General features: G+C 45.3%; 4 protein-coding genes across 6 annotated transcripts; all 4 read right to left on the reverse strand.

Annotated features, from left to right (window-relative positions):
- Positions 1-2,684: 2,684 nt before the first annotated feature.
- Positions 2,685-23,820, reverse strand: DNAL1 (dynein axonemal light chain 1). 2 transcript variants are annotated; one of them, XM_040975604.1, is made up of 8 exons: positions 23,755-23,820; positions 18,947-18,985; positions 16,379-16,488; positions 12,047-12,102; positions 10,052-10,107; positions 7,371-7,497; positions 5,693-5,833; positions 2,685-3,391 (listed from the first exon to the last, which is right to left on the reverse strand). In XM_040975604.1, exons 1-8 carry the CDS (start codon positions 23,755-23,757, stop codon positions 3,351-3,353), a joined length of 573 nt encoding a protein of 190 aa, XP_040831538.1. In that variant the 5' UTR covers positions 23,758-23,820; the 3' UTR covers positions 2,685-3,350. The 2 variants fall into 2 exon arrangements, with proteins under 2 accessions (XP_040831538.1, XP_040831539.1); XM_040975605.1 differs by lacking the exon at positions 23,755-23,820 and adding an exon at positions 22,874-23,086.
- Positions 23,821-38,529: 14,709 nt separating this feature from the next.
- Positions 38,530-41,862, reverse strand: LOC121153224 (peroxisomal succinyl-coenzyme A thioesterase-like). The gene is made up of 3 exons (XM_040975702.1): positions 41,403-41,862; positions 40,155-40,357; positions 38,530-39,129 (listed from the first exon to the last, which is right to left on the reverse strand). The coding sequence occupies exons 1-3, from the start codon at positions 41,860-41,862 to the stop codon at positions 38,530-38,532; spliced, it is 1,263 nt and encodes a 420-aa protein (XP_040831636.1).
- A 3,517-nt stretch (positions 41,863-45,379) lies between these two features.
- Positions 45,380-48,760, reverse strand: LOC121153139 (peroxisomal succinyl-coenzyme A thioesterase-like). Its single transcript, XM_040975606.1, has 3 exons — positions 48,301-48,760; positions 47,061-47,263; positions 45,380-46,068 (listed from the first exon to the last, which is right to left on the reverse strand). Exons 1-3 carry the CDS (start codon positions 48,758-48,760, stop codon positions 45,463-45,465), a joined length of 1,269 nt encoding a protein of 422 aa, XP_040831540.1. The 3' UTR covers positions 45,380-45,462.
- Positions 48,761-58,245: 9,485 nt separating this feature from the next.
- On the reverse strand, positions 58,246-65,223 carry LOC121152986 (acyl-coenzyme A thioesterase 1-like). 2 transcript variants are annotated; one of them, XM_040975322.1, is made up of 4 exons: positions 64,767-65,223; positions 61,966-62,168; positions 59,636-59,837; positions 58,246-59,529 (listed from the first exon to the last, which is right to left on the reverse strand). In XM_040975322.1, the coding sequence occupies exons 1-4, from the start codon at positions 65,221-65,223 to the stop codon at positions 59,363-59,365; spliced, it is 1,029 nt and encodes a 342-aa protein (XP_040831256.1). In that variant the 3' UTR covers positions 58,246-59,362. The 2 variants fall into 2 exon arrangements, with proteins under 2 accessions (XP_040831256.1, XP_040831255.1); XM_040975321.1 differs by having other exon boundaries at positions 58,246-59,837.
- Positions 65,224-70,272: the final 5,049 nt, after the last annotated feature.

A 70,272-nucleotide genomic window follows, 5' to 3' on the forward strand; every position in this document is an offset into this window, starting at 1 on the left:
GGCTTCCTGGGCCCTGTGCTTTTCCCTGGAGTCCTGTGAAGTCACGGAGAGGATTCCCGTTTCATTTACACATCCCCAACTCTGAAGCAACAGGCAAAAGGCATTTTTTCTTTTCTCATTTGGTCTTAGGGTGCTGGTAAAAGGCATCAGAAGGGAGCTACAGTCCAGCTAAAATCTCTTCCCACACTACAACCAAATCTAATTGACTTATGTGGCCCCTGTAATACACAGAAAGGATCCAGCAACCACACCAGGTAGTCAAACACCAAAAACTGATGGGAACACCAGCTTTCATGCACAACAGCCAAAATTTTGCCAGCAGTTTTCTGTTCCTAACTATCGCCAGCATCTACACAATCTGTGTAATCAGACAAACAGCCAAGAATGATGAACCATCTTCTAAAAAATACTCAAAATATTTAACTTTAGAGACAAAGTAAAAAAAATTCTCATAAAGCTGGATTCTGTTCGTAGTAACAGAGAGGTAGGTTAATAATTGCTGTCCTAAAATAAGCAACAACACTAAGAAACAAAAGTTGAGAACCTGCTGAAGTTAAACCTCCCAGCCCTGAGTTTCTAATAAGTGAAAATTACATAAATGAGCGGTACAAAACAGACAGATGCCAGTGGCCATTTCCTTCCATCTGTGGCTACTAAACACAAGCACACACTCTTACAGGTAACGACTTCAGGGCCTCTGGAGAAAAGGAATGCTGGCTGTCAAAAACACGGGTTCTTAACCAAGTGATCATCTGTGCCCACTTCCTTGTCCCTTGACACAGACTGCAATGTCTGCAGATGGGCAGAGGGTGCCACGAGCCTCTAGAACAAGATCAGGGACACTGCTATGTGACCTCGGATACATGGGAGCCTCCTTCCTGCTCTGACCAGGGACTCCTGCAGCCCCAAATGCTAACAGTGTCCAGCTTGAGAACTTCTGGTTTAAAAGCAGAAACTAACAGAGAAGATCAACATCTTCAAAGACCTGTTCAGATTCCACAGCCGTAAGTCGAGTGTTAGGGAACATAGGAAAGCTGAAAGGTTTGAAAGACTAACATAAAATTAGCTGTGAATAAATGAAAATCATGGGCTGCTTCCACACTCATGAGAACAGAAGTCAGAAATTCAAACAGCCCACTAAAATGGTTTAATGTTTTTAAACTAGAAGCACGCTGAAAATCTACTCCATGCACCTAACCAAATACCTAATTCAAGTGGCATAAGCCAAAGGAATTTACTATCAGCTAAATTTGCAGCATCAGAGGATGACTGAAGGAATGATTTGAGCGAATATACTGATTTTTATACCCTGCCTTTCCTAATTACACGGGTTCTAAACTTGTACTGCAAGAATAAGCATGCATAGAAGTCATTCATATACTTGCTAAATAAAATGAACACAAATAAGCACCTTACATTTCTCTGAAGACCACCAGTGACTAAAAGGCATTTAAAAACAGACGGAAAATCAATTTCTATATTACAGAATTTTTTTTTAAAAGATCCAAATGCCAAAACCATGTCATTTACCAATAAATCTAGCATGAACTCATGCATTTTCTTTTATTCTCACCTCCAGGTTCAACGTTCAGAAAACACACCCTCACGTAGCAATAAGGCTTCAAGATTGCCTACTGGGTGAAGCGCAGACTACCAATGAAGCAGCTCATCCTTCCTCGCAGCGTGCGAACCTTGCAAGCAAGCGATGGCCTGCCTGTGGTTTCTCAGAACTGTCTGAAAGCCAGTCAAGGTGAAGGTTTCTTCCTGTCAGACTGAAAGAGCTAAAAAGGAAGCTAAAAAGGTGCGACACCAAGTTTTCCTACTAACACTTAGTGCTGATTGTCAAAGCAGTGGTCCCTTCTGATTAGAGGAACTGCGAGCAACTGTCAGCCCTGTCTCAATGAGAGCTGAAAAGTTCTGAAACCCCACTATGCAATTATCCTGAAATACTCCCCACCCCTGCACTCACTGTGATTTTGTGCACGCAGCAATCCCAGAATGGATAAGCAAACCAGAATCCACAAGCTCTGGCCAAGGGACTTCAGGCACAACGTGGCAGAGGGCCCGACTTCTCCTTCTCCTCCGTATAGCAGTTCAGCCATGATCCTCTGCCAACTTCACCTGCTTGCTTAGAACGACTTTCATTTTCCATAAAATAATTCTTTTCTTCCTTAATACATTCTAACCTCTGCATCTCCCTATTGCTTTGCAATGCTGAGGTTAAATACCTACAATGTTTCATGTAGGCCAGGAGCCTCAAATTTATTGCCATTTGTCTGCTGTCCTGAAGGACCATACCTCTTTCTCTCTCCTTCTGCACTTACATGATACATTTTCAGAACTGTTTAACTTAGAACTTCTCAAAAAAAAAAAAATTCTGAAATACTGTTTCATTTACTGAAAGGTGCTGAAGGTAGTGTTTAAATATGTACCCTTATATAACCATAGCAACTACTTGTTTCAGCACTGAGAGCCACCAGACCAAATCATAAGGGCAAATTTTAATATATGCCAATGGCCACTGGTTAGAGAAGGAATTTAAATATACCTCCTGTTTTACTGGTCAGAGAAGGAATTTAAATATACCTCCTGCTTTAAACGTATAACGAACTGTTAGCCAGAAAATGTGCTAACAGACAGTGATACATGAGTAACAGGGCCAAGAAAATGGTTGTCATAGTTTAACCACTGGCCTGGATAGCAGAATGACATGACATATGTGAAAACACAGGCTAAATTCCAGTTGAGAATGCACACTTTGTTGTTAAGAAAAACAACAGGTAAATACTACGTGGGCTGGCAGGCTTCCGGGAGACTGGCTTTCCCTCCCCTACCTTCAGTCCTCTCCCAGGCAGGGCTGTTGCTGTGTGGCACAGAGGCACCCTCCTCACCACTGCTGCCTTCCGAACCGGAGGCAGAAAACAGCTGCGCTTCTGAGACAGACCTCTGGGGACAAGGTTCTACAGTAGTTCCAAAAGAACATATATTAAAATGCCTTATGAAAAAAAAAAAAAAAACAAACCCATAACTAAACAAGCCAAATAAAAATGTCTATCTCTTTGTTCTTACAAGGTGATTGGTCGATAAAGGTATCAGTGATGGGGCCACGAGGTTCGGAACCAGGACTGAGGACAACGGAGGATCTATGATTTCCAGGAGGGCTAGTACGGAGTTACCAGTTTCAAGGAGAAATATCAACTAGGTGAAGGGAAAATGGCAGACATGAGAGATGGTTTTTATCTTAAGAACCTTTTGCCCAAGACGGAATCTTTAAAATAGATAATTTTATAAAACTTATCTATTGTTCTTATGATATTTAAATAAGTTAATGCAAAGTAGAAAATAGGGTGTTAGTTTTCTTCTTCCTCATCTTCTTTAATTACTGGAGTACCTGAAAACAAAAAGAGAAACTTACTTCTAGTCCCTCTCAACAGATTGTTCAAGTCAGAATAGTCTTGCGTCCACCTGGGAAGCTCTGAGGTCCGGGAGGTGTACCTGGGAGGCTTGTAGGATGAGGGACAGCAAGTTAGCCTGTCATCTGGGAGACAGGCATCCCTTCTGAGCACGGCTTGGAGTCCTGGCTGCTCCATGTCTAATCCAGCTCCCTGTTAAAGCACTGGAAAAGCAGAGGAAGTTGGCCCAAGTGTTTGAGTGCCTGCCATCCACATGGGAGACCCATTTGAAGCTCTAGGCTGCTGGCTTTGGCCTGGCCCAGCCCTCGCTGTTGTGGCCATGTGGGGAGCCAATCAGCAGATGAAAGATATCTCTCTTTTTCTCTCTATATATAGCTCTTTCAAATAAATATATAAATAATTGAAAAATAAATGATTTCATAAAATAATTTTTAGTTTTGAATATTCTTAAGAAATCTCTCAAAATTGGAAAATAAATGCTTCTCTGTTTAGGCCCCCAAATTCAGAGCCAGGAGCATCATCAGGTGGCAGGGACTCAACATCCTGGACCATCCTCTACAGCTTTCCCAGGTACATTAGCAGGGAGCTGGGTCAAAACCAGATCAGCTGGGCCTGGCACAATGCCTGGTGACTAAATCCTCGCCTTGCTGCCATAAGGACCCCATATGGACACTGATTCATACCCCGGCTGCTCCACTTCCCATCCAGATCCCTGCCTGTGGCCAGAGAGGGGAATAGAGGATCGCCCAAAGCCTTAGGATCCTGCACCCACTCGGGGGACCCAGAAGAAACTCCTGACTCCTGGCTTTGGATCAGCTCAGCTTCAGCCATTGCAGCCAGTTGGGGAGTAAACTAATGGATGCAAGATTTTCTCTCTGTATCTCTTCTGTGTATCTCTTTTCAATAAAAATAAATACATCTTAAGAAAAAAAAAAAAAGTATAGCACCCAGGACTTAAACCAGCACTCCAATAAAGAACATAACTCAAGCAACAACTTTACTATGTTACAATGTTGCTTCCAATAACAATTACGTTAAAAAATAATTGCTTTTTTTTTTAAGATTTATTTATTTTTATTACAAAGTCAGATATACAGAGAGGAGGAGAGACAGAGAGGAAGATCTTCCATCCGATGATTCACTCCCCAAGTGACAGCAACGGCCGATGCGATGCTGATCTGAAGCTGGGAACCAGGAACCTCTTCCAGGTCTCCCACATGGGTGCAGGGTCCCAAGGCTTTGGGCTGTCCTCCACTGCTTTCCCAGGCCATAAGCAGGGAGCTGGATGGGAAGTGGAGCTGCTAGGATTAGAACCGGCGCCCATATGGGATCCCAGGACATTCAAGGCGAGGACTTTAGCTGCTAGGCCACGGTGCCAGGCCCAAAAAATAATTTCTAATGGAATTATCATCACACCCAAATTTTAGATTACAAAAAAGGTTTAATGAGGTTAACTAGCACAATGTTACAAAAATTACTAGGTGGTAGAATTTAACTCAGTCAGTCAAGAGCACCTGCCACATGAACATCAGTCTCAGGTGCTGGGGAGGGAGTGTGTGTGTGTGTGTGTGTGTGTGTGTGTGTGTGTGTAACAGGGCAGTTAAGAGAAAGGGAAAGCAAATGCTGCAATTCTGATTCAATTGTGAAAAAGCATCTGCTTACAATTGATGTTTAATTATTCTACAAAATCATACCTTTGTAACCTGAGAATAAGTTACTTTTTTTTTTCTTTTTTAGTTTTAAGATTTTTTTTTCTTTCTGAAAGGCAGGGGAGGAGACACACACGGAGAGATCTTCCACCTACTGGCTCACTCCTACATGGCTGCAGCGGCTGGAGATTAGCCGATCTGAAACCAGGAGCTTATTCTAGGTTCCCAGGTGGGTGCAGGGTCCCAATGACATTAGCCATTCTCTGCTGCTTTTCCAGACCACTAGCAGGGAAATGGACAGGAGGATACGAACTGGTGCCTACATGGGATACCAGCACTTGCAGGCAGAGGATTAGTCAACCGAACCATTGGGCTGGGCCCCCAAGTCTACTTTTCTAATAAGTGTCCACATAGGGCTGATCTTACGCCAGTATAAATATGCTAGCAATTTTTTTGTTTTGTTTTATCTCACTCCAGCCCAGACCTAGAATATTAAATTTAATATGGACAGAAAATGACTTTCAAGATAATTTTCTTTAGTTTTGTTCCTTTTCATGATCCAATTCCACAGATTCATTATTATTATTGTTTTAACCCGGAGGACGTTTCTGACCACTCAGTGTCACTTACCATCCAGCTTTTTCAGCCTGGGCACCCTCTTTGTTGCCTCTTCAATCCAGTTGCTCTCTGCTGAATGCTTCTCTTCTAAGGGGTTGCCTACAAACACGAGGTCTTCCAGGCACGGCAGTTCCGCCAGCTTCACAAATTCAGCTACAAGCACAAAGAGAATTTTCCACACTCAAAACAGCACTACATTTCAATACCACTGCTCCTCATTTGTGACTAGTCAGGACACTCAGTTGTTTAAGATTTTCCAAAGGGTTTGGGAAATTCATATTATACAGAATCAGTCTCTGAAGACGTTATGGGGTAGGAGGGGTTTAGAATACATACTTCTACTGCTGATGCTAGCCAAGGGTTGGAATAAGGTGACCTGATGCTCAGTCAAGTGCAGCAACAAATCAGGCTCCAGTTACGGGGCATCCCAACGTTGTGCGCTCCATCAGTGTGGGCTAAGTTAAACTATGAAAGGGTTTTTCAATTTCTTTGAAAAAAATTGTTTTGAGGATTTGTTTAATTGAAAGGCAGAGTTGCAAACAGCAAAAAAAGAGGTCTTCTATCTGCTGATTCACTCCTCAGATGGCTCCAACGGCTGGGGCAGGGCTTGTCTGAAGCCAGCAGCCAGAAGTTTCTTCTGAGTCTCCCATGTGGGTGCAGAGGCCCGAGCATTTAGGCCAGCTTCTACTGCTTTCCCAGGTGCATCAGCAGGGAACTGAATATGAAATGGAGCAGCCAGGACTGAACTAGCAGTTATATGGAATGCCAACACCACTGGTGGCAGCTTTATCTGCAATGCCCCAGAACTGGCCCCTCTTTGAACTGTGAAAGCAATTTATTTAAATTTTTATTGCAGGGCTTACATATAGTTTTATAATTATTAGCTCATAAAAAATTGTCATTCCTGGGCTCAGCGTCATGGCCTAGCAGCAAAAATTCTTGCCTTGAATGCGCCGGGATCCCATATGGATGCTGGTTCTAATCCCGGCAGCTCCACTTCCCATCCAGCTCCCTGCTTATGGCCTGGGAAAGCAGTGGAGGACAGCCCAAAGCCTTGGGACCCTGCACCCATGTGGGAGACCTGGAGAAGGTTCCTGGATTCTGGCTTCGGATCAGCATCGCATCGGCCGTTGCTGTCACTTGGGGAGTAAATCATCGGATGGAAAATCTTCCTCTCTGTCTCTCCTCCTCTCTGTATATCTGACTTTGTAATAAAAATAAATAAATCCTTTTAAAAAAAATGTCATTCCTCCACCCTGCTGTGAACTCCCTGAGGACAGAGGCAGAATCCTTGCTCAATGAACTCTCATGTATTTGCAGGGCATGTAACGGTGAATTGTGTAAATGTAGAGTGAATATGTAATTTAAAAAAGCAAATCAACATAGACGGCAGATATATATCTTCTACCCAGGAATTATGAGATATAAGATTTCTTCAGCCTTTGAACAATAAACTGTATTTTTCATAATTAAATAGAACTAGATCTAGCCAATTATAATAATTATCAGTAAGCATTTAAATACAAAAATTTAACTATTCAAAAGTTAAGAACTCCTAGAGTTACTTCTATAGAAAATATAAGAAGCCCTCTGGCCATTCCTGTGTGTTTAGAGGTAAATGCTCCCATTTTGTAACTCCCCGTTGGGTTAGTTTCTATTAACAGAGGCGGAAGGCTGGTGAAGGGCTTACCCCAGTCTTTCACCAGGTTGTTAGACATGTAGAGAATCTTCAGTTTCTTCATCACATGTATCCCTTTTAACTTCTCTATAAAATTGTAGGAAATCCAAAGTTCCTCCAATGTATCCCCCACTGCTTCCTGAAAAAGAAATCAATAGGACTCACATGTTGATTTTTTTTTTAAAGATTTTTTTTTTTTTTAATTGGAAGGTCTGATTTACAGCAAGAAGGAGAGAAAAAGATGAAGATCTTCCGTCCTCTGATTGACTCCCCAAGTGGCTGCAACAGCCAGAGCTGAGCCGATCTGAAGCCAGGAGCCTTTTCGGGTCTCTCATGTGGGTGTAGGGTTCCAAGGCTTTGGGGCATCTTCAATTGTTTTCCCAGGGCACACAGGGAACAAAATGGGAAGTAGGGCAGCTGGGACACACATTTAGAGCCCATCTTGGTACATGCCAGGTCATGTGATTTTTTAATCAGTCCTTTTGTCTCTTGAAATATTGTATGCAGGTCTATAAATATAAATATCTACTTTGCTTTTTTTTTTGCCATTTAATAATGGATCTTGCCAATTATTCCATTTCAGCGCATACAGGTAAGCTCTACTTTTTGTTTCCCTTGATGCACTATTGACAGTTCACTATTGATAAGACATTCAGACCATCGCAAGCAAAGTAGCTGATCTAAAACTCCTAGATATAGAAAAGTCAGGACCAGTAAATGCCCATTTAGGACTTGGGTATCTGTTCACCAACTGCTGAAGAGTGCCTGTTCACTTCTCCATCATGAGTGATAGCTTCTGGATCTTAAAATGAGAAGTATAGGCCCTGGTGCAATGGCCTAGTGGCTAAATCCTCACCTTACATGTGTCGGGATCCCATGTGGACACCAGTTTGTTTTCAGGCTGCTCCACTGCCCAGCCAGCTCTCTGCTTGTGGCCTGGGAAAGCAGTCAAGGACAGCCCAAAGCCTTGGGACCCTGGAAGATGTTCCTGGATCCTGGCTTCAGATTAGTGCAGTTTGGCCACTGCTGTCACTTGGGGAGTGAATCATCGGATGGAAGATCTTCCTCTCTGTCTCTCCTCCTCTCTGTATATCTGACTTTGTAATAAAAATAAATAAATCTTAAAAAAAAAAAAGAAAGTAAACTAGATGGAAGATCTTTCTGCCTCTCCTCCTTTCTGTATATCTGACTTCCAATAAAAAATAAATAAATCTTTTAAAAAGTGAGCAATAACAGCATGTACTTGATGTGTGTCTGATATAATATTTATTAAATAAAAGCCTGCTCCATATTTAACTAATAGTAACTGCAAAAGCAAATGTAATAGTGGGAACACATTCAGCAATGGATAATTTTTAGCAATACTAAATACTATCCAGAATCCATTAAGAAAAAGATAAAGCCAATAGAAAAACGGATAAAAATATGTTTCATCAATCACCAAAAGATAAAATATGTATGATTTATAATGCTCAAAGTCATAACTAACTAAATAATGTAAACTAAAACACAAGTATTTTCCATTTTGCCTATCATATTGACAGATATTTAAAATACTGAATAGCACTCAATGATGCTGAAGCGAGGGGACCGGTGTGGTGGCATAACGGACTAAGCTACTGCCTTCAAAACCAGTGTCCCGTATTGGGACACTAGTCTCAGCTTTCCACATTCAATATGCCTGGGAAGGCAGTAGAAGGTGGCTTCCATCAACCAGGGAGACCAAAACGGACTTCCTGGCTGTTGCCTGCAGCCTGGCCCAGCCCCCACTGTTGCAAGCATTTGGGGAGTGAACAAGTGGGTGAAAGATCTCCCTCTCTCTGTCTCGGTTTCTCTGCCTTTCAAAAAGAATAAAAGAATAAATAAATATGATATACAAATGCATATGTAATTCATACATAGCATATCTTAAAAATTCATTTACAATTAGTGTAGTTAAAAAGATCAAGTCTTTTAACTAATAAATAAGACAAATACAATAAATCTTAAATAAAAATTTAAAGTGGTTAGAAATACAGAAATATCACCAATGGAAATTTAAACCAACATAAGCATTGCAGGAGCAATTTAAGTTGCCTATCAAAACATCAGTATTTTCAAAATGTAAGTTATACCTCTCATTAGAAACCTTTAAATGGATTTGCAAGTCATTTAGAAATAACACCTAACCCTTATCACAGCCTTAGCAGTTGCTATGTGCCCCGACACCTGTGTCCCCTCAACTCCTCTTACTCAAGCATGGCCCACAGCTCCACGGCTGGGACATTCCACCGCTGTCTGCTCGGCCTGGAGCATTTGTCCACTTAGGTCTACAGCCTACAGCCTTACTTTCGGAGAGGACTTCTCATCAGTCTGCATTTATTTCCCTGCATGGCAGCTGTCACTCCAGCGTAGTACACACTTACCTTTCAGCCTGTCTTCTTCCACTGTCGTGTAAGTAAGTACTCATTGTGAGAGTAACGTTTTCACTCCATACTCAGCTGTACCTCTAGGTGTAGTGCCAGGCTTAACTAGTTAAGAACTATGATTTTATTGAATAAATAACATAATATTTACATAAGGAGTAAAAAATTAGATGCAAAACAATTTGGGAAGTGCAATTTCTACTCAGTTTGTAAAGTTTCTCCAATGCACAAGCATTATCTTCGTACCGGTGGGAAAAAAGATGTGCTTAATCATAAACAACAACCTACCAGTCCATTTAAGTTCTTTATGTTGTTTCTTCCTAATGACAATATTCTCAAGTTCTCTGTGGTGGAAAGAAAAAGCAATTTTGGTTTGAAAATCATATTACACAACTTATACAAACCTGCTGCAATAAAACTTTAATATTACATAATATGCTTATGTAACAAATTTAAAATTACTGTGCTAACAAAATAGGTAAAGAAGTAGGAAATAGCATTGATCTATTATCTAAAGTAAACACTGCAACTATAATTTCATGTTATGTCAATATAACTACGTGGAGAGCCAGTATGAGGATGTCTGACTAGGTAACATCCATGTGTCATCGATGCCAGCATCCCTTATCAGAATGCCAGTTCAAATGTTGGCCGCTCTGCTTCTGATCCAGCTTCCTGTTAATGCACCTGGGAAAAATGTATGTTTATTTCACTCATTTGAAAGACAGAAAAATATCTCTTCTACTAGTTCACCCTTAAAAGTCTGCAACACCCTGTAGCAGCTAGAACTGAGCCAGCTCGAAACCAAGACACAGTACTTCAATCTGAGGTACCCACAATGTGGGTGCCAGGGACTCAAGCACTTGAGCCATCATCTGACATCCAGGGTGATGTTAGCTGGAAGCTGAAACCAGAAGCAGAGCCAAGGCTTGAAACCAGGCACTCAGGGCCTGGCATGGTAGTCTAGCTGCTAAAGTCCTCGCCTTGCATGCACTGGGATCCCATATGGGTGCCAGTTCTAATCCCGGCGGCCCCGCTTCCCATCCAGCTTCCTGCCTGTGGCCTGGGAAAGCAGTCAAGGACGGCCCAAAACCTTGGGACTCTACACCCATGTGGGAGATCCAAAAGAAGCTCCTTGCTCCTGGCTTTGGATTGGCTCAGCTCTGGCTGTGGTAGCCTTTTGGGGAGTGAACCTGTGGATAGATGATCTTACTTTCTATCTCTCCTCCTCTTGTATATCTGACTTTGCAAAAAAAAAAAGAAAAAAGAAAAAAAGAAAGAAAGAAAGAAAGAATACGGCAGCCCAAATAGCTCCCTTAACGATACCTACATCCTAATGCCTGCGACCTGGAATGTTAATGTTCATGGTGGGGAAAAAAGGTGCTTTACAGATACCAGTAAGATAAATGTCTTGACAAGTGGAGATTATTCTCAATGTATGAGCATGCCCTAAATGGCATCCCAGACATCCTCAATAAGAGAAAGGCAAACAGACTGACAACAGAAGAGGAGAAGGCAGTATGACCAGAGAAGAGTGGCAAGGAGTCAAAAGTCAAGGGATGTAGCAGACACCACCAGAAGCTGCGAGAGACCAGAATACTTCTTTAAGTCCCATGGCCTCCAGAGGGAGTGTGGCCAACCAACTGCTGGCCTCTACAACTGTGAGGGAATAAACTGCTTTTGTTTTGAGGACAAGCAGCATGGGAAAGCAATGGTAATGAGTTAAATGTAACAAGTTTGAAATATATAGTAGACAAATCTGAGAAAAAAAAGTCTATATTAAGAGATCTGATATTTTATTGAAGCCATCTCCATTCTCAAGGAGGTTGGTGATGTGGCACAGCAGGTCAAGCCACTGCCTATGATGCTGGTATTCTGAATGCCCAGATGAGTGCCTGCCTGGGAAAGCAGTGTAAGAAGGCCCAAGTATGTGGACTGCTGCCACCCACGTGAGACTCGGGTGAAACTGAAGAGTGAACCAGTGGGTGGAAGATCACTCTGTCTCTCTTCCTCTCTGGAATTCTTCTTTCAAATATAGAAATTAATCTTCAAAAAAAAATAAGATATTTCAATTCTAACTCTCTAGAAGCTCTAAAATGCTCAAGTCTCGTGTGTTCTCTAACTTTATTTGGTTTATCAAACTTGAAACTCATGGTTTATATATTCTGTCAATGACGGCATGGCTGAAACAGGTGCTGGCTTCTCAAATACCATCACATCTCCAGAAAGCGTATCCTAGTAACTGGGAAATCAAAGAACCAGTTGTTGCTGTGGATCACTTACTTAAGCCATTCAGGTTGGCAATTTTTTCGATGCAGTTTGTTGACAATGAAAGCTTCCTTAAAAAAAAAAAAAAACAAAGAAAAACCTCAATTAATAAGAAACTTCAATGATATATCAGTAATCATTCCTCAATAGTATTGCCCATGGAAGACAGATACATTTAAACTTTCTTTATACTGAATCCATTTTTTTCCCTCTCCTAGTCATGGAAGCTATGACATTTTCTGCCTTTGATTACAAATGTTAACACATAATTTATGTAGAAAAAAAACAAACAAAAATCTGGGGAAATGTATTATTATTTATTCATTTTTAATGTATATTGTTCTGTGACTTCGCATCTCACTTTTAGGAATACATCATACTGAAATATTAATACAAAATGCCTATATATTTGTGTAATACAAAATAGAAAAAATATAAACATCTACCCACTGAGGTTGGATTATGGGAATACCACGCTACCATATGCCCAAAATGAGCCTTGGGACAGGCGGGTCAGCATTGTGGTATAGCCAATTAAGCTGCTGACTATAGTGCCAGTAGCACACAGGAGCGTTGGTGCAAGTCTTGGATGCTCCACTTCCAATCCAACTCCCTGCAGGTGCCTGGGAAAGCAGGGAGGCTGGCCTGGGCTCCTACCACCCCCCGGCGGAGACCCGACTTCAGCAAGGCTCAGCCATGGCTTTGGTGGCCATCTGGGGAGTGATCCAGCAGATGGAAGGCCTTTCTGTCTTGTCCTGTAACTTTGTCTTTCAAATAAATATATAAATATATAAATAAAGAAACCTTCTTTTAAAAACATTTAGAAAAAATGAGATTGGGAATATATCCATGATGCATATCAAACCATCTAGGAAGATGTTTTGATGAGAAAACAAAAACAGAACTGTGTAGATGCATTGTGCAGATTTTCTTTCTTTCTTTCTCTCCTGGAGCTTCTTCCAGGTGTCCCATGTGGGTGCAGAGGCACAAGGACTTGGGCTGTTCTCTGCTGCTTTCCCAGGCACATGAGCAGAGAGGTGGATCAAGTGCAGCAGCCAGGACTTCAACCAGCAATTATATGGGTTGCTGATATTGTAGGTGGTGGCTTTACCCACTACACCACAATGCTGACCCCACATATAGCACTTGTGGACCTTTGCTATACATTATTGTATAAATTTTTTAAAAGAGTTATTATTTTTATTGGAAAGTCAGATATACAGAGAGGAGAGATAAAGAGGAAGACCTTCCCTCAGCTAATTCAGGCCCCAAGTGGCCACAACCACCGGAACTACCCCAATCTGAAGCCAGGATCCAGGAGCTTCCTCTGGGTCTCCTACGTGGGTGCAGGGTCCCAAGGCTTTGGGCCGTCCTCGACTGCCTTCCCAGGCCACAAGCAGGGAGTTGGATGAGAAGTGGGGCTGCCGGGACACGAACTGGCACCCATGTGGGATCCCAGTACATGCAAGGCGAGGAATTTAGCTGCTAGGCTATTGCACTGGGCCTTGTATAAATATTTTTAAAGAAACATAATTACATGGGCTTATTCATATTCCTTCCTTGGGAAAAATATTTTGCAGATGGGAGCAGGTAATTAGCCTAGTGGTTAAGACACTGACTCAACAGTCTAATCCTCTGCCTGTGAGCACCAGCATCCCATATGGGCACCATTTCATGTCTCAGCTGCTCCACTTCCCATCCAGCTCCGTCTGTGGCCTGGGAAAGCAGTGGAGGTCGGCCCAGACCCTTGGGTTCCTGCACTCTTATGGAGAGCCAGGAAGAAGCTCCTGGCTTTGGATTGGTTCAGCTTCAGCTGTTGCAGCCATTATGGGAGGGAACCAGTGGATATAAGATCTTTCCCTCTTTGTCTCTCCTTCTCTTTGCAAACCTGCCTTTCCAATAAAAATAAATAAATCTTAAAAAAATTCTGCTTCTTTATAGAATATATAGAATATATTCTTAAGTGCAAACTACTGGAAGTAGCATATTTTACAAGTAACTACACTTCAGAACTTATTTTTCGTGCTCTATAGTTGGTATAGCTTAGATGAATTAATGGAGTGAATATACTTACTTTAAATATCTATATTCCCTCCCACTCCTCCTTTGTGCCCTCAGGAAAAATGTCTATATTCCCCTATTTTTTATTAAATTATTAAAATTTCATACTAAATTACACAATAGTTTAATGTCACTAAATTTCTTACAACATCTAATAAAGACTAATTTTTATCAAACACTGGAGGGTCCTAATGTTTCTCTAAGTGTCTTGTATCAACTAATTATCTTAGTGATCACAATCTTGGGGCCAGTGTTGTGGTGCAGCGTATGAAGCCACAGTCTATTCTGCTGACATACCATACGGACACTGTTTATGGACCCACTGCTCCACTTCCCAACCATCTCTCTGCTGATGTATCTGGGGAAGCAGTGGGGTTGGTATAAAAACTTGGGTCCCTGCCACATACGTGAGGGACCCAGATGACGTAGCTGGCTTCAGTGGCTGTGGCCATCTGGGGATAAACCTTCAGATGAAAGATCTCTTTTTCTCTCCCTGCTATAACTCTTGTCTTCAAATAAATAAATGCTTTTAAAAAATCATCCTGACCGCCCGGCAGGACTCGGGTTGCCTGCCCAGGTCCTTGGCCCATCTGTGCAATAGGTAGCGGGTCTGTGAGCCCCAGGGGTGGGGGATCCAGCGGGGCCTGGGTTGCCTGGCCTGGGTCCTTGGGCCCACCTGTGAGAACTGGTCTTCCTCGGTGCAAAAGATGGAGTAGTGAACAGCTGGCCCAGACCCACATGCAGGATATGGCAGCACACCGAGGCCTACAGAGGACATTTGGTACTATGCAAGAGGAAGGACAGAACAAATGGGACAACTATGCCAGCCAAACGATGATAGCAAATATCTGGGCAAAAGGAGACTCTAAGGTAGACCAGTCAGCCGGTGGACACTGAATTGCTCTCTCATCCCTGGCTTGTTGAGATCAACAACATTTCACATCTATCAAAACTATCTGTGCAAAACCCTCGAAGTGTGTGCCACATCGTGACCCCGGGCTGATACCGGGTGGCCATTCCTCATCCCTGGGTTTGGGGCGGTTGGGAGGCTGGGTATGGCTTCTCCTCTTCTCCTCCCCCCACCCCCAGAAACAGGAAGAAAAAAATAGAAAATTTGGAAACAATAATCACATCTACTTTTCCTTGACCCTCCATCCTTCCCACCCTGATCAACTATGTAAACATCATCTAAAAACAAACAAGAAATGATACTGACCTTGAGATAAGTATCATTATCTACATTTTATAAACGAAGCTGAACTGCAAAGAAGTTGATCAATTTCCCAGCATCATGCAGCCAGAAGAGGTAAGGTCAAAATCAAAACCTAGGTGCTTCGCTGTAGCACATTCTTGTTTTGACTCAAAGAAGAAACACTGATTTCTCTTTCTGCTCGAAATAGCAAAAGCAATTCATCTACAATCGCTCATCAAATCTATATATTTTTAAATCCCTGTTCTAGAGAACCACCTTGAAAAACTTAAATGCTTTTAAGTCCAAGAACATGGCTGGGAAATAGACTTTAATTCTAAAAAGGTGCTCAGTAAAACAAAACAAAACAAAAAAACACGAGCAGTTTGATCATTTTTAACTGATTTCCGGGGTTCTCTAGTATGGGGTAGTGAATTTCTTGACATCGATTTGTGTTTCCAGACGGCACACGCTTTGAAATGATGCTTGAAGCCACAACAACATCCTGAGGTGGATTATTACGTGACACACTTCGCTTTCATCACAAGGAATGAGTGGCACATAGTAAATGTGTTTGCTTTTCCTTTTTATTTCAAAGACAGGTATCAGTCTAACACATGGGTTCACAGATACACGTTTGAATCAGCCAACTTGCCTACTGTAAATACAGATTCCTCAATTTCCTCAGAAAGTAGTCTATTTTATAAAATTAGGGTGGGGCTTATCTTCTACATAAAGTACAGGTTGTCAAGGAAATCTGACTTAGACAAACACAGGGTGAAGAACTCACACAGACCCTCAGGGATTCTGAGATTCCCTACAGTCCCCACCCTCATGGGAGACCTGGATTATACCCAGCTCCAGCATTCTGCCTGGTCCAGACCAACCTCCTGATTGTGGGGGCATCTGGGGAGTGAACAGGTGGATCAAGCTCTGTTTAACTTTCTGGTTCTTTCTTTCTCTCTGTTACTTAAATAAATACACAGACACACATACATATTTTGAGAGATATATATATAATAAGTATATAATATATATATACATTAAGTAACACAAACCTAATAATCATGCCTGATAGATGAAAAAAGAGAACTTACTCGCAATTAGAAAGAGTTGACAAAGATGCATCCATCTTCTCTATGGGGGGAATTTGGGCATAAAGCTTTAACTCTTTGGCTTCAGATGGCCTCTGACCTGTCTTCTCCTCCTACAGGAAAAATAAATCGAGAAGAAATTGATCCCAAATTAGAAATGTGGAAACAAAAGAAGCTAGAGTTTCCTGAGGGCATTGATGTTTATTCCAAAACAATTATTAGAATTAATCACAGTTTAATAATTCCTTAAAAACTAGAAATAGAACAGCCATGTGACCATGCAATCCCATTACTGGGTATATAAGCAAAAGACATGCAATGATTATACCAAAGAGATACCTTGTCCATCATGTTTATTGCAGCACCGCTTAGAACAGCAAAGATATGAAATCAACCCACCATCAGGGGGATGAATACAGAATATATGGCATATATATACACAGAACACTTTCCAGCCATTAAAAAGAACAGAATCTATGGTTTGTAGCAAAAGGGATGGAATTACAGGACATCGTATTGAATGGAATAAGCCAGAGACAGAAAGACAAATACTGCACATTCTCTGGCACACATGTGAGCTAAAAAACCAAAACAAACCTCTGTCTGAACCAAATGTTGATTTCTAGAAGTAGAGGAGGCTGGAGTGGGGGAGGGGGGTCGGGGGGGTCCAGAAGCCGTTTGAATTAAACATAATAGGGAAAGCATAGTATAGTTCACTGATAGTGATAAATACATATGAATATGAGACATTTATAAAGGAGGCCAGGTGTGGAGTATATGGGAACACTTAGTACTACTTCATGATTTTTTTTGCTTTGTATAGTTAGAACTACTCTGAAATCAAGAATTTAGAAAATTCTTTTCCATTCCCTTACTGGAACCATTTACTCACGGATCCTAATAAGTAAGATTCTACACGGTCGAGTCAGATAACTGTTAGGTCTTAATTAAATAGAAGAGAGTGGGCCAAAAGTTTTTCTGGTAATATTTAGAATGCTTTAAAAATTGTTCTCTTCACTGCCATCTCATCTTCCCCAAACTGTATCCAGCTCAACTTGAGCTATAACCCTAAACCACCAAGAAGTTTCCAAGACATTCTCTTCGCAATACAGATGAGGTAAAATCTGTTTTATTCTTCGTCACCAGCAAACCCTACCAGGGCAAACCACACAATTTACAGTTTAGTTACTGACTCATGCTGCCTGATAATATTAACTAAGTACCTCCTTGCTTAGATCAGTTCTTTTCTCTAACAAAATGAGGCCCAGGAAGCCTTTTCCCTGCTTTCCTGTTTCCTATAATCTAGTGAAGTACAAGATATAAAAAATGCTCATTTAAAAAATCATCACACATCAAGAGATCTAGTGAACATACATGCTCACTATTTATATGTTACACTTGATCTTTGTAAGTTACACGAGAGGAAACTGACAGTGATTCTCAATAAATGGTAATCAATGAACGAGTGAGTTTGATATCATCAAAATAACCTTGAAGAGTCAGAGATTTATGACCAATAGAGTAATTTAGAAATAGAATCTAAAACAAAAGAAAAAATGCAAAGATCCTCTTTGATAGTATAATGAAATACAGTTCTAAGTTCTGATTCAAGGAAAAAATCAAAACAGAATTTACTCCATATTCTTTTTTTTTTCTTCTAACAAAACAAATTCTTCATTAAGTATTTAATTAAGCAAATTAATTTAAAGATGCAATTAGGCTAAATAATATATTTATAAACACTAAGAGAAAAATTCAAATATTTCACTGTTTCGTCTACTTTTGCCTATTTTCCTTAGACACCAAGACTCCAGAAAAACTTTTTATTCATAGTTTAGCTACTTACAAGCGAAAGGTATACTATTATGTCAAAAAAAAAAAAAAACCTACTCATTACATGGACAAGTAAGTCATTACTGGCACAGAACTCAAGATGCCATGTCTGTTCAGTAAAGAAATTCCACGTCGAATTCTGAATTAAAACTCCAAGCTTTTGAGAATGTTATGATATTTAATGCATGTTTTTACAGTATAGTCACCATTCTAATATTACTTTTTCTTTAGTATTCTTGATTGACAGCCTTTTAGGTGCCAACACATGATTTTTCTTTGTATTTTTCTATACTGAAACACAGAAATTCTAGCCATTTGACAACAACAGATGAACCAGCCTTTCCATATTTAAATTTTCCAGTGGTCAGATTTTTAAAAATTGAAATTTTTGTTTGGATATTTAAGGCTCCACCTTCGATTATAAAATATATAATGTAGACAGATTGCTTGCATAAACTCTAATATTATTTCTAGGACATTGCTATATTCAAGAATAATCCAGATTTTATTCAGGTTGTACCACATTTACTTGTAGTCTTTTGAATCTACAAATGTGTTTCTATGAGTGTATGAAATTCAAAACAATTTTATCACCTGCATAGGCTCATGTATTTATCACAATCGACGAGACAATTTCAAAACCACAAAGATTCTTTATACTGAATCATCAGATTTAATTCACATTCCTACAACTGGCCTTGCATGGTTCCTAAAAGGAAGAGAAATTCGTATACTTACCCATCTGGCTAGGGCTTCTTTGATTGTTGTTGCTTTTGCCTTAAAGAAGAAGAAAAATTGAGGTTGTCTTTCTTGGCACAATTTACTGACTCAATTTTCATGCAATAATTATTAGCCTTGGCTTCTACTACAAAAAGGACTAGTTTCTTTGAGATTTTACAAGATGTTGTTTCAAATTTCCTGAAATCACAATGATTTAAATACCTCTCAAAGAAAATAATCATATAAGACCATATACTTTACTCCCACTTGGTTTACAAAAATTATGCACCTTTTTAACTTAAAAAATTTTTATATCATTTTATGACACAGTTTCATAGGCTCTAGGATTCCCCCAGCCCCTTTTTTAGCTTTTGAAATTAAGATACCTTTTACTTTTTGATTCTGAGGTCTACATTTTTTTTTTTTTTTTTTGCAACAAAATATCAGAACACTGAAGTTTAGGTTTAGCTTAAAACCAATTTATTACTGCCATGGCCAGGTGGCAGTGATTTTAGAAAAATATTTGTCATTTTATTTCATATATCTGCGTTCTTTGTCAAGTTCAAAAAGGATGATACAGAATAAAAATCTGTATTCCAAAATAGATTTGAAAGAACTTTGTTGGGCCCAGCATGATGGCCTAGTGGCTGGATCCTCGCCTTGCATGCACCAGGATCCCATATGGGCACCAGTTTGTGTCCCAGCTGCTCCACTTCCCAACCAGCTCCATGCTTGTGGCCTGGGAAGGCGGTAGTGAATGGACCAGGGGTATACCATGTGGAAAACAGAAGCCAGGTGTTTCATTCAGGTCTCCCATACGAATGCAGGGGCCCAAGCTCTTGGGGCGTCTTTCATTGCTTTCCCAGGCCATTAACAAGGAGCTGGACGGTGCTCACATGGGATGCTGGTTTGCAGGCAGAGGCTTTTCCCATTACACCACAGCACTCACCCCTGAAAGTTGACTGTTGAATCTCTGGAAAAACTGACCGTGAAAAAAAAAAAAGAAGAAGAGAGAAAAAAAGAAAGGAAGGAAGGAATTCAAAGTAAAGAACAAGGGGTGGGCCTGGCACGATAGCCTAGTGGTTAAAGTCCTTGCCTAGCATGCACCAGGATCCTATATGGGTACTGGTTCTAATCCCAGCAGCTCTACTTCCCATCCAACTCCCTGCTTGTGGCCTGGGAAAGCAGTCGAGGATGGCCCAAAGCCTTGGGACCCTGCACCCACGTGGGAGACCTGGAAGAGGCTCCTGGCTCCAGGCTCCGAATTGGCTCAGCTCCAGCCTTTGAGGCCGCTTGGGGAGTAGAGCAGCAGATGCAAGATCTCTCTCTCTTTTTTCTCTCTCTGCAACTCTGTCTTTCAAGAAAAAAAAAAAAAGTAAATCTTTTAAAAATAACAGTATTTACTTGGTTTTTTTTTTTTTTTTTTTGCAGTATGAATGGCCTTTATTAGTTACCAGGTGAAATGGAGAAGGGGATTCTGACAGCTCCTGCTGCTGGAGAGGCATTCACACGCTCCTCCTCCACCCTCCGAAAGCCACCATTTACTTTGCCAACTTTGCCACAGAGCTGGAAATAATATCAAATTAATTTTTTTAAAGATTTATTTATTTTTATTGCAAAGTCAGATATACAGAGAGGAAGATGTTCTGTCCGATGATTCACTCCACAAGTGACCGCAACGGCCGGCACTGCGCCAATCTGGAGCCAGGAGCCAGGAACTTCCTCCAGGTCTCCCACATGGGTGCAGGGTCCCAAGGCTTTGGGCCATCCTCAACTGCTTTCCCAGGCCACAAGCAGGGAGCTGGATGGGAAGTGGAGCTGCTGGGATTAGAACCAGCGCCCGTATAAGATCCTGGTATGTTCAAGGTGAGGACTTTAGCCACTAGGCCACCATGCCAGGCCCCAATATCAAATTTCTAAAGCCAATGATATTTAATGATCTGATCATGAATACCTTATCCCAAGAGAACTAATCGATTGAACTACTTGATTGAAGAAAAGAAAATTATACTTACTCCAGGAAGTACAGAAAGAGGACCTGATGTAGTTCTACATGATATCGGATTTTTATATATTCATTTAAGAGGCAGAGAGAACCCTGGTTGTGCTTCACTCCTCAATGCACACAAGTGGTCAGGACTGGACTTGGCTGAAGCCAGGAGCTGGGCAATCAAGCCAGGTTTTCTGTGCAAGTGGCAGGAGCCCGCTACTTGAGCCCGCTCATTATGGCTGTCTCAGCCATAATGAGTCTCACATGGAGACTCAGATGGGAACTCCTGGCTACCGGTTTTAGCCTGGGCCAGTCCTGGTTGTTACTGGGGAAGATGTAGAGAAATGGGAACTCTTCTGCTGGTAGAAGTTAAAATTGGTAGAGCTACACTAGAGGGAATTCTGAGCATGCCTAAGGAAATTAAGTACACTGGGATCCCATGGTAGGAGGTCTTCGCCTCCTGGTTGTACTGCCCGGCCTGGGCCCATAAAGGACACAGCAGAGGCACACTTTGTCACTGCTTTTGTAGAAACCAGAGTTGGAGTCAATCTGGCTGTCCATTGCAGCAATGGGAATCATTTGAAGATCTCTGGCTCTCCTTCCACTTAGGGGCCCAGCTGGCCAGAGCTGGCCAGGTCTGGACACATCCACTTAGAGAGCACCTCTAATCAGCTCCAGACAGCTGCTGGTGGGTGGGATGGGGGCCCAGCAGCTACCCTAATAGCACATTTATTCAAATTTTAAAACTTCATTAATTTTTAGCAACACCTTGCTTCATGTATCAAAACAAAAAAAGAAATTAGAGCAGTGACAATTACAGTAAGACTGTAAATCCAATGTTAAAACTTGTTTTTGCAGAAAAGCTAGAAATCTGAGTTTTTAATGTGAAACAGGATCGTTTTTTTTTTTTTAAGATTTATTTTTGTTATTTTTTCTTATTGGAAAGGCAGATATACAGAGAGGAGAGACAGAGAGGAAGGTCTTCCGTCCGTTGATTCACTCCCCAAGTGAGCGCAACGGCCAATGCGATGCCGATCCGAAGCTAGGAGCCTTTTCCAGGTCTCCCACGCGGGTGCAGGGTCCCAAAGCTTTGGGCTGTCCTCGACTGCCTTCCCGGGCCACAGGCAGGGAGCTGGAAGGGAAGCGGGGCTGCCGGGATAGAACCAGGGCCCATATGGGATCCCGGGCGTGCAAGGTGAGGACCTTAACCACTTGCGCCACCGCACCAGGCCCAACAGGATCGTTTTTAAGACACTGAAAAATAGGGCCCGGCGCCATGGCCCAGCAGCTAAAGTCCTTGCCTTGAACGTGCTGGGATCCCATATGGGCACTGGTTCTAATCCCAGCAGCTCCACTTCCCATTCAGCTCCCTGCTTGTGGCCTGGGAAAACAGTTGAGGATGGCCCAGAGCCTTGGGACCCTGCACCCGTGTGGGAGACCCGGAAGAGCTCTTGGCTCCTGGCTTTGGATCGGCACAGCTCTGGCCACTGCGGTCACCTGTGGAGTGAATCATCGGATGGAAGATCTTCCTCTCTGTCTCTCCTCCTCTCTGTATATCTGACTTTGCAATAAAAATAAATCTAGAAAAAAAAAAAGACACTGAAAAACAACTGTAAATACAATGTCCTGGAAATACATTTCTGGAGGCTCTTTGCAGACTCAGCTAACTTCAACCAAGTGACTGCTTCTGATTTCCCTATGAGGACACTGTCAGTCATCACCATGGTTCACACAGGCAGAATTATTTAGGGCTGTTTTTCCTCACCTAAATGTAAACTTGAGATCCAGAACTTCCTACCTTCCTTAAGAGTATACTTCGGCACGTGTGTTGGGGAGCGGAGCACTGTGTCTTGGGGTTGAGGGGAAGCATAACTTCATTTTTTGAATCCCCTGGGTTCAATTTCGGATCACATACCCAGTATTGAAATCACAAAAGAACAACTAATTACACTTACTCTTCATAAAGCATCTCTGGCTGGCCGAACTACAGCACTCTGTGCTAAACAGCTCTGGCTAGATCCGTGGCCCTTTTCAAACTATCAATCGAGGCTACTAGATATGTAAGCAAGGAGGAGGGACACGCATAAGAGAAAACATCAGCTTCATAAAGAAACCCGAGGGTAGATTTCAAACCCAAGGCACAGCATTTCTCCAAGCGTGAGCATGGTGGGACGCCCTCCCTTCCTTAACTTCAAAATCACTTGAGGTGCCTGGAGGAAATGCATTCTGCAACTCCCCGCGTCCTACTGAAATCCACCATCTGCATTCCAACAGGCTCATACTTCTGCCTGCTGTATTTGAAAACCACGGCCCTACCACATCCATCAAAGAGCGTCTTACAATGGTGCCTATCAATTGAACGCGCAGTCAATTCTGACAGCAAGCTAGGTACCTCACAGGTTGCCAACATCTTTGCAATCGTTGCTACTCCCGCTCCTTCGCTAACTAGCTCCCCTCCACCGCGCTGGGGCCCGGGAACCAAAATCAGTGCCTCCTAAACACAAATGTTTATCTACACCCTCCTTCCCATCACTTTCCCCGCAGCAATCCTCTCCTTTTCTAGAATGCCCTGCGCTTCGCCCTCCCTCTTCTCGCCCTCAGAGTCCCTCCACCTCAACTCAACCTGCCAGCAGCCCCAGGCCGGCCCTCGACCCCCCACCCTCCGGCCAGGGCCGTTCTTTCCCCCCTTCTCAGGCCTCTGCCCCTACGGAGCTAGCATCCGCTAGCCGCTTCCTTCCGTTGTTCGAGAACCCGCGTGCCCACAACACTTCGCAGTCTCCCCCTTTCCCACTTGCAGCCTCTCCCGCTTGGTCTACGAGGCCGGGAGGGTACTCACCATTCCGGCCGTTGCTACCGTCACTGCTCTGGTTGCTAGGGCCCGCCGGGGTCACTGCGCGTGCGCACTTCTCGGAACGCCCCCTCCCCCGCCCTCGGCGGATGCCTTACCCCGGCAGCGGTCCTCTCTCTCCCCGCGTAGGGAGGCTTGAGCGGAGCATTGTGGGACGGCGGGGCGGCCGCCGGGGTCCTCCGGGGCGGCGTCCGAGTGCGGCGCGGCTGCTCCTCACGCGGGCCGGTCGGGGCGTCGCCGCGCGCCCTGGGCTCCGGGACTGGGTCTTCCCTCACTTGAAGCCATTTCGGGATCAGTTCTGAGGTGATGTACCCGCCTCAGGCTTCAGACCTCCCTGTTTTGCTCTTCTCATGAAGGGACTTTGTCTATTTTCAGCGAGCAGAGCAAGATTTAGTAAAGATAGAAACTTCCAGAAGACCTTTATGAGGGGGACCCATAACGAATAGGATTGTTGTTCTGTGAGACAGCCAGCGCGAGCCGCGTAGTGAAGAGCGCCCGGGAAACCAGCCACACCTTCACTTTGGCATTCCAGCTTCCAGAACTGTCACAAACTAACTTCCTGTTGCTCCAGCCACTCTGGCTGAGCATTTACCGTGCCAGCCTGAACCCACTCGTTCAGTGTTCATCTGGTTAGTCTGTTTTCTGATTGTTCTATAATGTGAGTGTTTTCATTTTTTGAAGAAGAAATTTTGAAATAGTTGGATAACAGCCCGGCACAGTAGCCTAGTGGCCAAAACCTCGCCTTGCACGCCCGGGATCCCATATGGGCGCCGGTTCTCCACATGGGCGCTAGTACGTATCCACCTGGTCTACTTTCTGTCCAGCTTCCAGTTTGTGACCTGGGAAATCAGTCGAGGACGGCCCAAAGCCATGGGACCCTGTACCAGCTTGGGAGACGCTCCTGGTTCCTGGCTCAAATCAGCTCAGCTCTGGCCATTGTGGTCACTTGGGGAGTGAATCAGTGGTCTTTGTCTCTCCTTTTCTCTGTAAATCTGACTTTCCAGTGAAAATAAATCTTTTTTTTTAAGTTGGAAAATTTATTCATATTTTATAAAGAACTAGTATAATGTTTATTAAAGAAAATGAAACCGGGCCTGGCATGCTAGCCTAGTGGCTAAAGTCCTTGCCTTGAATGTGCCAGGATCTCATATGGGCACTGGTTCTAATCCCGGCAGCTCCACTTCCCATCCAGCTCCCTGCTTGTGGCCTGGGAAAGCAGTCGAGGACAGCTTAAGGACTTGGGACCCTACTCCTACATGGGAGACACGGAAGAAGCTCCAGGCTCCTGGCTTCAAATCAGCTTAGCTCTGGCCGTTGCAGCCACTTAGGGAGTGAATCAGCAGATGGAAGATCTTCCTCTTTGTCTCTCCTCCTCTCTGTAAATCTGCCCTTCCAATAAAAATAAATCTTTTTTAAAAATAAAGAAAATGAAACCCAAGTTCATGAGCCTTCTGCCGCTCTCTCCCGGGGTGCATGTTAGCAGGAAACTGAACTGCAAGAAGAGGGGAAGCTCAAACCCGAGGGTGCAGAGGCGGGTGGAGGCCCCCAGGGAGGCTCTTTACTGCCGCCCAAGGTCTCATTCCCCGACAGTTCTCAGTATTTCCCGAAAGACTGCCACCACTCCCGCCTCTCCCCACTAGAATTCTTCCTTCACTGTCAAAATCTGTCCTAACGTTTGTGCATTGTGACTGTCACAGGCGTGACATTCTCATACATCTGGCAAGGCAGCCGAATATTTTACTCAAAACTGTCCCATATGGAACTCATACCTCCTTTTCTTTTCTTTTCTTTTTTAATTATTTTTTTATTGGAAAGGCGGATATACAGAGAGGAGAGACAGAGAGGAAGATCTTCCATCTGATGATTCACTCCCCAAGTGAGCGCAACGGGCCGATACTATGCCGGTCCAAAGCCAGGAGCCTCTTCCGGGTCTCCCACGCGGGTGCAGGGTCCCAAAGCCTTGGGCCGTCCTCGACTGCTTTCCCAGGCCACAGGCAGGGAGCTGGAAGGGAAGCGGGGCTGCCAGGATAGAACCGGCGCCCATATGGGATCCTGGGCATGCAAGGCGAGGACCTTAACCACTGTGCCACCGCGCCGGGCCCGTAATTTTCATTCTAACAATTTTTAGTTGTACTGGAAGATCCCCAAGGTGAAAGTAGGGGAAAGGACAGACTGGGATTCTAGGAACCAAAACCAGGGACGGCGTTGGGGCACAGGGGGTAAGCCATCACATGCTGTGCCGGCATCCCATATTGAAAGCAGCAGAAGGTGATGCAGGTTACCCCTAGGAGAGACTGGATGGGGTTCCAGGCTCCTGGCTTCTGCTAGGCCCAGCGCTACCTGGAAGGGTTAACTGTAAAGGTGACGGTACACCTGAAGTCTGGAACCTCCAAAGAGAAGCTTCCTCCTGCTTCCTGAAGCACCAGGAGGCAGACAGGAGATAGTGAGAACCCTGGAGGTTTTAGAATTAGGGCAAAAGCAGCTACCTCCCAGGCATGTTGTTTGATTACTGTCTGTATTGAAGTGATAGGATCAGGACCCCCAACCTATACATTGTAAATTCCTATTGCTGGGGCTGGCACTGTGGCATAGTAGACTAGACTTCTGCTTGCAGTGCTAATACACCAAATGGGCTCTGGGGTTCAAGTCCCAGAGGTTCCACTTCTTATCCAACTCCCTGCTTATGTGTCTAGCAAAGGAACAGAGGATAGTTCAAGTGCTTGAGCTTCTGCACCTACATGGGAGTCCTTGAAAATGCTCCTTCCTGGCTCCCAGCTTCAGACCACCCCAGCTGTCACTGTTGCAATCATTTGGGGAGTGAACCAGGGGATAAAAATTTTTTTGTCTCTCCTTCTCTCTATATCTCTGCCTTTTAAATAAAAAATAAATTCATTCACTTAATTAGTTAGGAATTAGTTAAAGGCCAAGAGCTAGGACTCAAAGAACTTGCCATATACCCTGAAACATTAGGGGCAGTAGCTGTTTGATTTGCTTGACAGGAGGCTTTAGTTTAAACATTTATAATATGAAAGGGTTATATGATCTATGAAATGGGAAGGAAAAAAAAAAGACAAACCAGTCTTCTCTTTATGGTTAATATCTGTGGGGCATTAGACTCTGTGAACCCGCGGCAGTAAAAAAAAAAAAAAAAAAAAAAAGGTAACCTTTATGTTAGTACTAAGCCAGTACAAGAATGAACAGGTCCCCATTCGGGGGCTTGAAGAGATACCTGTGAAATTTTGGGGACGGCCTTCTTGTCATTTTTAACAAGCAATGGTGCTGGGAAAAGTTTAACTGACACGAAGTCCCAGTAGGGGGCGCTGAAGGCCGGAAGCTTCCCAGCCATGTGTCTAGTAAAGCCTGCAAAGAACAGTGTCTGAAGTACCAGCAGCTACCAGGAGAATGCTAAAATGATGCCCGAGAGGCAGCAGGTGATGGCTCAGGTCGTTGAGTCCCCATCACTCACGTGGGAGACCTGATTGAATCAAGTTTCCAGCTCGCAGCCTCTGCCAGGGGCCCTTATAGCCACTGAGTGATAAACTGGAAGGAGGGTATCTCCGTGTTTGCCTCTCAGATTCTTGCATAAATAAAATAAATGGATTAAAATGAAAGTTTGATGCTAGTCACCACAAGGTCTTGCCCCCATCTACACTTGAGTGCAGGGCTGGACAACGAGTGGCCGCACCTGGGAGGAGGCCATCGCTGAGCCCAGCTGCCCTGTAGGCTGCAGTAGTCGGGAGCTCACCTCCACTTTGAGGGGGCTTTTCGTCATGCTCCTTGGCATCTGGCCGAGGCAAGGTTCTTCTGGGTGGGCTGGCATGAGGCTCCGTGCCCAGGAAGTCCCTGCCTTGAGTCCTGTGGCAGGTCAGGGTCCAACCCCCAGCGGGTAAGAGGGGCCGGTGTAGCTGACAGTCAATGCCGCAGAAACACGAATTTTCCACTGTGGTTTAACTTTCCACCGTGGAGCTTTGGGCGGACTAGGTTTGGATGTGAATGGAATCGCCTTCTGGAGATCCTTTCTCCGGCCACTAGGGAGCACCATTCCCTAAGCCTGCCTCAAGGAAGCCAGTGGCTGCTGGGCTCCCACCCAATTCGTTTCTTCTCTTAAACTTTGTCCTAGATTCAAACTGTCAAGGTTAAAATTTAAACGTTTCAGACAAGACATTGAATTGAACTGTTAAATGGCAGAAAAGGAGAATGGAAACTGGTGGAGAGAAAAATCTGAGTGACCCTAGTCTAAAACCAGCAGAGTTGGGTCAATGGGGACCAGGATGGGCAACGAATTTTGCCTTTTCATGGAAAAAGCTGAACTAAAATGAAGACCATTAGGAAATAAGATCTATTTTCTGTAGGCAAGCACAAGTATTAGCAATGCATTTATTTTTTTTTTAAAGATTTATTTTTATTATTTTGTTATTGGAAAGGCGGATATACAGAGAAGAGAGACAGAGAGGAAGATCTTCCATCCGATGATTCACTCCCCAAGTGAGCGCAATGGGTCGATACTACGCCGATCCGAAGCCAGGAGCCTCTTCCGGGTCTCCCACGCGGGTGCAGGGTCCCAAAGCTTTGGGCCGTCCTCGACTGCTTTCCCAGGCCACAAGCAGGGAGCTGGAAGGGAAGCGGGGCTGCCGGGATTAGAACCGGCGCCCATATGGGATCCCGGGCGTGCAAGGCGAGGACCTTTAACCACTTGCGCCACCGCGCCGGGCCCAATGCATTTATTTTGTATGCAGAGAAATCTTAACAGTATATGTATTTATGATTTTCTGAGAAGGAAGGAATTGAAACCATAAAATTATATTCTCCAAGTCATGTATATGTTTGTATGGTTCTAGAAGGGTGCACTTCATATTGGCAAGAGTAACTAACCTTAGGAGAAGACTGAGTTTAGGATATGATTTTAGAGAATCTTTATTTGTGTTTCTTTAACTTTTTATAGTGAAGAATATATGGACATGTGTAATTTTAAATGTAGAATTCCATTAAATTAAAATTTCAAATTCTATTAAACTACTCATTCAGAAGAAAGAATGTAAATATATATCTTAATTTGGAGGTGAGGAAATTATACTTTCAGATATCTCATTTAGCCATAAATACAATCATAATTGCCATATGTTCTGATTTCTGAATCTCATATCTTTGCTGATGGCCACTTGATGAGGAGTGGCCCAACAGAGGCAAATGTATAGAATAGGACTTCATAATACACATTACTAACCAGTCTCAGTTCTGGCTCCATTTTATGGGCACCTTTTCTCTTCATCCCTGATAATTCATACTGTTTTCCATACTTTAAGTAGCTTTGGAACCATCTGGAATTATTTTTGAAACAAAAACCTTGGAAGTACTTGACCACAGATAGTTAACTCCGAGAGTAGCAGTCAGCATCGGGCGTTTCTCAGCTGCTTTATCAGGAAGGAAGAAATTGAGGTCTGTGTTTTAGTACCCAGAGGTGTTGAGACACAACCCCCTGCTTGGCTTCTGGGCCTGTTTTGGGGGCCACCACTTTTCTCATCCTCACAGTGTCTTTCTATATAACTTGTTCCTATGACTTCCCACTCCAAGAACAGATTTTTAGAGTACTGGGCCCACCTGAAGTGAATTGAGTCAGGAATTCCGATTTCACATTATAAAGTTTATTCTAAATGGTGAATGACAGCACTTGACAGAGTCGTAAACATTGGTCAAAATGAAATTTCCTCTGAGGAACCTTGCTTTTTATTGATGAAGACTGAATGGGTGTTTGCCTGGCTAGATCCAGATTAGTGGAAGATTTTCTTGTATGTACCCAGAAAATCATGGCAGGAGTCCTGAAATCTCAGAGAAAACAAACAAACAACTTTTTTGTGCTTAGGGCAGGCTCTGCTGCAGTCTCTAAAGACCCCAGATAGAACCCAGTACACTGAAGTGGGTCGAGGCAAACCCGGCACAAGCGTTCTGAGACATAGAGTAGTAAGAGCAGATGAGGCTGGAAGAAAGTGTTTTGGCAGATCTAATGCGATGGCCAAAGATGAAGGTCCACGGGGAAGAGTGAAAAATCTCGACACCTAGACATTCCTCCAGGTGAGCAGACACCGTGCAGTGAACGGGACTGCAGACTGATGGTGGACAGGTAGGAAATCTATCAGCAGATGCAGTGGCCACATTCTTCAGACTTGGGTTCAAGAATGAGTCATGAGCAAGTGCTGAGTCAAGAATAAGGCAGTCTTTGTTAAGGAATGCAACTGGGCAGGTTGCCAAAGCTGAGACATTGTCAGAACCACAAGGGGTTATGGGATTCTGGAGCAATACACAAGCTTGGTCCTCAGAACTGGGAAAGGTTCCAGGGAAACGGGCTGACCCAGTAGTGGAGAAAGGGGACTAGCCAAGGTTGATAATCCAGTAGGACCTGACAAGTAAGCAGAGCTAGTTCTGTTTCAATCAGGTTCCTAGGAACTCTGGAAAATCGACAAAATTTGTGGGAATAACACTTTTGTTCATGCTATTTTAGGGTCATAATTGCAATGCTACATCTTGCTCTGTGTGACAGGTTTTTTTTTTTTTTGTTTTTTTTTTTTTGCCATCAGGGTGTTTATGGAGGAAGCAAGTTTGAATTTGCCGCCAGGCATCCACCTGTGCTCTTGAGTGAGCCCTTGGCTCACCTCCATGGCACACTGCTTTGCCCAACACCGATGCTCTGCAAGGAGGAAAATAAGGTGGGTCAATACAGTGACCAGTTTCTGGGTAGCGTATTATCTGAAGTCTGTCTTTCTCGTGGGCTTTTAGCCAGTCAGAAGCATATAATTCACTTTTTCAGTTTTGGTCATTCAGGCCAACAATAAACAGGAAAGGACCTTGGGCCTTGTCCAGTTGAATTAGGCTTTGTTTTTTTTTTTTTAAGATTTATTTATTTATTTATATTTTAAGATTTATTTATTTATTGGAAAGTCAGATATACAGAGAGGAGGAGAGACAGAGAGGAAGATCTTCCATCCGATGATTCACTCCCCAAGTGAGCGCAATGGCCGATGCGATGGAACTTCTTCCGGGTCTCCCACATGGGTGCAGGGTCCCAAAGCTTTGGGCCGTCCTCCACTGCTTTCCCAGGCCACAAGCAGGGAGCTGGATGTAAAGTGGAGCTGCCGGGATTAGAACCAGCGCCCATATAGGATCCCAGTGCGTTCAAGGCGAGGACTTTAGCCACTAGGCCACTCCGCTGGGCCCTAAGATTTATTTATTTTTATTACAAAGTCAGATATACAGAGAGGAGAAGAGATAGAGAAGATCTTCTGTCCGATGATTCACTCCTCAAGTGACCGCAACGGCCAATGCTATGCCGATCCAGAGCCAGGAGCCTCCTCCAGGTCTCCCACATGGGTGCAGGATCCCAAAGCATTGGGCCGTCCTTGACTGCCTTCTCAGGCCACAAGCAGGGAGCTGGATGGGAAGTGGAGTTGCCGGGATTAGAACTGGCGCCCATATGGGATCCCGGGCATTCAAGGCGAGGACTTTAGCTGCTAGGCCACGCCGCCAGGCCCCTGAATCAGGCTTTGAAGGTTGGGTTCTTCTAGTGGATTGTTCCATAATAATTGTTAATTGTTGGGGAGTGCAAGTGAGATCACACCAGACATGTCTAAAGTTTACTAATGAGCCTTTATTAATCAAGCTTGGTGATGACAGAGCACACTAGAATTAGCAAATCACACAAATCCATATGGCAATCCAACCAATCATGACCAACCAAACATAATCCCAAGAGGAACAAATGGTCATTACCCTTAAGTCCATTCATTAAGCTGAAAACCTATGTCCCAGCTTCCCCAGCAATGTAAGTTATCCTAAGAGACATGCATTGAATAATCTGGGCACACTTACAAAGCTGCAGTCACCCCTCCCTAGCCTCTGCCCACATTCCACTACTGCCAGGCCTCACCTCTCCTGGAACTGGAGGGCACACAAACCAGACAATATTGCTATCTTCATTTTCCTACCTAAGCAGTAGACAGAGGGAGAAGCATACAGGCACACAGGGGCCATGCCCAGGGGGTTTCCTGTCCTGAGCCGAGAGTCGGGGTGCCAGAGCAATGAGGAAGCATCCGACCAAGAGAACATGCTTATCATGAGCCTTTACAGGGGCTTATGAGGGGTGTGGTTACACAATGCAATACTGTCCCCTCTCAGATGATAGGGTGGGCAGGAGTGAACACCTAAGTGGTGGGGGAGCTACTGAGGGCTTTCTAAGGATGGAATTAACTATTAGGCCCCACCTTCAGGATAGAGGCTGAGGGACACAGCCACATTCCATTTGCCCACTGTCAAGGGGTGCTAGCTATCACTGGCTGCACCCCATAACATTAATGAAATTAATGCAGTTATATTATGGAGTTGTGTGAAGGCTTCTGGCTTCGGACTAACCCAGCACCAACTGTTGCAGTCCAAGTGAACCAGTGGATGGAAGTTCTATGTCTTTCCTCTTTCTCATCAAATCTTTCAAAATAAAAATCTTTTTTTTTAAAGATTTATTTTATTTTTATTGCAAAGGCGGATATATAGAGAAGAGAGGAAGATCTTCCATCCGATGATTCATTCCCCAGGCGGCCGCAATGGCTGGAGCTGAGCCAATCCGAAGCCAGGAGCCTCTTCCGGGTCTCCCACACGGGTGCAGGGTCCCAAAGCTTTGGACCGTCCTTGACTGCTTTCCCGGGCCACAAGCAGGGCTGCCGGGATTAGAACTGGTGCCCATATGGGATCCCAGGCGCCCGGGCATTTTTTCAGGTGAGGACCTTAACCACTGCGCCATCGTGTCGGGGGCCCCCCCCAAAAACATCTTTTTAAAGGACCCAATTAACATGATTTCCCAGAATACCTAAAGTAACCTGGCTTCTGCTTGCTGCTGACAATGAAAGGAATAGGTGAGCTAGAGAATGAAGGAATGAGAACTTGACAAGATTGACAAGAAGAGTGTTTCTCACCCCAGCTTATGTAGGTGGGAGAAATCAGAACCAGGTCAGCTCCTGGAGTTCTGCAGCAGCCTTTGTGAAAACCTCAGAAAGATTTAAGCAGTGGTTTGTAACAGATGATAGGCCCTTTACAGGTTTTAAAGGTTAAATAACAGGGTTTCTAGAATTTTTTTTTAAAAATTATTTATTTATTTTTATTGGAAATGCAGATTTGCAGAGAGGAAAGACAGAGAGAAAGATCTTCCATTGGCTGGTTCACTCTCCAAGTGGTTGCAACAGCTGGAACTGAGCTGATCTGAAGCCAGGAGCCAAGAGCTTCTTTTAGGTCTCTCATAGAGGTGCAGGATCCTAAGACTTTGGGCTGTCCTCTACTGTTTTCCCAGGCCACAAGCAGGGAGTTGGATGGGAAGCAGGGCTGCCGGGACACAAACCGGAATCCATATGGGATCCTGCTATCTTCAAGGCAAGGATTTAGCTGCTAAGCCATCACGCCAAGCCTGGTTCTTCAGTGTGTTATCATGCAGCATCCTCTAAGACCCCAACCTAGAAAGACTCCCGTCCCCACCAAGATGTTTAGAAAACCAATTTTTTAAAAGAGAATTCTTTTAATGGAAGCAGTGCAGATTCAAACTGTAGGAGAGTACGTAAAACAAAAAGAGAACATTAGGAATAGGCGTGTGGCTCTATGTGTTAATGCCCACATCCCATATAGGAGTGTTTGGTTTGAGTCCCTGTTGCCCCACTTTCAATCCAGCTTCTGGCTGACGTGGCTGGGAGGCAACAGATGATGGCTCAAGTATTTGAGTTCCTGCCTTCCACTCGAAGAAACCCATGATAGAGTTCCTGGCTGTAGCCTGGCACAGTACTGGCTGCTGCTGGGAAGTAAAAGACTATTGATGGTTGCATCTCTCATTTTTTTATCTGAAAGATGTTCTCTTTCTGTTTATACACACACACAGCCCTCTTTCTGTCACTCTTTTTTTTTTTTTAAAGGTTTGTTTACTTGAAAGGCAGAGTGAGAAAGAGAAAGGGAGGAAGAAAGATTGAGAATTTCCTATTTGCTGGTTCATTTCCCAAATGACTCCAATAGCCAGGGTTGGACCAGGCCAAAGCCAGGAGCCAGAAGTTACATTTGTGTCTCCACATGGGTGGCCAGAGGCCCAAGTACTTGGGCCATCCTCTGCTGCTTTTGCAGGTAGCTGGATCAGAAGTAGAGCAGCTGCTCGGGCAGCCTCTGGCCATCATGCCAGGTTGGGGACCTATCCCACTCAGGTCAGGTGGCTGCTCAGGCAGCCTGGGTACCAATGACACTTGGGTCAAGCCCTCTGCCACTTGGCAGCACACTCTGGAGGTTTGGGGTGTGTGGATTTGCAAGGGGACTGATGAGCACACTGGTGGGGGTTGAGCAATGACCTGTTGGTTCATGTCCAGGTGAGGAATTATTGTTGAGGGACATCCATGGATAAGGCCACTGTATATGTAGGTAAACAAGGGACTGAGACCATATGGTTTGGAGAGGGGAAGAGGAAACAGGAGGGACTTTAAAGGTAAGGTCGAAGTGCCAGCATGCATAGGAGACACAAGCTGGGACCCCGCACCCGTGTGGGTCGTCCTCAACTGCTTTCCCAGGCCACAAGCAGGGAGCTGGATGGGAAGTGGAGCTGCTGGGATTAGAACTGGCGCCCATACGGGATCCCGGGCGTTTTTTAAGGCGATGACTTTAGCCGCTAGACCACACTGCCGGGCCTGTCTCTCATTGTTTAACTGCAATGATGTTTAACTGTAGAAATGATCTTCTGTTCTCCCTTATAGTAAGGATGTATGTCTCTGTGGACAGTAACTGGTTTCTTTAAGTCACAGGTATTGAGATATAGATGATGATAATGAGCTCCACCCACAGCACAGTTCTGAGCAGCCTTTTCTGTGGCTGGAACAGTAATGAGACCTTTGGAAGGTGTTAGGGAAAGAATGGGTATATATTCTATGTATGAAGAATGTAAACATGGAAGATTGTATGAGCAGACAGCAAACTCCAATTTTCTAAAATGACTATACTATGTCTCAATGTGCTCTTCTAGCATCCCGCCACACTCCTCTCAAAAAATGAAATCTATGTTTTCCTTGAGCTTTGGTGGAACTCTGTGACTGCCCTGACGAATAAGTTGTAAAACAGTGACGCTAAGTTGCTTATAGATTAAGTCAAATGAATACCATTCAATTCTACTGTGTTTGGTAACTTGTACTTGGAATTCAGCCTAAATGGCTAGTAGAAAGTCCTCACCAGATAGGAACTAAGGCCCTAACCCATATCCCTGCATACATTCCCAGTTCACAGACTACACCTAACTCCCCACCATGAAAATAGATTCTCCAACTCCTAGTCAATTTGTCCCAGCCAATGCCAGTTGGGACAAATGCTACCCATGTCTACCAAGTCCTGTTCAATTTAAAGAGTGTTGAGATAAATATGTGGTGATAGTTTTGATTTAGTATATTTTGGTGTGGTTTGTTATTCATAGAGTCATCCAAAATAAACCCAAATCCAAAGTTACCTAAAACATCTATTTTGTTCATAATTATTTATTTTTATTGGAAAGTCAGATATACAGAGAGAGGAGAAGAGACAAAGGAAGATCCTCTGTCCAATTATTCACTCCCCAACTGACCACAATGGCTGGAGCCGAGATGATCTAAAGCTAGCAGCCAGGAGCTCTTCCAAGTTTCCCACGCAGGTGCAGGGTCCCAAGGCTTTGGGTCATCTTCAACTGCTTTCCTAGGCCACAAGCAGGTTGCTGGGTGGAAAGTAGGGCTACTGGGATTAGAACCAGCACCCATATGGGATTCCAGCGTGTTTAAGACGAGGACTTCAGTCACTAGGCCTCTACGCTGGCCCACAGTGTTGGGCCCACAATTTCCATTTTTATAGGCATGGCAGGGACAACTCCTGTCTGTCCAGACATCTACAGCCTTTACTGGGAAAACTCAGCTGGAAGCTAGAATTCTCTTGATTTTTCTTTTTTTTTTTTTTTTCACTCTAACACTTTTCTTAACTCCACACAAGAGCAAGTTGCTAGCAGACAAGGCAGAATCTTCATGGCTTTTTATGTCCCAGCCTCTGAAGTCATATAATATCACTTCTATTCTACTGATTAAAGCAAACACAAGCCCATCCAGACTTGAAGAAATTGGACATAGGTCTCCCACCTCTTAGAGAATAGCAAAGAACTAACAGTGAAATTTGAAAACTGTGGTAACAGATTTACCATGCAAAGTTAATTCTGTTTTCCTTTGTGTTTATCTTGCCTAGAATGTATACTGTTTCTTGAATATCTGGCTTGATGTCTTTTATATCAATTTGGAAAATTCTCTCCTGCTTTTTCTTCAAATACACTCATACAATGCCGTATAGCCTTGACACCAAGGAAGGCAACTCATCTCGGCATTTGCTAGTGAGTGCAACAGCCTAGCTTGGCCCGGCCTGCCCCCAGCTCATGCTGGTGGGTGCTCTCACATAGCCCAGCCTGGACAGCCCCCAGTCCCAGTCCTAATGTGAACTGGCTAGTTCTGCACTCTGTCCTGGTTCTCACATCTGCCAGTAGGTGCAATGAACTGGCCCAGACTGCCCACCGTAAGACCTGATCTATACATATGCTGTTGGGTACTATAATCTGGCCTGTTCTGAATTGTTCCCCATCTTGGTTCTTGCACTAACCTGCAGGAACTGCATCCTGACAGAGTTTCCCAAGCTTCTCTATCAGGTCACTTCCCAGTCACAGATCCCACATACACCGGTGGGTTCTTGGTCCACCTCCTGTCCTGGCAGATAAAACAGCATTGCCTAACCAGCCCGCACCCATTCTGGCTCTTATTGTTGGGTGCTACAGCCCATCCCTGCCTGCTCCACTCCCAGACCCCACTCTTGCATTGTTCAGCATGTGCACACACCTAGCCCAGCCTATCCTACACTCACTCTGGCTCTTGCAAACACCAATAGGTGCTCGAGCCTAGCCCAGCCTGGAACATCCCATACCCAATCATCACCCATGCGGAGGGGAGGGATACTATAGCCATGTACAGCAGACTCTCATGCACACCTATGGGAACTGCAGACCAGCAGTAGTGTCCCCTTAGCTCTCTGATCAGGCCTTTACCCAGCCATAGATCCTGCACATACAAGTGGTTGCTCTTACCCAGCTTGGCATAACCCACCACCCAGCTTGGTCTTTGCTATTGGATGCAGCAGCCTGGCCCAGCCTTGCCTAGTCTGGCAGCCCTTGTCCCAACTCTCACTGGTGGGTGCTACAGTCTAGCCCTGCCCAGTCTGCCCCCATTACTGGCTTTCATGCAAACCAGTGATAGCCGAGTAGCCCAGCAATGCCTGCACCCCATCCTGGCTATTGTGATTGCCAGTGTGCTATAGTTTGGCCTGACACTGCCCAGTCTGCCTCTCCTCTCCCCAAGCCAACAGACATGCTGATAAGTAAGGCAGCCCTGCCCAGCCTGACCAGCACCCAGTAATCCAGGGCACCCAGCCCTGGATTATGTGGTCACCAGTGGTAGCAATGGCCCACCAAGGGAGTTCACCAAGTTCCCCTACCAGGTCCACTCCCACATCCAGATCTCATGAGTATCAGTGGGTGCTAGGCCCTGACCTGGCACATTTTACCTCACAGTCTTGGCCTGTGTATGCTGCTGGCTGTTGCGGATCAGCCCACTCCACATCTAAACCTTGGGTGTGCCTGTGTGTGCTACAGCTTGACCAGCCCAGTCTGTTCCCAACCCCAGTACCCATGAGTGTTGATGAGTTCCATAGTCATGCCTATCTCATTCTATCACACCCCTCTCCAGCCATTGAGCAAAATAGTTGTATGAAAATACCACAGGGATGAGACCACAATGCCTGACAGAATCTGTTCACAGACCTGATTTTCTCATGTCCTGGTGTTTTGGACCAGCCTAATGTGGTACACTCCCTGCACTAACACTCACAAGTGGATACTGTGGGTGAGCCCTGACAGGAAGGCCTCCAGTCATGGCTTTTGTGTGCCTCAGTAGGAGGTAGTTGATAACAACAGACACAGCTCAGTCTCCCACATGGGAGTATTGGTGTGGTCCCAAAACCAATTATTTACTTCATCTAAATTAACCAGTCCCAGTCCCCTAATTTACCTAAAGTGCAGTTGCCTGGTTGATAAAATCCCCAGCAAATACTACTCATCTGTCACTGTTCTCCCTCAACAGTCACTGTTCTCCCTCAACAGTCCTCCCTCCCATACGCCTCTAGACCTACTTCCCTGGCAAACCACAAACAACCAACCCTCCATGCATATCCCACAGGCAAAAAGTCCACAAGCATGCAGATTCCCAAGCCCAATCTTCCCGTGGTGTGCAACACCAGCCTGGGGTCCTGCCTGCCTACCCAGGGCCCATGCACATTTGGGTGTGGGTCCCCAGAGCCTGTATGCTGACACCTCTCCCAACATATATTTAGAAAAAAAAAAAACCAAAAAGAAACAAGAACATAGGCAACAATGCTGGCACACTGGCATAGATAACTCAAACCTGGCATTAACCAGACCCAGGATGCCCAATAGCTATTAGCTACTTTTCTCCCAGAAGTGTAACACTTGTCTAGGTACAACGCAATCTAGGCAGTTGCCTACAATTGGAGTGCAAAAACAACCTTTCAATAAAGTTACCCAAACACACTAGAAAGGATATGAATTTAGTGTTATGCAATAGACAAATGACTCACATACAGTTACTGAATGCTTGAATTCAACCTTGAGTCTCCCAAGTCAACATTAGACAAAATACATTACAGTTTAGGGGCAGGTCTCATCTGGGCACCTCCAAGGTGTTTGCCAAAGAAGGATATTATCTCCTTCCAGGCATCTACCTGGGCAAAAGAATGAGCACTGGGCTCCATACCCCTGAAATTAGGATAGTTTGGTAGTCTGTGCAAGGAAGCTGGAAACATGGGGAAGAAAGGAGGCTCAATGTAATGCCCAGTGCCAGCATACAAGAAGACGTTGAGACTGTTCTTTCCGTTTCTATATTGCCGGTCACAGAGAAAAAGGGCAAATAACTGGCACCTTTGGATGTGGGGATCCTTACCAACAATGCACAGGATGGGCCCCTGGGCCTTCTCTACTGGAATCATACTGGAATGCCCTCCTACAACATTTTTCCGGATATCCACAATGTCTAGGAAGTTTGAGAATTCTCTCTTGATTCTGCTCATGTCAGGATCCAATGGTAGGATGCTGATCTGTCGGTAGTGTATGGGCATATCTTCAATGAACCCAAATCCATTGATGGAAACAGTGGCTGAGACATTCTTCAAGAAGGAAGCCATCAAGATACAAATGTCAGCTCCTAGAGAAATACCCAGAAGCCCAATGCCTGGTCCCTTGACCTGAAAGGAAATCAGTGAGGAGAGATGAGTCAGGAATTTATGCAACACACAAACACCTTTGTCTATATAACTAGAGATGCTCTTGGCTTTCACTGATGACTTGCCTGCAACCTCAGTTCACAGGGGTGACATCCGTTGGACTAAGTAGCTGGCTGAATACATGGTCAACCAGTTTTAGCCACAGTGGCAAACACAGACACTGGTTATAAAAAAAATCTTCCAGAGCATCAGTCACAAGATGGGACTGAACCACAGAGTCTGTGAATTACAGGATCTCCTTGGGACAGGCCCCATTCAAGGCTTAAATGTGGCCGTGGGGTTTCCATTGGTCACACAGCAAGTTAAGCTACCACCTGTGACACCAGCTAGCCATATTGGAGAGCTGGCTGCTCTGCTTCTGACTCGGCTTCCTGCTATGTGCCTGGGAAGGCAGAGGAGGGTGAAATAATTGGACCACTGCCACTCACCTGGGAGACCAGGCTGGGCTCAGGGCTCCAGGCTCCAGGCTCCAGGCTCTGCCATGACCTAAACCTGACTATGGTTGTGGATCCAAATTCAGACCCCGTCTAATATATGGGCAAATGATTACCTTTCCAGAAATTAAGCAAGGTTGCAGAGTCCAACTAAGTGATCCTTGGCCTCTAAGGTGGTAGGCAAGTTCTGATCAAAATATGGGGAACATGCTCTGATGTCAGAAAATGAAAAAGATGAAAGCTCAAGCATGCAAAGTAATCAGAAGTTCAATTTGAATTACAAAGGGGGTTTAAATGCTAGTAGTAAACTCTCACCCAGAATTGGTGATTAATTCTACAGCATGAACCCATTTGACAGGAAGTGGAAATAAGGGGCACTAGAAGCCCATGTCAGTCTCACACACACACACACACACACACACACACACACACACACACAGACACACACACACGTCTGTGATTAACTAGCGGCAGCACAGCCCCTGGCACAGGTGGCATGCACTATGAAGAGATTTCTGGAGAGACTGATTCAATAAAGGGCATGACGAGAACCTGGGGGTGTTCAATCATGTAGCACAGAGCTTCTTCAAAGTAGTCCAGGTTTATGCTGTCACATTTCTTAGGGAGATCTTCAAAGTTATAAAAAGCTAGCGCCATTGTGGCAAAGCCATGGCCAGCCAGAAGGCTGGCTCGATATTCCATGAGGCCCCCTCCAACACCAAAGATGTCAATGACCCCAGGGAAGGGTCCAGGTCCTAAAGAAGGGAACAAGATAAAGGGGAGGCATTATACAACTTAAGAAATTTGCTTTGCTTGTAGACACCTTTCCAATTCAGTGTGTTCCTAGGACAGCAGGAGAAAAAAAAAAAAAAAAAAGATCCCCAGGTCACCTATGATAAGGAAAGGCAGCTACAATCTCTTGGGGGCAGGGGCAAACTTCTAGGACTCTTTACTGGTAAGGGAGTCGCAAAGAGTTTGGCAAATGAACATATCATGGAAGAAGTTCCATGTTTGAGGCAGTGTTGACTTTGAGTGCTCTGTGGGAGCTTGGACATGGGAATTAGGAAGCTGAAACAAGCCTGGATGCCGTGGGATAACTAACCCATGCGGGTAGCTCCACTTTGGATCCAGCTGGCTGTGTATGCACCAGGCAAAGCAGAGAAAATGGCCCAAGTGCTTGAACCCCTTCACCTATGTGGGAGCCCCAAATGAAGTTCGAGACCCTGGCCACTGCTGTTATGTGGAGAGTGAACCAGGGGGTGAAGCGTAGTCACCTTTTCTCTTCTCTCTCTTACCCTCCCTTCCATTCTGCCTTTTCAAACAAATCTTTGAAAACAGACAAAAAGGATGCCAAAGCAAAGCACGAGGTAGTGTTGCATCCTCCCTTAGCTTTCTGTGTACTGATTTTGCAGAGGACTTCTCTTGGCTGGACAGACAGCAAAGAAAAATGCCCAGGTGGGGAAGTCTTCATTGTGCTCTGAAGTGGGGAAAAGTCCCAGTGTGCCAGGACACTGGAGAAGTGGCCACAGCCTGCATGACTGGCATCATTTTTCCCAAACACCACTCAGACTGATGCCTGTAGAGGTGGGCAGGGCAGGAATTAAGAGCAGATTAGTCTGCTTTCTCTCCTGCAGACTAACAAGGCTGGGTTATTACACGGATTAAACAAGGCAGTGCAGGTAAAAACTCCATTTGTGGGGAGTGGCCATTGCCATAGTCAAAGCCTGCTTCTCTGACCAAACCCCATCTACAGCCGCACTGGGAATCACCTGCCACAGATTCCTCAGAAGCCAGACTCACCTGGCGGCAGGAAGAGCGTGGCCCGCACCCGGCCCGCGCGCACCGCCTCACGCCGCACCCCCGGCGGCAGGAAGTGGCGCTCCAGCACCGCGCGGGTCAACACCCGCTCCGGCTCGGGGTCGTGGCCGTCCAGCACCTCCAGCTCCACTACGAACGGCGTCTGCACGTCCCGCTTGATCAGCCGCCACAAGCGCCTGTCGGGCTCCATGGCCCAGAACAGCCCCATGGGCTCGAGCCCGGCGAAGCTGCCGCCCAGCGCGGGCGCGCGCTCCAGGTCCAGCTCGCCGCGGGCATCGGCGCAGTAGCGCGCGTGGGCGCGGAAGAGCGCGCCCTTCTCGTCGCGCAGGGCCGAGCGCAGCGTGACCGGCTGCTCGGGGGCCAGGCCGCGAACGGCGATGCGCAGCGGCTCGTCCCAGCAAGAGGGGCCCGCGGGCTCCACGCTCACAGCCGCGCCTTCCATCCCGGTCGTGGAGCAAAAGTGGAGCCGGGAAGCTGGAAGTGGCGGCCTAAGTGCCCTCGGAGGTCGTGGCGAGCGCGCGGGGAGTCGCAACAAAGTCCGGCGCCGGGAGCGCACGGACGCTCCAGCAGGCGTTTGGAGGCTGCCAAGGCGTGCGTGGACCACGCTCAGCTCCTCTGAGGCGCAAGGAGCAAGGAGTCCGGCTCTTTTCTGAGGTACCGGGAGCACAGCTGTTCGGCGGCCGGGGCGGGGCCGGGACGCCCATAGGTTCTGGGAGGGAGGCGGGCCCCGCTCGGAGTGCGAATCTCTGCCCTGTTTGGATGGAAGGTGTTGTTGGGAGATCGCCAGGTGGAAATAGGGACGTGGATGAGAGCAAGCCGTGGACTCCACGGCGACTTGCAAACTTGACTTTTCCTGAAGTAGAACCTTGTCTTAGTTCGCTGCTTGCTGCTATGACAGGATGATGGTGTGACGGACAATCGCTTCAAGAACACAGGGTTTATTTCCTACAGCTGAGTGGGCTAAATCCACTCCTGCCAGGGTTCCTGCTTGCTGTGTCATCCCCTGGTCAAAGGGCAGACGGGCGGGCCAGAAGGCTGCGGGAAGAAGGGGACCGCACTCATTGTTTTGCCGGAAGCCCAGTCCGGGAATAAATAACCCAGTCTCACCACAGGGACAGGGCCGCACTCGGGAGCACTGAGCCCTCGGGATTTAAGCATCTCTTCAAAGTCCCATCTCTGCCTTCTGCCTCATTGGGCGTTCCTTTCCAACACGTGAGATTGGGGCGACCCTATGGCAAACTTGAAGCCCACAGGTACGGTTCAGTGAGGGTGTGCAAGCCCAGCATACCTGTGGAAGCATGCAAAGGGGTCCTTGGCAGCCCCTCAGCTGCGGCACGTAGCCCCGCTGCAGGCACTTGTCCCTGGCTCTGAGGTGACACATCCTCATCTGTGGCTTGTCTTCTCCGTGTTTGTGTGCCTTCCCACACCGTGCTAACGAGAATCATCAGTGACCTAGGCTGCTGTTACACTCTCTCTACTGTGAGCATGCCATTTGTGATTTTAAAGGCGTTTGTTCATTTCCTGTTATGGGGTTTCCATCGTTGCCAGTTTAGAACTGTTAGGCATACGGTTATGGATATGAAGAAAGCATGTGTTTTGCTGGGCTTGTGTAAGTGTGCATCGACAGTGTACAGGAGTGGAAGTGCTGTGCCTCGGGGAATGGGAAACTTCAGTCTCACTAGATCTTAGTAGCAACCTTAGAATATGGACTTAGAGTGCTATAGCTATAATGTATCAACTCTATAAATCTATCATGCTATGTGCATATGTGTGTGTATATATCCAAATATGGTGTTTACTCATATAGATATTACCTTTGGTTGCTGTCCCATCTGTTTTGCTGCCGAGTTGACGTGTGTACAAAACACCAGGAGCATTTTTCAAATACTACAGAGGACACAACTGCCTGCCCTCATTCTTTTTTCTTCCTGTTGCTGACATTTGAAGTTACTTCAACAAGTATTCCGCTGGTCCCTAAGCCTCATTGTTTACAACATGGATTCTTTCCTGGACATGTTTTTCACCTTCAAGGAAGCATTATCGGGGCTGGCATTGAGGCATAAAGAATAAAGCTGCTGCTTAAGAAGCAGCCAACAAACCCTCCTTACATCAGAATCCATGTGGTGTGAAAAGTCAGGCCTGGCGTGATGGCTCAGTGGCTACATCCACCCCTTGCATGTGCTGGTATCCCGTATGGGCGCCGGTTTGTGTCTCTCTGCCCCACTTCCCTTCCATCTCCCTGTTTGTTGCCTGGGAAAGCAGTTGAGAATGGCCCAAAACTTTGGGGCTCTGATCCTGTGTGAGGGACCCAGAAAAAGCTCCTGTCTCATGGCTTCAGATGGGCTCACCTCCTGCCATTATAGGCACTTGGGGCCTGAATGAGTAGATGGGAGATCTCTCTCTAACTCTGGCTTTTAAGTAAAAAAAATTTTTTAAATCTTTTTAAAAAGTAGTATCTTAATCTCAGAAACTGAGGTCATGGTTCCTACCCTATAACAGAACAGGAACCTCTGAAAAGGGAGACGGATGCTCAGCATTCATTTTTGTAAGATTTATTTTTAAAATTTTTATTGGAGAGTCAGATATAAACAGAGGATGAGAGAAAGAAAGATCTTATGTCCGATGATTCACTCCCCAAGTGACCACAACTGCTGATGCTGTGTCGATGTGGAGCCAGGAGCCAGGAACTTCCTCCAGGTCTCCCACGTAGGTACAGGATCCCAAGGCTTTGGGCCATCCTTGACTGCCTTCCCGTGCCACAAGCAGGAAGCTGGATTTGAAGTGGAGCTGCTGGGATTAGAACTGGTGCCCATATGAGATCTTGGCATTCAAGGCGAGGACTTCAGCTACTAGGCCATGCCACTGGGCCGTGCCAGCATTCTTTTAAGCAGCCCCTCCAAAAATTTAAGGCAGTTTTTTTAAAGATTTATTTTTTAATTGGAGTCAGATCTAAAGAGAGGAGGAGAGATGGCAAAAAATATCTTGCATCTAATGCTTTCCCAGGCAACTGGCAGTGAGCCTGATGCAAAGTGGAGCAGCCAGGACATGAACCAATGCCCATATGGGATCCTGCCACATGGAAGGCGAAGATGTTAGCTACTAGGCCATTATATCGTGTCATTAAGCTTTTGCTCATGTCATGAATGAATTTCTTAACAAAAATAACGTTTAATGACACACTACACTGTTGTAAAGCTCTTGTTTTACTTCTAACAGTAATCTTCTACTAGAGGCATTAAAGGCTAAAATTCCTAGAGAAACACTCTGTCCAGTTTGTTCTATTCTCCTCCTTCTGCTACAGTACCAAATGTGCTGCCATAATCTCCTTTTACAACAGGGATGGAGTCTACCTTTCAATGTCTTTCATTACATAGGACGTGTTTGTGCAAAGACTTCTCTAGACTGAGTTTCTTAACCTAAAATAGCCAGTCTCAGTCCCCTCATTTACTTAAAGTGCAGTTGCCTGGCTGGTGAAGTCCCCAGCCATTACTCCTCACCTGTCACATTCTCCCTCAGCAGTCCTCCCTCCCACACATCTCTAGACCCACGTCCCTGAGCAAACCACAAACCCACAAGCATGCAGATTCCCAAGCCCAATCTTCCCGTGGTGTGCAACACCAGCCTGGGGTCCTGCCTGCCTACCCAGGGCCCATGCACATTTGGGTGTGGGTCCCCAGAGCCTGTATGCTGACACCTCTCCCAACATATATTTAGAAAAAAAAAAAAACCAAAAAGAAACAAGAACATAGGCAACAATGCTGGCACACTGGCATAGATAACTCAAACCTGGCATTAACCAGACCCAGGATGCCCAATAGCTATTAGCTACTTTTCTCCCAGAAGTGTAACACTTGTCTAGGTACAACACAATCTAGGCAGTTGCCTACAATTGGAGTGCAAAAACAACCTTTCAATAAAGTTACCCAAACACACTAGAAAGGATATGAATTTAGTGTTATGCAATAGACAAATGACTCACATACAGTTACTGAATGCTTGAATTCAACCTTGAGTCTCCCAAGTCAACATTAGACAAAATACATTACAGTTTAGGGGCAGGTCTCATCTGGGCACCTCCAAGGTATTTGCCAAAGAAGGATATTATCTCCTTCCAGGCATCTACCTGGGCAAGAGAATGAGCTCTGGGCTCCCCACCCCAGAGAACAGGTTTGTTTGGTAGTCTGTGCAAGGAAGCTGGACACATGGGGAAGAAAGGAGGCTCAATGTAATGCCCAGTGCCAGCATAGGCGATGATCTGGGGGCCTTCCTTTCCATGTGCCTGTAGCCGGTCTGAGATTAACTGAGCATATGACTGACTCCTCCAGTTGTGGTCATCCGCACCAACAATGCACAGGATGGGTCCCTGGGCCTTCTCTACTGGAATCATACTGGGATGCTCATGCCCTCCTATAACATCATTCCGGATATCCACAATGTCAAGAAGGCCTGAGAATGCTACCTTGGTTCTCCTCAGGTCATGACCCAATGGTAGGATGCTGGTCTGTTGGTAGTGTATGGGTATATTTGCACTGAACCCAGATCCATTGATGGAAACAGTGGCTGAGACATTCTTCAAGAAGGAAGCCATTGAGAGACAAATGTCAGCTCCTAGAGAAATACCCAGAAGCCCAATGCCTGGTCCCTTGACCTGAAAGGAAATCAGTGAGGAGAGATGAGTCAGGAATTTATGCAACACACAAACACCTTTGTCTATATAACTAGAGATGCTCTTGGCTTTCACTGGTGACTTGCCTGCAACCTCAGTTCACAGGGGTGACATCCGTTGGACTAAGTAGCTGGCTGAATACATGGTCAACCAGTTTTAGCCACAGTGGCAAACACAGACACTGGTTATAAAAAAAATCTTCCAGAGCATCAGTCACAAGATGGGACTGAACCACAGAGTCTGTGAATTACAGGATCCCCTTGGGACAGGCCCCATTCAAGGCTTAAATGTGGCCGTGGGGTTTCCATTGGTCACACAGCAAGTTAAGCTACCACCTGTGACACCAGCTAGCTATATTGGAGAGCTGGCTGCTCTGCTTCTGACTCGGCTTCCTGCTATGTGCCTGGGAAGGCAGAGGAGGAAGAAATAATTGGACCACTGCCACTCACCTGGGAGACCAGGCTGGGCTCAGGGCTCCAGGCTCCAGGCTCTGCCATGACCTAAACCTGAGTATGGTTGTGGATCCAAATTCAGACCCCGTCTAATATATGGGCAAATGATTACCTTTCCAGAAATTAAGCAAGGTTGCAGAGTCCAACTAAGTGATCCTTGGCCTCTAAGGTGGTAGGCAAGTTCTGATCAAAATATGGGGAACATGCTCTGATGTCAGAAAATGAAAAAGATGAAAGCTCAAGCATGCAAAGTAATCAGAAGTTCAATTTGAATTACAAAGGGGGTTTAAATGCTAGTAGTAAACTCTCACCCAGAATTGGTGATTAATTCTACAGCATGAACCCATTTGACAGGAAGTGGAAATAAGGGGCACTAGAAGCCCATGTCAGTCTCACACACACACACACAGACACACACACACGTCTGTGATTAACTAGCGGCAGCACAGCCCCTGGCACAGGTGGCATGCACTATGAAGAGATTTCTGGAGAGACTGATTCAATAAAGGGCATGACGAGAACCTGGGGGTGTTCAATCATGTAGCACAGAGCTTCTTCAAAGTAGTCCAGGTTTATGCTGTCACATTTCTTAGGGAGATCTTCAAAGTTATAAAAAGCTAGCGCCATTGTGGCAAAGCCATGGCCAGCCAGAAGGCTGGCTCGATATTCCATGAGGCCCCCTCCAACACCAAAGATGTCAATGACCCCAGGGAAGGGTCCAGGTCCTAAAGAAGGGAACAAGATAAAGGGGAGGCATTATACAACTTAAGAAATTTGCTTTGCTTGTAGACACCTTTCCAATTCAGTGTGTTCCTAGGACAACAGGAGAAAAAAAAAAAATCCCCAGGTCACCTATGATAAGGAAAGGCAGCTACAATCTCTTGGGGGCAGGGGCAAACTTCTAGGACTCTTTACTGGTAAGGGAGTCGCAAAGAGTTTGGCAAATGAACATATCATGGAAGAAGTTCCATGTTTGAGGCAGTGTTGACTTTGAGTGCTCTGTGGGAGCTTGGACATGGGAATTAGGAAGCTGAAACAAGCCTGGATGCCGTGGGATAACTAACCCATGCGGGTAGCTCCACTTTGGATCCAGCTGGCTGTGTATGCACCAGGCAAAGCAGAGAAAATGGCCCAAGTGCTTGAACCCCTTCACCTATGTGGGAGCCCCAAATGAAGTTCGAGACCCTGGCCACTGCTGTTATGTGGAGAGTGAACCAGGGGGTGAAGCGTAGTCACCTTTTCTCTTCTCTCTTACCCTCCCTTCCATTCTGCCTTTTCAAACAAATCTTTGAAAACACAGACAAAAAGGATGCCAAAGCAAAGCACGAGGTAGTGTTGCATCCTCCCTTAGCTTTCTGTGTACTGATTTTGCAGAGGACTTCTCTTGGCTGGACAGACAGCAAAGAAAAATGCCCAGGTGGGGAAGTCTTCATTGTGCTCTGAAGTGGGGAAAAGTCCCAGTGTGCCAGGACACTGGAGAAGTGGCCACAGCCTGCATGACTGGCATCATTTTTCCCAAACACCACTCAGACTGATGCCTGTAGAGGCGGGCAGGGCAGGAATTAAGAGCAGATTAGTCTGCTTTCTCTCCTGCAGACTAACAAGGCTGGGTTATTACACGGATTAAACAAGGCAGTGCAGGTAAAAACTCCATTTGTGGGGAGTGGCCATTGCCATAGTCAAAGCCTGCTTCTCTGACCAAACCCCATCTACAGCCGCACTGGGAATCACCTGCCACAGATTCCTCAGAAGCCAGACTCACCTGGCGGCAGGAAGAGCGTGGCCCGCACCCGGCCCGCGCGCACCGCCTCACGCCGCACCCCCGGCGGCAGGAAGTGGCGCTCCAGCACCGCGCGGGTCAACACCCGCTCCGGCTCGGGGTCGTGGCCGTCCAGCACCTCCAGCTCCACTACGAACGGCGTCTGCACGTCCCGCTTGGTCAGCCGCCACAAGCGCCTGTCGGGCTCCATGGCCCAGAACAGCCCCATGGGCTCGAGCCCGGCGAAGCTGCCGCCCAGCGCGGGCGCGCGCTCCAGGTCCAGCTCGCCGCGGGCATCGGCGCAGTAGCGCGCGTGGGCGCGGAAGAGCGCGCCCTTCTCGTCGCGCAGGGCCGAGCGCAGCGTGACCGGCTGCTCGGGGGCCAGGCCGCGAACGGCGATGCGCAGCGGCTCGTCCCAGCAAGAGGGGCCCGCGGGCTCCACGCTCACAGCCGCGCCTTCCATCCCGGTCGTGGAGCAAAAGTGGAGCCGGGAAGCTGGAAGTGGCGGCCTAAGTGCCCTCGGAGGTCGTGGCGAGCGCGCGGGGAGTCGCAACAAAGTCCGGCGCCGGGAGCGCACGGACGCTCCAGCAGGCGTTTGGAGGCTGCCAAGGCGTGCGTGGACCACGCTCAGCTCCTCTGAGGCGCAAGGAGCAAGGAGTCCGGCTCTTTTCTGAGGTACCGGGAGCACAGCTGTTCGGCGGCCGGGGCGGGGCCGGGACGCCCATAGGTTCTGGGAGGGAGGCGGGCCCCGCTCGGAGTGCGAATCTCTGCCCTGTTTGGATGGAAGGTGTTGTTGGGAGATCGCCAGGTGGAAATAGGGACGTGGATGAGAGCAAGCCGTGGACTCCACGGCGACTTGCAAACTTGACTTTTCCTGAAGTAGAACCTTGTCTTAGTTCGCTGCTTGCTGCTATGACAGGATGATGGTGTGACGGACAATCGCTTCAAGAACACAGGGTTTATTTCCTACAGCTGAGTGGGCTAAATCCACTTCTGCCAGGGTTCCTGCTTGCTGTGTCATCCCCTGGTCAAAGGGCAGACGGGCGGGCCAGAAGGCTGCGGGAAGAAGGGGACCGCACTCATTGTTTTGCCGGAAGCCCAGTCCGGGAATAAATAACCCAGTCTCACCACAGGGACAGGGCCGCACTCGGGAGCACTGAGCCCTCGGGATTTAAGCATCTCTTCAAAGTCCCATCTCTGCCTTCTGCCTCATTGGGCGTTCCTTTCCAACACGTGAGATTGGGGCGACCCTATGGCAAACTTGAAGCCCACAGGTACGGTTCAGTGAGGGTGTGCAAGCCCAGCATACCTGTGGAAGCATGCAAAGGGGTCCTTGGCAGCCCCTCAGCTGCGGCACGTAGCCCCGCTGCAGGCACTTGTCCCTGGCTCTGAGGTGACACATCCTCATCTGTGGCTTGTCTTCTCCGTGTTTGTGTGCCTTCCCACACCGTGCTAACGAGAATCATCAGTGACCTAGGCTGCTGTTACACTCTCTCTACTGTGAGCATGCCATTTGTGATTTTAAAGGCGTTTGTTCATTTCCTGTTATGGGGTTTCCATCGTTGCCAGTTTAGAACTGTTAGGCATACGGTTATGGATATGAAGAAAGCATGTGTTGTGCTGGGCTTGTGTAAGTGTGCATCGACAGTGTACAGGAGTGGAAGTGCTGTGCCTCGGGGAATGGGAAACTTCAGTCTCACTAGATCTTAGTAGCAACCTTAGAATATGGACTTAGAGTGCTATAGCTATAATGTATCAACTCTATAAATCTATCATGCTATGTGCATATGTGTGTGTATATATCCAAATATGGTGTTTACTCATATAGATATTACCTTTGGTTGCTGTCCCATCTGTTTTGCTGCCGAGTTGACGTGTGTACAAAACACCAGGAGCATTTTTCAAATACTACAGAGGACACAACTGCCTGCCCTCATTCTTTTTTCTTCCTGTTGCTGACATTTGAAGTTACTTCAACAAGTATTCCACTGGTCCCTAAGCCTCATTGTTTACAACATGGATTCTTTCCTGGACACGTTTTTCACCTTCAAGGAAGCATTATCGGGGCTGGCATTGAGGCATAAAGAATAAAGCTGCTGCTTAAGAAGCAGCCAACAAACCCTCCTTACATCGGGATCCATGTGGTGTGAAAAGTCAGGCCTGGCGTGATGGCTCAGTGACTACATCCACCCCTTGCATGTGCTGGTATCCCATATGGGCGCCGGTTTGTGTCTCTCTGCCCCACTTCCCTTCCATCTCCCTGTTTGTGGCCTGGGATAGCAGTCAAGAATAGCCCAAAGCTTTGGGGCTCTGATCCTGTGTGAGGGACCCAGAAGGAGCTCCCGACTCATGGCTTCAGATGGGCTCACCTCCTGCCATTATAGGCACTTGGGGCCTGAATGAGTAGATGGGAGATCTCTCTAACTCTGGCTTTTAAGTAAAAAAATTTTAAAAATCTTTTAAAAAAGTAGTATCTTAATCTCAGAAACTGAGGTCGTGGTTCTTACCCTGCAACCGAACAGGAACCTCTGAAAAGGGAGATGGATGCTCAGCATTCTTTTAAGTAACCCCTCCAATAATTTAAGACAGTTTTTTCAAAAGATTTATTTATTTATTTTAGTTGGAGAGTCAGATATAATGAGAGGTGGCGAGACTCAGAGGAATATTTTCCATCGAACACTTTCCCAAGCAACAAGCAGTGACTGGATGGAAAGTAGAGCACTTGGAGACGAACCCATGCTTATATGGGATCCTGGCACATGGAAGGTTGGACGTTAGCTACTAGGCTATTGTGTCATTTTATTAAATCAGTTGTCACGGAAAATGAAGTTGAATGACACACTGCACCTTTTGTAATGTTCTTGTTTTGTTCTAAGAAGATTCATCTGGTAGAAGCAGTAAATGACAAAATTCCCAGAGAAACACTGTGATTTCCTTTAACATCTCAAAAGCATCTCAGAAAACCTAGTTCCATGTACTGTTCTGAGGAAAAATCACTTAAAAGAGTTACCTGATCCTGTTTAAAACCTTTAAATCTTTTGTTTTTCAATTGATGAGATAATTTTTTCCTACTTAAAAGGAAGGAAAAGTTCTTTAAATTTGACAGAATCATCATATTCAGTATGACAACATGGCATAGAAAATGACACAAGCCTAAAGTGATTTAATGTCATGGCAGATACAAAAAGAAGAATGATTTTCCCATCATTGATTCATCGGAACGAACTGAAAATAAGAGGCCCATCTTTTTCACTTTCCAATATTTTCTTTGGGGGGAGGGTATCAATAATTATCTTCTTTTTATTAAAAATATTAAATTGTGACTTCTCTCACTGATCATTAACTGTCAATTTCCATAGCATATAAAAGGCATATATACTCTGGCCAGTACAGTGACTCAGTCCTCTTCCTGTAAGTGTGGCATCTCATATGGGCACCAGTTCAGTGTCAGCTTGCTGTACTTCCCATCCAGTTCCCTGCTTGTGGCCTGGGAAAGCAGTAGAGGATGTGATCCTGCTCCAACATGGGAGACTAAGATGAAGCTCCTGGCTCCTGGTTTTGAATCGGCTCAGCTCTAGCCATCGTGTCTATGTGGGGGAGAGAACTAGATGATGGAACATCTTTGTCTTTCCTTCTGTCTATAAATCTGGCTTTCCAAAAGAAATAAATAATTCTTTCTAATGAAAAATCAGGTGCAGTGATGTGGCTACATAGTAGATAAGATGGTGCTTGAGAAAGATGGTGCTGCATCCTCTATCAGGATGGCTCAAGAGCTTAGTCCCTTCAACCCACATGGGAGGCCTGGATGAAACTCCTGGCTCCTTCTTGCACCTTGCACCGGCTAGGTCAGTCATTGTGGCCAGTTGGGAAGTGAGTAGATGAACTATCTTTCTCTGTTGTCTCTCTCTCTCTCTCTCTCTCTCTCTCTCTCTCTCTCTGTAGCTTTGTCTTTCAAAGAAAATAAATGAATCTTTATATTAGAAACAAATGGGAAAAGAAGTTAATTTATCCTTTTGTAGTAAACTCACCACAAAAGTATAACATGGAAACAAAGTGTTGCATACTGATAGACCCTAGTACAAGCTTTTAAAATGAATATTTTTTACATAAAAAAGTGGAGTTTACACAGCTGCAATACAGGTGTGTTTACCCTTCCCACCAATTTTTGCCATAGTATCAAATTTCTGGGTACTTTAGTTTATCTTTCCTTAGTATGAATTTTAAGATTAGACATATAAGGCCTTGAATTTTTTTTTTTGAAGATTTATTTATTTCATTGAAAGTCAAAGACATTGAGCTGCTTGTTCACTCTCCAGTTAGCCACAATGGCCAGGGCTGGACCAGGCCAGAGCCAGGACCCAGGAATTCTTTCAGATTTCCATATGGGTGGCAGGGTGGCATCTTCTACTGCTTTTTCCAGACCATTATCTGGCAGCTGGAGGAGAAATGGAACAGCTGGGACATGAACCAGTGTCACAGGCAGCAGCTTTACCAGCCACACCACAATACTGGCCCCAAAGCCTTTGAATTTTTTGCTGTTAAAATCGGTGCTATAGTTTATGAAGCACAAGGTTTTTAAAGACCTTTTTTTTTTTTTAAAAACATTGAGGGTTTGTTTGTTTGTTTGTTTGTTTATTCTTGGAAAAGGAGGTATACAGAGAAAGATCTTTTATCCTCTGGTTCACTCCCTAAGTGGCTGCGTTGGCTGGAGCTCAGCCAATCCAAAGCCAGGAGCCAGGAGCCTCTTCCAGGTCTCCCACGTAGGTGCAGGTCCTAAGGCTTTGGGCCATCCTCGACTGCTTTCCCAGGTCACAAGCAGGAAGCTGGATGGGAAGTGGAGCAGCCAGGATACAAACAAGTACTCTTCTGACATGGCACTTGAAGTCCTCTGCAAGTCTAAATGAGCTGACTATTATGTCTGTCTTCTGTAACCTGGGCATGCTATCCTCTGCGTAGCCATCAGCAATCAAGAAGGCCCAGTCCCAATACATGTATTCTATTGTTGAACCACCAATCCTGTGATTTTTCCTGTATCCTCTTTTGAGTCCAGAGGTCCAGTTGTGTAATCCCTCAAAAAACCTGATGTGGGGTGGCCTCAGACCTGACTCTTGTATGTGCCAGGCAGTACAGGGTCTGGTTGTCTGTCACCCACATCAGCCAAGATACAGTGGTAATTGCAGTTGCCTGGTCAGTTCCATCACCAGCCCATGTCCTTTGCAAACTGATGAGTATTATGGCCCAGCCTAACCCAGCCTGCCCCAGGCCTGGCCACTGCATATGCCAGTGGAAACTGCAGCCTAGTTAGGGCAACCCCCAGGAACTCCAATTAGGCCCACCCCTATCACCGGTTTTTGCACATGCCAGTATGTACAGCAGACTATTCTGGTACCTGCAGCATCCCAATGGGACTCTTGTGTTATACCTATGGGTGTTGCAGCTTAGCCCAGCCCATCCCACCCCATAACACATATACCAATGGATGCTGCCCATGTGGCATATTTGTAGAATATCAAATGGCCTCTAGATGCATGAAAAATGTAAAAAGAACTGTTCCTTCTTAAAATGGTGTCTGCTATGGCTGCCATGTCTCCTCGTCCATGTCTGCTCAGAACTGCCTCCTGGGTGAGAGGTAGAGTCCTCCTTCCTACTCAAGGGTCTGACTAAATGTTATTAAGAAATTATGATGTCCTATAAAATCTAAAAAAAGAAAAGTCATTACTACAGAATCCTTTAAAATTCCAGAAGTATCCACGTGGGTGTTTCACACAATATTTTTCTGAAGCACAGTATCAATTATATCATTTCCCTTCACACAGACCTTCAAGTTCTTCCCTGTGTGTCCAATGAAATTCATTTACAGCCATCCACCCCAGGCATGGTCCTGTCTTAGTAGTTTTACCATATTGCTACATTATATTTACCAATACTTTACCATGAGCTATTTAGATTCTTATATTTGAACAAATCTCATTTCTTCTAACACCAAGTCTGTGGGCCTATTTCCATTTCCTGAAATGCTTTCCATCCTCAACTCAAACTTTAAAACATAACACACATATATTCCTATATAGTATACATATAGTTTACATGACAACCTGACATAATGCATGACAACATTTATTAGAATGATTTACTTTGAGATGCTATTGTAAGTTAAAAAGAGACACAGGAACATCCTAAAAGAGTGGACATACAAACACTGGCATGGTTTCCAGTGCTTGGCAACGGTACAGCACAACAGGGTTCTCTTATACAGTGTTGCAGATGGTTTAGATGGACATTTAAAAAAATTGATTTAGAGAGGGAGAGAATGATAATATGTGAACCATTTTCTACTGAGTTATTTTCTCCATTCTCAAAATTTTTACGAACTCTGATAGCTTCAAATTCAGGAACTGAAGTCTTGTTCCGTACGACCCTTATCACATGCCGCTGTCTCAGAATCATTTTCTAAATCTGACCCTTATAATGTGTAATGTTGCTTCCTCCTCCAAAGTGCCTCCCTATGGTTTCTTCATTGTGTCTTTATGTTTTCCTACAGAGAAGGTTTTAGAGGAAATAATCCTGTGTCTTTTAAGATACATGGTTTGCAATATGATTGGATCACTCTGTGCCTTTGGGTTCTTATTCGTCATGGACTCCAGTGGGATTAACCTGAGACTCCTTGAATGTTTTGTACCTTTCCATGTATTCTTGGCTGGTGGGAATACTAAGGCTTATAGGAAACTGGACAAATGGACAAACAAACAAAAAACAAGAGGAAGAGAACATACATGGTTAATGACCAAAGGAGGGGGTATAGGCATTTGGGAGCTGGTTGTTATCCACAATAGCTCACCTCAAACCAGATTAATACAATCATGCTAGGGCTTCAGATGGCTCCATTTCTACTCTGTTGTGTATTTTTAGCATGCAGTGCCTGGATAAACATGCCCTGTCCTTCCCTAAATCTAGAAAGTCTGTCTGAAGTCTCTGTGGGTTGAAAAAAAAAAAAGCCATTCCTTTTACCCCTAGCTGAGGTTGCCACTGCCCAGAGAACATGGACAGGCTCTCAGGAATTCCTGATGCGCCTGGAAGGACACACAGTGTGGGTGAATGTGAACACACTTGGATATGCATGCCACTGGATCCACTGAGACACAGCAGAAATGAATGGACGGATGGCTTTATGACCATGTGAAAAGAAGAGCAGCTGATTTCTGGGAAGCAGCTTAGAAAAGGTGGGAAAATGTGTTCGGGATCCTGAGCTCAACATTTACTGCACAAGAACTTAACCAGGATTCAGTTTGTGCTTCTATAAAATGAGGACTGGAGAGAATTAAATGACAAACACATGGTTACATACAAGAAAGTGCTGAGGTGGCATAGTGTCATTGTAGGCTAATACTCCACCTGCACAGCTGGCATCCCTGTCCATGTCCATGCCGAGGGTCAGTGCAGTCATGTCCATCCCAGACCACCACTCCCATTCCGGCTCTTGTGCTCACCAGTGAGAACTACAGCCTAGCTGGGGCATCCCCTATGCTCCCCAATCAGGTTTGTTCCCAGCCCCAGATCTTGCATATGCTAGTGGTTGCTCTGACCCAGCTCCTTTGCCATTGGATGCTGCAGCCTGGCCTGACCCAGCCCGCCCCTAGTCTCAACTCTAGAGTGCCTACAGCCTGGCCTCTCCAGCCTGCCCCCATCCCTGACTCATGCAAACCAGCAAGTATGATAGCCTAGCCAGGCATGCCCCTCATTCCAGCCTGTCTCTTGCACTTGCCAGTGAGTTAAGGCTGGCTTGGCCCTGTCTGGTCTACCTCATTCCAAAACCACCCCACATACTCAAGGGAGTTTCCCAAGTTTCCCCACCAGATCCACTCTCTCTCTCTTTTTAAAGATCTATTTATTTGAAAATTACAGAGAGAGAGACAGAAAGAGAGAGGAGATCTTCTGTCTGCTGATTCACTTCCCAAATGGCCACAGCAACCAGAGCTTGGCTTTTCCAAAGTTAGGAGCCAGAAGCCTCTTCTGGGTCTCCCCCTAGGTACAGTTGCCCGAGGATTTAGGCCTTCCTTCTCTTCCTTCCCAGGCAATACCAAGGAGCTAGGTTGAAAGTGGAGAGGCCAGGACCCCAACAGGTGCCCATTATGGAATGCAGTGGCTTTATCCACTATGCCACAGAGCCAATCAACCACAGGATTTTTTTTTTTTTAAGAATTTTATTTTATGGGCAAAGAAACACACACACACACGGACAGCTGGGTTAGGCCAAATTTGAGAGTTGGGAAGTTAATTCAGATCTCCCAAGGTGGGTACAGAAGCTTGAACCATTATTCCCGGGTCTGCATTAGCAGGAATCTGGAGTCAGGGGCCAAAGCCAGGTATTAAATCCATGTTGTCCTCTGCAATGTGGCATTCAGGGGATCCAGCAAATAGACTAAATACCTTTCCCAGCGTTACCAATTTTAATGAAAAAAAAATTAATCACTTGTCAAACGCTTGCCATATCTGAAGCCAGGTACATGGAACTCAATCTGACTCTGCCATATAAGAGCGTTGCTTCCTAGCATACACATCAGCAAGAAGCTGGCTTGAAGTAGAGAAGCCAGGACTCCAACCTGGGATGAAGGTATAGCAGCAAAAAGTTTAATGTGAAAGAACCTTTTATAACACAAAGATTCAATTACCATTTATTTTCATGTTTATGAAAACCACATATTTCATCTAAATAATCTCTCAAGAGTTTTTGTAAAAGCTAGACCACAGGGGCCCATATGTGTAAGCAAAAACATTTGTTGGAAGAATCTTTATTTACCCACAAAGGATTAAACATGTACTTGCTTTGAAAATGTTTAGTAGTTGGGCCCGGCGCAGTGGCGCAAGTGGTTAAAGTCCTCGCCTTGCACGCCCGGGATCCCATATGGGCACCGGTTCTAATCCCGGCAGCCCCGCTTCCCTTCCAGCTCCCTGCTTGTGGCCCGGGAAAGCAGTGGAGGACGGCCCAAGGCTTTGGGACCCTGCACCCGTGTGGGAGACCCAGAAGAGGCTCCTGGCTTTGGATCAGCATAGCACTGGCCGTTGCGCTCACTTGGGGATTGAATCATCGGACGGAAGATCTTCCTCTCTGTCTCTCTGTATATACACCTTTCCAATAAAAAATAATAAAAATAAATCTTTAAAAAAAAAAAAAGAAAATGTTTAGTAGTTAACATATAACTACTAATCCCTTCATAGCGAAGATGTTACTTTCGTTTTTGAAGGAATAACTCTAATCTGATTTTAAAGCAGCTTTGATAGTACTGTCATTTAAGGATATCTATGGGGAATTGTTTTTAGGATCTGCTGCACAAATATCAGCTTTAGATTACACAGGATACCTCTAACAATGAAAATTCTGTATCAGTAGTTGTTTTGCTGTGCTAGTTAGGAACTGGTATGAATTTTAAAAACCTGTTTAGGTCTTCCTTCCCTGCATTACCAGTAAGGACAAAGTTTGGTTAGTAAGAACAAAGTTTTGTGCATTTTTTTCAAGGACTTTAAATGTATGATTGGTTTAAGCCACAGATTTGGCAAGTATAGATGCTTTTCTTACACTGTGGGCAATCATTGCTGTATTATCCCACTCATTCAGCAAATAATTCTTATTTCTTTATTTTCGTTTGAAAGAGGGAGAAACAGATATACGCACACAGAGACAGAGAAAGGCAAAGAGACACAGAGATCTTCCAAGCATTGGTTCATTCTCCAGATGGCCACAGTGGCCAGGATTGGGACAAGCCGAATCCAGGAGTTTCTTCTAGATCTCCCATGTAGGTGCAGGGCCCCAAGCATTTGGGCCATCTTCTACTGCTTTCCCAGCAGGGAGCTGGATCAAGAGCAGAGCAGCTAGAACACAAACAGGCGCCCATCGGGATGCCAATGTCCCAGGTAGTAGGTTTACCTGCTGTGCCACAGTGCTGCCTCCCATCATCCACAGACAATTCTTGAACTCCAGTTGTGGAACAGGCACTGATAATTGGTGTTATGGTCCCTTTCCAAGCTGCCGCCTGTTGGTGGCTCATTGTGCAATAGTGACAGGTATGCTCTTACTACCCCTTTGGTTTTCTGTATAATCACTTCTTCTCAAACTGATGACATATGTTAATTTATAAATATTTTATTATTGTTATTATTATTATTATTTTACATGATGTTTACATAGTCGATCAGGGTGGGAAGGATTTAGGGTTAGGGAGAAATGGTTGTGGTTATTGTTTCCAAACTTTTTATTTATTCTTTCCCCATCTGGAGGAAGGGGGGAAATAAGGGGACAGGCCAACCATTCCAGTACCCGAGGATGGGGAAAAACCACCCAATATCAACCCAGGGTCACAATGTGGCGCATCTTCCAAGGGTTATGCCCAGGTGGATGCGATAGCTCCACATGCTGTCAATCTCACCGATCTATGGATGAGGAATCCTTTCCAATGCCCATTGGCTGACACAGTCGACTTTATAGTCTCCATTCAGCCAGATATTTGCTGTCATTGTTTGGCTGGAGTAGTTGTCCCTATGTCCTGTTCTCCATTTTCTGCTATGATACCAGATATTCTCTGCAGGCCCCCTGGCTACCATATCCTCTATGTGCACATGCTTTGCTGTCCAGCACTCCATCCTTTACACTGAGGAATTCCAGTTTTCCTAGGTCGGCTCATGGACCTGAGTCAGACAACCTGGGCTAAGCCAGGACCCACACCCCTGGAGCACACAGACCTAGAACCCACCACACAGGAGGGCTCAGTGACCTGGACCACAAGACCCAGGCCCCTTTGGAACCCCCATTAAAACTCATTAGCAAATTCAGTATAACAGCAAGGTGTTAGCAATATGAAAGAATACACATATATGCACTAACTGTGGCAGTTGTGCCAAGGAGAAACCCGTATCAGACATGCCACAGAATCAAATGACAATCACAGTTTTGAAGGGATTTTTGTCTCTTTACCACCCAAGTGTTTGTGGAAGAAAGCCTGCAGTTGCTCCCAAGCATCCACCTGGGCTACAGCATGAGCTCTGGGCTCCCCTCCCCAAAAGACAGGCCCACCTACCAATACGTGGTGGGAAGCCCGGCACAAGGGGAAGTAGGGGGGCTCCAGGTAGTGTCCTGCCCCAGGGTAACAGATGATCTGGGGCTTCTCCTTCCCGTGGGCCTGTAAGCGCTTGGAGGCCTCATTGGCATAGAACTCGCTCTTCCAGTTGTGGTCATCCTCACTCACCAGGAACAGGAGGGCGCACTCAGCCTTTTCCACAGGGATCAAGCTCTTCAAGCCAGACTCTTCCAAAGGGCTGTCTAGGGCATCCACAATGTCCACTAAGCCATCTTTGGTCATCTTGATTCGACTCTTGTTGGCACCTATGGGGGGCAGGGTCACATCCTTGTAGTGTAAAGAGATGCCAGTAATGACTACAGAGCCATTGATTATGACGGCGGCTGTGATGCCCTTCAAGAAGGAGGCCATGGTGAGACAGAGCTCACCCCCTTTGGAATTTCCCAGCAGTCCAATTCCTGGGCCTTTCACCTGAGAAGGAACAGAGGAAAAAGGAGAATGAATCCCCAACTGTACAGTTAGTATTCCTCCTTGGAAGTCAGGTGGACCAGAGCATGAAAAGGGGCTCTACCAACATCCTAGCTTAAAAAATGTTTTTATGTTTCTGTGAATCTCAGTTTCCTTAGCAGTAAAATGGACACCATATATAAAGTACTTTAACCTGATGTTTGTCCATAAAAACATTCAAGAAAATGCAAAAAATGTGGGTAGGAGGAGGATTGGTACTGTCATAAGGCTCCAACTTCAGATATCAGTGCTGGTTAGAGTCCTAGCTGCTGATCCTCTCCTTTTCTATTTTATTATTATTATTATTATTTAGATTGCAAAAGCATATATACAGAGAGAAGGAGATACAGAGTGAAAGATTCTCTATCCACTGGCCCACTCCCGAAGTGGCCACATTGGCCAGAGCTGAGCTGATCCAAAGCCAGGAGCCAGAAGATCCCTCCAGGTCTCCCATGCAGATACATGGTCCCAAGGCTTTGGGCCATCCTCCACTGTCCTCACAGGCCATAAGCAGGGAGCTGGATGGGAAGTGGAGCAGACAGACACAAACTGGCACCCAAATGGCATCCTGGTGGATACAAGGCAAGGATTTAGCCACTAGGCTATCATGCCCTGGTCCTCTTCTCATCCAGCTCTCTGCCAATGAGCACAAGCAAGTAGCAGATAATAGTGCAAAACTTGGGTCCTTATCAGCCACATGGGAAACCAGTATGAAGTTCCTGGCTCCTGGCCTTGTCCTGGACCCGCCTCATCTATTACCCCATTTGTGAAGTGAATCAGTATATGGAATCTCTCTCTTTCTTTTCCCATTTGCCACTTTGCCTTTTAAAATAAATACATATATTTGGTGTTAGTCTCTAAGTCTTCAGTCACATAAATTCATGGTAATGTGAAAAAAGTCTGAGATAACTCTACATTTGTGTAAAAGATTCCAAGCGCACTTATACTGGAGAATTATTCTTTCTGAATTTAATAGTTGTGTTTTTCACAGAAGTTGTAAAATAATTAACTTGTTAACTTATCAGAAACAGTATTTGTATGCAGCATAAAATCATAATGAAGCATAGGGGGGAAAAAACCCAACTTCTAAATCATTATTAATTTGCTTATGGGTTTATTTCATTTCTAACAAATAAGTGGTAGTACAGAACATGTGACATGGGCTGGCACTATGGCACAGTGTGTTAAGCCATCGCTCAAGATACTGGCATTCCATGTGGGAGTGCTAGCTTAAGAGTCTCAACTACTCCACTTCTAATTCAGCTCCCTGCTTATGTGCCTGGGTAAGTATGAGAGGATAGACTAAGTACTTGGGTCCTCACCTTTTCAATAAATTATATAATAAAACTCTGTTTCTAAAATAAACCGAGTGGCTAGAATTATCTCTTAGGCCACTAACAACACTATATTACTACTAGCGGTAGCAACAAGTGACATTTCAATCCTCCTTGATGAGGCTCTTCTTGAACTAGTCTAGTCCTATGCGCTTTCAAGTGTCCTGTTCATATCCCAGTTCAAGCCATAAATGCTTAAGTTCTTTCTTGTCATTCCATCCTTCCCTCATCCCTCCGCTGTGCTCTAAGGTCATATGGACATGAACTTTGACTCACTCCCTGGTGTACACCCTGTGCCTAGCTCCTCTTACTCTTGCTGCATGAGTGAATTTCCAATGTCATGCCCCATTTCAGAGGTTTCACAAACATTACCTGTTTAACCCTTACAAGAAACCAGGAGGTTGGAGACAAATTCACATAGCTACAAAACAATGATGCTCTCTGCTCCAGTGACAAATGCTCCTGGTTTGCCTGGGACTGTACTGTTCTATGGGAAAGGCCTATGTTCCAGAAACCCCTCTGTACTTTGGCAAACCAGGACACTTGGTCAGCCTACCTAGGATTCTGATATCAGATTATTCTACTAACTCTAAGCCTTAGAAGATGTTTCCAAGCTCCTTGTATTTGGAAGAAGGACTAAATATTTTATTTCAAAGCATCCTTAGGCAACTGAGTTGAAAATCTAACCTTAGCTACAGCAACTATTTGGGAACCTTCCATCTAAACAAATTTTAAAAACCTGTAAAGGAACAGCTCACCTGAGGGTGACTGAGCAAGTAGTTCACAGCTTCTTCAAAGTATTCTAGGTGAACTCTGTTCAAGTTCTTGGGGAGGTCCTCGTAGTTGTAATACGCCAGAGCCAGCACAGCGAAGCCCCTCCCAGCCAGCAGGCTAGCCCGGTACTCCAGAAGGCCACCTCCAACGCCAAAAATGTCCACAATGCCAGGAAAGGGCCCGGGGCCTTGGGAAGACACAAAACACAGATCTAATTCTCTAACTACTTTTGGTGTGTGGTTATCATTTATTTTGGAGGTATGTGGTAGGTAGCCTAGTATCTAAGTTTCCCTGTTTATTTTTAAATACTATTTTAAAATACATAATGTACGTATTATGTTAGTTATAATGTATTGGGGGACAAGGATTCTACCTTTTTGTCTCACACACACAAAAGCCAAAATAGAGACATCCTTCCTCTCCTTGTGATCTCAACTCGGCTATGGACCATTCCACACTGACGTAAATAGAGTTTAGAACTGATTCAGGTCAGCAGTATTGGCACTGACTCCAGAGCAGCCTTGAGTATCCAGCCTAATGACATCCAGTGGTGGCAAGAGCTATGACCTTGGCTGGGCTTCCTGCTGTCCAGTCTCCTTGGCTCTTCTTCGTTTTATGATCCTAATTCCTCATTCTTCTGATCCATTGTATCCCAGAAGCAATGACCTTGGAATGAATTCATTTCTTCCTGAACCCACAGTCTGTTTTTTAGGGCTTACAACTCAGAATTCTGATCAATAGGACTGATTCTAGTTCTGGGGTGTCAGAAGTCATCTTTGATCTTCTTGTAAATGCATAGAAAAGAAACCCAAATTCTCAGGCACATCTTGACATTCTATGTCAAGGTTTATGGTTTTTAAGATGCCATCAAAACAAACTGAATCTACATTTCACACCCACTTCCTGTCACAAATCCCCTGATCTCTATTATTGGAGCAAAATTTTAACTAACAAGAACTCAGGTTATTAACTTATTTCTTTCTAAATTGGGAAAACTTGCAGTGTCCATCTGCACATGGCTACTGTATTAATGAATAGGCTCAAATGTACCTGTTTCTCTTTTGATGGTCGTTCATGTGGCTGGAATCTTTTAAATATTTATTTTCTACTTTATTTTCATTTTTTTTAAAAAAAGATAATCAGAGACAGATGCAGACACAAATGAATCTTTGATCTGCTGCATTTTGTTTTACTGGATATTCACCAACACCTGCCAATTAGTTTTTTCTTTTGAGGGTATGAGAAGGCATTCCACAATGGTTTGTTAATTTTAACCCTTTTTCTTTAGAGTGATACAGTCAGTGAGAGAGTGCCTGTTGGATGTTTTAGTTCCCTCCCCCGACCCCGCAAAAGGCTTGCAACAGCCAGGGTTGGTTGGGGCCTAAGCCAAGAGCTATGAACTCAATCCAGGTCTCCCACGTAGATGGTTAGAACCCAACTACTTTAGCCATCACTACCATGTCCTGTAATCTATATTGACAGGAAGGCCAGGAATCTAACTCAGGCAGTCTGATATGGGAATATGAGCATTCTAACCCAGGGTTTCAATAGCTATCCTAAATTCTTGCTCCTCAAAGAGTATCTCTGTAATCACTAACTGTTGAGAGTCCCTTTGCATATTTATTGGCATTTTTGCCCTTTTTTTTTTTTAATTTGACTTTTTCTACCCTTTTCCAACTTTCTATTTTCCTAGAGCTGTTTACCATTCTTATTGACCTGTAGTTTTTATAAAAATATTTTAAAAAATATTCCGGATTCTGATCCTTTTGTCTATTGTATTTTACCTTTGACACTCAGTGTCTCACTGAGAGTTTCTGCAATTCCTTTATAGGCTTTGCTTTTTGAATTTATGTAAGAAACTCACCCTGAGGTTATAAAGATATGAATAACATCTTCCTTAATAATTGTGATATTTTATTTTTATTTTTCACATCTAGGCCTTTAATTCATCTGGAGCTCATTTTTATGATATGAGGTAGACATCTAACTTTGTCTTCATAAATACCAACAAACTGCCTTTCTCTAAAAATGTATACTACTTATATCACAGTTTGTGTTTCCACATATTTGTATGCATACACAGGATACTCTTAAAAAGTTTGTGGGAAGTGCTTGGATGTAATTGTTACAATGATTTTAGAATGCTGACCAATGAGCGACTTCCTGAATTTTACTGAATTTTTAACTGAATTTTTTCTTTCACTTTCTTGAATGACATTAAGGTCACTCAAACAAGGGCGTAAGATTTAACTCTCCTGTAACAAAACATGATGGTTCTTGGACCTTAACTGTTCCTGTAGGCCTGTAAACAATTGAAAAGGGCACGAACAGCTGGACAGTTACCAAGAAGTGTGTCCTGAGGACACCGCCCTTTTCCAGCCTGCTTTTCCACACGGTGGTTTCTCAACTGCCTCAGCATGACCACGAAAGGTGGTTACACCTCAGACATTAGCAATCTCGGGTTGTTTAAACGTCAGGAGGGCCAGAGAGTTGCATCTCTAAAAAATCCCTGCTGATGAGCCCGTCAAACTGGTTCATTATGGATGAGTTGCTGCTCTCAAACATCCACGTGCACAGAAATTTCCCAGGGTTGGGAAGCTCGAATGAGTTCTGATACCCTCCTACTCTAACCAGCTCCAGACAGCGCTACTGTGCTGAGTGACTCTCAGATGTAAACATTACCAGGGTCCCGGGAACAAGAACAAGCGATAGGGGCACTCCCCACTCGTGAAACATCATAGGAAGACAGATTCAACTAGGGCAGCAGCAGCGGCGGCCGGCTCACCTGGCGGCAGGAAGAGCGTGGCCCGCACCCGGCCCGCGCGCACCGCCTCACGCCGCACCCCCGGCGGCAGGAAGTGGCGCTCCAGCACCGCGCGGGTCAACACCCGCTCCGGCTCGGGGTCGTGGCCGTCCAGCACCTCCAGCTCCACTACGAACGGCGTCTGCACGTCCCGCTTGGTCAGCCGCCACAAGCGCCTGTCGGGCTCCATGGCCCAGAACAGCCCCATGGGCTCGAGCCCGGCGAAGCTGCCGCCCAGCGCGGGCGCGCGCTCCAGGTCCAGCTCGCCGCGGGCATCGGCGCAGTAGCGCGCGTGGGCGCGGAAGAGCGCGCCCTTCTCGTCGCGCAGGGCCGAGCGCAGCGTGACCGGCTGCTCGGGGGCCAGGCCGCGAACGGCGATGCGCAGCGGCTCGTCCCAGCAGGAGGGGCCCGCGGGCTCCACGCTCACCGTCGCCGCCATTCAAATGTGAGGGTAGATGGCCAACCGTGCTGTGTTTTGAGTCCCAGGCCGCCCTGGGAGTCAGAATCGAACTTGACGTTTTTCCGCCTCCCAGCTACGCAATCTTTGCGGGACTCCTATTGGTGGGTAGCTACAAAGCTGGGCCCGGCTCTGGACTCCAGCCAATATTCTAGCATGTTGGACAGATAAAAAAGGTCTGCTAAGAGATGAAGTCTAATCCTTGGATTTAGCGTGAAAACTGAAAGACCACTGAAGCTAACGGATTGAGAGGAAATACCCATGCCTCACCAGGCTGCCTGGGTTCAGTTCCTGTGCGTCTCTTCTGAATCCACTTTCCTGCGAATTACAGACCCTCAAAGGCAGCAGGTGATGGGTGAAGTACTTAAATCGCCCTGGGGTAGGCGGGGTCGGGAGGAGACCTGAATGGAGTTTAGGGCTCCTGACTTTAGCCTGGCCCAAGCTGGGCTGGTGTGATCAAACCGAGAGTGAATAATTGGGTGAAATGAATCATTTCTATTTGAATGGCAAAGAGAAAGCTCTTCGATCTACAGATTCACTTCCTAAATGCCAGCATAGCCTGGGCAGACCAAACCCAAGGCAAAATTGCCCAACTCCATCCTAGTCTCCCACATGGGTGGTGGGGGCCCAAGCTTCCCCAGACATAAGCAGGAGCTGGACCAGAAGTAATCAAACCTTCACTGCTCTATGGGATCTCGGTGTTTCAAGTGTTGGCTTAAGTTGCTGTGCCTGGTACTTTTTTTTTTTTAAGAGAGAATGGGTCCCAGGTGATTGCTGTTTAAGTAATCTGCTGAGAAACATGGTCCAAGTCCCTCCCTCCTTGCCCTTCAGTCCCTTACCAGGGCCTGAACTTTGTACAGACTGATGTTTGTAAAAGTCAAACCAACCTGGCCTCCAGTGCAGCTGTGTGCGCTAATAGCTTGGAGTTCCTTAGCAATGTGCTCATTTATACCTCTGAATCCTTATCTTAAAAGACTTAGCTTGTGTTGCGTGCATTACAAGCTCTGCACAGACATGCCTGAGGCTTCAGTGGGAGACAGCTCTCTCCCAACACACTGTGCATGTGGCGTAGTGGGTCAGGCTACCAGCTGCAACACTCAATCCTGTAAGAGCATCGGTTTGCAACCCAGTTGTTCCACTTTTGATCCAACTCCCTGCCAATACACCAAGGTCTGGGGCATCTGTCACCCACATGGGAAGCTAGACGGAACTCCAGGCTCCTGGCTACGAACTTTCCCAGCCCTAATTGTTGTGGTGATTTGAGGACTGAACTAGGACACAGAACTCTCTCCACTCTTCCTTTACAATGAATGAATAACCCTAAGCTCCCTGGCAGTGCCAATTTTGGTTGATGTCAGAATTCTGGCAGGAAGGAAATGGGCACATTGGACAATTTGAGAATTTATAAAGGGATTTTTTAGACTATGGTTTTTTTTTTCCTTTTTAATTTTTCCCAAAAAAGACTCCACAAGGTTTGGAACATGACCGTGTGCTGAGGGTCAAGGGAAGGGACTGCCTGGCAGGGACCGAGGCCTTCCGAGAGGGACATGGACAACTTACAGTGATGTGGTAGAAGGAGGAGGAAGATGCATATCTTGACCTCATTATCTTATGGTCCCTCAGTGTCTTGCAGTGTCTGTCTGAATCCAACAGTACAATTCAGCCTACTTGCATACCCAGCAAGGTGAAGACAGAAGGGTTCATGGAAAAGCCATGGCAAATACAAGCTAAATACATGTTTATAGCCCAAAACCAGAGTGATCAGATCAAGCCCCAGGTTTCAGAGATCAGTGAGTTGTCCCAGCCTCATCTAATGAAGTCATTGCTCTCTGTATTTTAATCACGTGCCCTTTAAATTGTTTGCCCATAATTAATTTACACAAAATTTACCTGGACTGCTGTCTCTTCCCATCCCCTTTCCTGATGGCCCAATTTGCTGTGAAAATACAAAGAAATGACTGACTGGCACTTGAGAAAAGCAGCTGAGATGACCTGGGCTTAGCCGAGCCATTCAAAAGTCCCTAGGGTCCTCTATGAATTTCAGAACCTAAGAATCTCCAGGAAGAGACAGGTACTGAACAGGCCACCTGTCAGGTGGTGCCCACGGTCTACAAAAGAGCTGCTGTAAGGAGTATTTTGTAGGGTAGGTGTTTGGCACTCTGTATGCTCTCACGTTGGCTTGGTTCAGTTTAACTGGGTGCTAGCTCCCCTCCAGCACACTACAATATCCAGGCTACACCAACTTTCTGTAAATATTGACCCTTTGAGGCAACAGATGATGGTGCAAGTTGTTGGGTCCTTATGGTCCATGTGGGAGAGCTAGATTGAGTCCCCTCCCTCTTGTTACCCTTCTGGGAAGAAGGAGAAAGAGAGAAGAGGAAAAGGAAGAGGAAGGGGAAGAAGGGAAAGGGAAAAAGAGGAGCAGCCAGGACACCAACTAACAGCCATATGGGATTCCAGTGCTTGTAGGGGGAAGATTAACCCATTGAGCCATTGGACCAGGCCCTGAAAAATAACATTTTTAATGATTTATTTATTTTTATCAGAAAGATCAGATTTATGGAGAGAAGGAGAAACAGAGAGAAAGATCTTCCATCCACTGGTTTAATCCTCAAGTGGGTGCAAAAGCCCAAGCTGAGCCAATCAGGAGCCAAGACATTCTGGGTCTCCCACATGGGTGCAAGGTCCCAAGGCTTAGATCTGTCCTCTACTACTTTCTCAGACCACAAGCAGGGAGCTGGATGGGAAGTGAAGAAGCCAGAACGTGAATTAGCATGCCTGTATAAGTTCCTTAAGGGGTAAGATTAGCCAATAGAGCCATTCCACCTGGCCCAAAACTAATCTTTTAAAAGTTATTTCATCCAAAACTCTTGAGACAGAGGGTTCCTGACACAAGAAGATGCTAGCCAGGAAAATTACCAGTACTGATCCAAGTTATTGCAAACTACCAAAGCTAGGTAACAATTTGAAATATTTGTAGAACCAGAGTTGAGTATTTTTTTAGAACAAAATTTTGGGGTAGGAAGGCCTAAGTTGTTTGCATCAAATCTATGTTGGTTCTAGACAAGAGCAGTGGGATTCACCAAGTGGGGAAAGCTTTGAGAAAGAAAATCTGTTTTGTTTTGTTTTTTTTAGAAATAATTTTCATGGCTTCTGAATAGTTAGGGGTTCATAGTCCAGAAAGTTAATATGTAGACAGGTATTGATGACCTTGCTGATGCTGGAATTTAAGTTTCCACAAATGTTGTTTTTGTGTTAGTTGAAGCAGCTGTTTACTAATTAACTTTGCAGACAGATCCTCTCTGCACCATTTCTCTCTGGCCCTTGTGGTTCCATTTAGTACCTCTCAGGATTTTTCTTCTGTCAATGGATATTTGAGTATTTACCAGGGCCGTGTTTTTTTATAGCCATGTTTTTTTTATACCAGGACCTGACAAAAAGGCAAAAATTGTTCACAGTCCACAAAAGAAGTACAAGTTCTTTTGTTTGTAAGATTTATTACTTACTGATTTCTTTAAGCAGAGAAGTTTGTAAATTTTTCTAAAATTTATTCATTTTTATTGGAAAGACAGATTTTCAGAGAGGAAAGAGAGAGAAAAGATCTTCTGTCTACTGGTTCACTCCCAAACAGCTGCAACAGCCAGAGCTGAGCCAATCCAAAGCCAGGACCTTCTGGGTTTCCTACATGCGTGCGGGGTTCCAAGGTTTGGGCCACACTCCCACTGCTTTCCCAGTCCATAAACAGGGAGCTAGATGGAAAGTGGAGCATCTGAGGTATGAACTGGTGTCCAGATGGGATGCTGACACTTGGAGGTAAGAGGATTAGTCAGTTGAGCCATCACAGTAGACTCAGGGAAGATTGCATTTTATCATTTCCCAAGTAGTGGGTAGTGATAGGTTGTAAAACTGTCTAGTTTAGGCTTTAAAAGTTTTAATGTCTCTTTGTGAAAAGACTGCTGTTGGAGTACAGGTGACAGATTCCGTTAATCTCTGTACAGGCTCCTCATTGTTCTGTGAGTTTAAATTTTAAGGCCTGTCAGCTGTGCATGGCTATTTTAGACAGTGTCCACAGACTTGGGTTCTTGATATAGACATTGGCTTGGAGACTTGGTCAAATATACTTACTCCAGGTTTTAAAAATCAGCCTCATTTAGCAACTAAAGTCCTCGTCTTGTACACTGCAGGATCCCATATGGGTGCTGGTTCATATTCCTGCGGCCCCACTTCCCATCAAGCTCTCTGCTTGTGGTCTGGGAAAGCAGTCAAGGATGGCCCAAAGCCTTGGGATCCTGTACCCTGCATGGGAGGACCCAGAAGAAGGTCCTGGCTCCTGGCTTCAGATCAGCTTAGCTCTGGCCATTGCGGCCACCTGGGGAGTAAACCAGAAAATGGAAGATCTTTCTCTCTGTCTCCTCCACTTTGTATATCTGATTTTCCAACAAAAATAAATAAATCTTTTTAAAAATCAGCCTCATACAAACATATTGACAATTTCTAACATTATATTAGAAGAACTCACTAAGATGTTCACCTACCAATAGCAACTTCCAGAATGGGCCAAGAGTAAGGGGAAATAAAAAACACGTCTGTCTGATAGTGCAATATTCCTGATATGTTAATAGCAAAGGTCTACTTATCTTTCTGCCCTTTGAAGACACGTGAGGTCTTTGATTGGTTCAGAAGAATAGGCAGTCTTATCTTCCATGTGTACCTTGGTGTGTTTCTCACCTTTGCACAGGAGTCAGCAGCAGAGCTGGCCTACTTACATGCAACGTATGAGCCAAGGTCAGACCACACATCCACAGACTCTGGACCCTGAGATCAAGGATCGTGACATGTCTAAGCCCATCATGAGATGAAAGCACCAACTGAACTGCTTGTGGCACTGAAAGTCTTTAGTGGCCTCTGCCCCTTCATAGCAGGTGCTGCAGCCTGAGTGTAACAGCTTTCTAGGCTGCCTTGCCCACCCTGCCCTCAGTCCCAATTCATGCATATAGATTTATTTATTTATTCACTTGAAAGGTAGAGTGA

This window comes from Ochotona curzoniae, unplaced genomic scaffold (genome assembly GCF_017591425.1).
Source record: "Ochotona curzoniae isolate NIBS_2020 unplaced genomic scaffold, NIBS_Ocur_1.0 contig_2688, whole genome shotgun sequence".
Taxonomy (NCBI): Eukaryota; Metazoa; Chordata; class Mammalia; order Lagomorpha; family Ochotonidae; genus Ochotona; species Ochotona curzoniae.

Bases quoted from the DNA above. Each gene is read 5' to 3' on its own strand.
- LOC121153139 (XM_040975606.1), bottom strand. From the start codon at position 48,760: ATGGAAGGCGCGGCTGTGAGCGTGGAGCCCGCGGGCCCCTCTTGCTGG. The intron at 47,264-48,300 runs GTGAGTCTGGCT...TCCCTTCTTTAG, and splicing joins CACGCTCTTCCTGCCGCCAG to GACCTGGACCCTTCCCTGGG. The intron at 46,069-47,060 runs GTTCTCGTCATG...ATTTCCTTTCAG, and splicing joins ACATGATTGAACACCCCCAG to GTCAAGGGACCAGGCATTGG.
- LOC121152986 (XM_040975321.1), bottom strand. From the start codon at position 65,223: ATGGCGGCGACGGTGAGCGTGGAGCCCGCGGGCCCCTCCTGCTGGGAC. The intron at 62,169-64,766 runs GTGAGCCGGCCG...TGTCTTCCCAAG, and splicing joins CACGCTCTTCCTGCCGCCAG to GCCCCGGGCCCTTTCCTGGC. The intron at 59,838-61,965 runs GTGAGCTGTTCC...GTTCCTTCTCAG, and splicing joins ACTTGCTCAGTCACCCTCAG to GTGAAAGGCCCAGGAATTGG.
- DNAL1 (XM_040975604.1), bottom strand. The intron at 16,489-18,946 runs GTAAGTATACGA...TTTTTCCTGTAG, and splicing joins AAGAAGCCCTAGCCAGATGG to GAGGAGAAGACAGGTCAGAG. The intron at 7,498-10,051 runs GTAGGTTGTTGT...TTTCTTTTTCAG, and splicing joins TAAAGAACTTAAATGGACTG to GAAGCAGTGGGGGATACATT.
- LOC121153224 (XM_040975702.1), bottom strand. From the start codon at position 41,862: ATGGAAGGCGCGGCTGTGAGCGTGGAGCCCGCGGGCCCCTCTTGCTGG. The intron at 40,358-41,402 runs GTGAGTCTGGCT...TCCCTTCTTTAG, and splicing joins CACGCTCTTCCTGCCGCCAG to GACCTGGACCCTTCCCTGGG. The intron at 39,130-40,154 runs GTTCTCGTCATG...ATTTCCTTTCAG, and splicing joins ACATGATTGAACACCCCCAG to GTCAAGGGACCAGGCATTGG.